The sequence below is a fragment of the Miniopterus natalensis genome, chromosome 10 (assembly GCF_054644295.1).
Source record: "Miniopterus natalensis isolate mMinNat1 chromosome 10, mMinNat1.hap1, whole genome shotgun sequence".
Lineage (NCBI taxonomy): Eukaryota > Metazoa > Chordata > Mammalia > Chiroptera > Miniopteridae > Miniopterus > Miniopterus natalensis.
Genome location: NC_142090.1, coordinates 69,327,895 through 69,399,983, shown reverse-complemented (window position 1 = coordinate 69,399,983; position 72,089 = coordinate 69,327,895). Strand labels below are relative to the sequence as shown.

Genomic DNA, 72,089 nt, shown 5'->3' with positions numbered 1-72,089 from the left:
TTACATCTCTGATTATATAATTCTACAGAGCATACATTTTAATAACTCCACACAGACTGTTCAGTTAAACAGAAATGTATCAAACTGACATTCTGGATTTTCTAAAATACTATTTAAACTTTTTTAGACATTTGAGAAGACCCTTTAGTTTTTTTTTTAATGCACTGTTGAATTAGATTACTTGCTCTTCCCCAGGTAACCTGCTTCCTTTCTCTGGAAAGCCATTTTTTCTCTAATTCTTCCTGTTGAATTCTTTTCTATTAGGTTAAGGCCATCTCAAAAATCTGCTGCCTCCATGAAGTCTGACATGCTCTCTCAACACCTATTTGTGTAAATGATGAAGACCTGTACTACATGTGAATGAGTGTGAACTTTGCAGAAACAGACCTGGTGTTCATCATCTTTGTCTTTCTTGATATTGACACCCAGTATTGATCATGGAGCAGACCTCCAATGATTATTTCTTTAACTAAAAATTAAGTCTGAACGCTTTCTCCAACTTTCCTCTGTTCACCTCCTTATTGCTGTTCCCTGGGATCGAGCTCTGGCCTTCACAAATTCTCCTATAATAAGCTTAGTCAACAGCTTCCCACCTTTACACGATAGCACATTTTTATTTTACTATTTCTTCCACTATTTGACTTCAGACTCTTATATCCTGCTTTTTGTTCTTCTTGCTTATTTCCTCATGTATTGCCTCCCCAAATTTCATTTTAAATTTATTAAAAACACAAACTAGATAGAATGCATAGCACCTTTCACACCACCTGGAGAATGCCCTGTTATAACAGGTGCTCAATTGCCCATTATTGATTGACTAATCCCAACAGTAGGAGAAATGGCCTGCGGAAGGGGTCAATTTTGTCATCTGCTGTGGTTGGGCCTCCCAGAAAATACAGAAGCTGTAGATCATCAGGATAAAAAGAGCTAATGACCTCAAGACCAGAATTTAGCCTTGATTAATTTACAATAAATTGTTATTGAACAAATCCTATTTCTTATTTTTGAAAAGGTTCAGGATGCACTTATATTACTGAATTGAAACTAATACAAATTAGAATTGTCCAGGCCAGTTTGCCAAATTTGCTAAGTGAATGAATGGAAGACTCTCAGCTTTAACAGGAGAGAAGGGTTGTATCCTTCCTTGGAGGATAGTGCCTACAATTTGGGTAGCTGCCACATTGAATGGAACAGGCTGCTAGTTATAATGGGAGGTGCAAATGACCTCTGGAGACTTAAAATATTGTAATACACATTCCTGTACTCCACTCACTTATGAGTTTCTGATTTAAATGTTTTAAACTGGGAACCAAGCATGTGTTGCCTTTTTTTTAAAAAAAAAGGTTCCCAACTGATTCTGGTGTATGTTTACAGTTAAAAGCCATTGGTTTGGAGTTTGGGACAATTTGATAGCCGAAAATAGGTTTTCTTCAGGTAAGGATAACTGAGACCAAAGATAGAAAGCAAGAAGAACTTTGCTATTTCTATGTAATTAGTTATGAAAAAAATTATATGTATATTGATGAGCTTATTTTGCCTTCTTATAACATCTAAGTCAGAGTCAAAGAGAAAAAGTAGGATGTAACTTGGTAAGTGATAACTGATGCAAGCCCCGTGTAGTGAAGAGTTTGCTTTCTTTTTATCTTGAAGGGTTTTAGTGTTCTGTCAGTTATGGGAGACTTTTATGGCTCCAAGAACCTTCCCAGCTATTTCTAACTTATATTCAAAGGGAAGGTGCAATTTTTCTTCTGGAAGGTTCCCTATTGTTCTGCAATCCTTAATTACTCTTAGGTCCTCTTGCCTTTGTGCTCTTTGATCTGTGGACCACTGCTTGGTTACTGAGTTCTTGGACTCCCCATTCCCTTCTCTCTCCCTCTCTCTCTCTCTCTCTTCCTCTCCCCCTCTCTCCCTCTCTCTCTCTCTTTCTCTCTCTCTCTCTCTCCTCTCTCTCTCTCTCTCTCTCTCTCTCTCTCTCTCTCTCTCTGCCTCTCTCTGTCTCTGTGTCACCCCACCCCTGTCTGGCTCTAAATTGCCTTCTAAAAAGAACAATGATATTCTTGGATGTATACTTGTTGCTAATTTCTCAACTCAGAGCCCTGTTCTGCTTGTTTATTTTATGGTCTTCTTAAATAGTTATGCACTTTTAAATCTGAACACTTAAAAACCATCAAACAAAGCTACTTTTGAACAGGATTAGAAAGATGATGTCTGGTGGTTATTGGTACTAAATATGCTTTAGAATTTCTCAGGCAGCTGCAGCATGAATATGGAATGAGGAAGGCCCTGGATGTCCACGTCTGCGCCATGTGGCTGCCTTCTCTGTGGAACAGTCTTTCCACAGAGTCTTTTCAGTGCTCATATCCACTTTTATGGGCGTTATCTAGTAGTCTTTTATTTTAAAAAGGCATTTTGTCAGGATTGAAATTCTCTGAGCATTTGAGCAGCTCATGTGCCAGCCATTGTGGACAACACAATGTAATCCTTAAAACCGCCTCATGAACAGATGTCATTCACATAGTTTGTAGGAGAAAACTGAGGGTAAGGGAATTCCATAATTTGCCCAAGTTCAGCAAAACTGCTTGGTGAGCATTTTGTCTCTCACTCATTGCAGTTAAGTCAGCACCCACTTGGCACTGAGGCTGAAATTAGAAATTACAGGGAAGCCAGATTCAGAGCATCTGTCCATAGTGTTCCTTCATTCTACATTAGGGCGCTGCAATAGCGCATTGATGATGCCATTAAAATAAGTCCATATCACCCACTGTCATTTGGTGAACACACGCATTTCCTTTCCACAGAAAGGAACTGCCTCTGGGACATGGATGTGCTCTTAGCTTCTGCAGAGTCTCAATTTAGTTAAGGAGCTAACATCACTTTTTATTTCTCTCCAATTCTGCCTTCAATTTTGTTGATTAGAAGACTTCTGACTTCAGAAAACATCTTAGGTGGATTTTTTATATTTCTGGTCAATTTTGATCAAGATAACGCAGTTCAATTTTCAGTTTTCAAGTTCACATCTAATCCAAAGCTCTGACTTTCTCTTGCTCCATCTTTCAGGTGCAAACACCTTCAGTGTCTTGGAACTGGAGGAGGGAGAGGGGAAGGGGGCAGCATCTCTTTATTTACCTGGCCCTGGGGTAGGTCTCTGCAGCTGGGTCGATGCTTCTCTATTGGCCTTCAGTACCTCTGTGGGCAGCATCCAAGTGTGGACCTTCTCCAGGGCACAAGGGTGTGGTCTCCCCTCTCCCATATTTTCCAGATCTTGAGCATGGAAAGTGAAGTCAAAAAATGGCTTGCACCCAGCTGGTGTGACTCAGTGGTTGAGCATCGACCTATGAACCAGGAGGTCATGGTTCGATTCCTGGTCGGGTTGCAGGCTTGATCCCTAGCAGGGGGCATGCAGGAGGCAGCCGATCAATGACTCTCTCTCCCTCTCTCTCATCACTGAAGTTTCTATCTCTCTCTCCCTCTCCCATCCTCTCTCTAAAATCAATAAAACATACTTTTTAAAATAAAAAAAAGGTCTTGCTGCATTCTTCAGCGGTGGCCCCCTAAAAGGCAGGTGACCATAAAATTAAACAGCAGCACAGATTTGGGCTGTGCAAGAGCTGCGTGGGTGGCTTCCGTCAGCTTGTTTCCTAGCCCTTCATTTCCAGGACAAATAAAAGCAGACACTGCATGTGGTTATTTATTTATTTATTTATTTATTTATTTATTTATTTATTTATTTTTGTTTGCTCTCTCTCTCTCTCTTTGCTCGTTTAAGGAATTCACAGTGCTGCGGCTCCTTTGTTGTGGTTTAACTAGCCATGGTTTGATTCTAATAAGATGCAAAATGAGTGTAGCTGAGGGGACTGAAAAACTCCATCTGTGAAAATGTGAAACATACCCAACTCTAAAGCCTGTGGAGAAAAGGAAGCATTTTGGTATAGAGACAGCAAAGGGCTTAATGACTGGCATGAGGAGAACCTTTCTAAAATGGGATCTCCACAACAGTGTGAATGGAAACGGTGAGAGTGGACATCCTTGCCTTGTTCCTGAACTTGGAGGAAAAACACTCAGTCTTTCAACGTTTAGTGTGAGGTCAGCAGTAGTTTTTTCATAGGTGCCCTTGCTTAGTTTCAAGAAGTTCCCTTCTGTTCCTAGTTTGTTGAGAGCCTTGATCATGACTGGATGTTGAATTTGGACAAGGGCTTATTCTGTATCTATTGAGCTAATTATATGGCTGTTCCTTTTGTAGGATCTAGAATTAATGAATAACATTGATAGCTTTTGTAACATTAAAGTAGCCTTGTCTTCTTGGAGTAAAGCTAATATGGTTGTGTAGTTTTATTTTTATATAAATTGGATTAAATTTGCTAATATTTTGTTTAAAATTTCTTTGTCTATAGTCACCAGAAATATTGATCTTTAGTGTTTGTTCTTTTTGTTTGTTTGTTTTTTTAAAATTGGATATCTTTTCTGGTTTTGGTATTAGGTTAATGCCATAGAATGAGCACGGAAGTGCCTTTATTTTCTAGCAGAGTATGTGTGTACATGACATACTAGATAATTGCTCTTATAAGTGATCTCTTTGTCTTTTTTTTTTCTTCCTATTGATTGGTTAATAGAAAAAAAATTCTTAAGTGAATCTTACTTTTATGTTTTTGAGGATCCTGATAATTCATATGATTTGAATGATTTTTATAAGCTCATGTTTACAAATGGTTATATTTGTGTACTTTTTAGAACACTGATATGTTCTATAAAATATTTTATGCAAATACTATATATGTATTTTGGTAAGTGGATAAATTGTTATATGCTATAGTCTTATTGTGGTATTTTAAGATTTAAGAACAGCATAGACAGGTTAAATTGAGATTTTGGATATTTCCTTTTGCATAGCTTTATAATACTGTGAACATATACTAAAACTATAGCATATTTTTGTTGAACTTTATCTTAAGGGAATTTATAAGTTCACTGTGTGGCTCTGTACCCATCAGATTGCCACATGGTTAAATGACTGTATGTGTACATATATATGTGTGTGTGTGTGTATGTGTGTGTATATATATATATATATATATATATATATATATAGCCATTTACACTAATAACCCCATGCTCAAGACAAGCAAAGGTATAAGAATAAGAGACCTGTTACATGTTCCCAAAAAAACTAGTTCTGTGGCTGATATTGTCAGGTTATATAGCAAGGGGATTACCTGTTATATCTAAATTGGTAACGGTATTTCTGGAGTATTTGAAACGGAAAAAACTATTTTAATGGCATTGATATGTGTAATACTTCAAAATGTATTGGTAATTTCCTCAACATCCTATGAGGTAAACAGGAAGACATTACTATTATGTAAATTTAGTACCCAGGGCATTAAGAATTTAGGTACTTTTCCAAGTCTGTACGAGGAGTCAGGAGCAGAATAGCCTTTGGATTTTCAAGGCAAGTTTGTTCTCCAAACCCTGGTCTATTGCAGTGGGTATCCTTGTTTTGGTTCATTTGAAACCAAGTTTACTCACCAATACTTAATTTGGACACATTTGGTATAAGAGGTCAGTTTACTATTCTTCTAAAAAAGGCAATGGCAAATAAAAATTAAAAATTAAAAAAAAATTTTAAAAATTAAAAAGGCAATGGCATTGGGCTAGTCTTGGGATTTCAAGTATCTTCTGTGAAGTCAAGAACCCCTATTGCTCATATTAATCAATTTCCTAAACATTCAAAACAATGTTTTGAAGGGGAGGGTATTATTGAGTGAATTTTAAAGATGTGAAAGATGAGCCTCAGGGATCAGTAACTTGCCCAATTCTCACAGGTTACATAGCCATGGTGGCAATTCTGGCCACCCTAAAGGGTTGGGGGATAACATTTCTGAGTTGATTTCATATAGCTCATATAGCGGTACTCCACCCTGGCTCACACTGAATCTAATCATCTAGGGAGCTTTTAAAAAATACTAATGCCTGGTGCCTACCCTATCAATTAATTCAAGCTTCTCATATCTGGGCCCAGGCATTGGTATCACAAAAATAAAAAAAACAATAAACAAAAACTCTCTCAGGTGATTCTCTTATGCAGCCAAGGTTATGAACCACTCACTGGTAATGCTGTAGACCTGAGGATATGATTTATTGGGTTGTTGAATCAGGGTGATCCTTAGCCAGCAGATTCTCAAACATTCAGTTCATGTGGTGTTTCATGACCTGAAAGCAAATACAGACAAGTTCCTTGTGTTTTATTTGAAGTATTGTTGTCAGGTCGCATCATCTTTTCTAGCCATTCTTTTTTCTATTCTCAAATGACTCATGCTGAGCAGTACACTTATTTCATGTTGCAACTCGGACATTCACGTGGTTGTCCCAATGCCCCATTTATCTTTGTGGTTATGGGCACAGCCTGGAAACTTAGAACAATACAAGTCATTTAGAGGTTTGAATCATGATTTCTGGTAATGCCTCAGGAAGTATTTTAATTTCTAAGGTGCCCTGGACTCCTTCCTGAAATAAATTTAAAAACTGGTTATTGGCAGAGAGAAAAAAATAGGTTGAAGGGACTTGGGCTTGCACTGAAATCTGTGTGATTAGTCCTGATTTAAATACTGGAAATGACTCGAGCCACTGATGGCTTTTCTAATTCTGAATCTATCTTTACTGGAATATTTATTCTAACAATACCTGGGTAAAAAATTGTAAGAGAGTTCAACTCATTCTTTTTAAAGGAACCAGGAGCCTAATTTTATCACCCCACACACCCTGCATGCATTTTCTTCCTTTTAGGTAAACTGGGGTAAAGGAACAGAGACAAATTCTGTTAGCTATATTCTGATTTAGGACAAAGGGTCCAAATATTATTGTCATCCCAGAGTCATCCTTTGCCATGGTCTCTAATCTATCAATACTGCTCCATCAATCCTGTGTGTGTGTGTATTTTTTTTTTTAATTAAAAAAAATTTTTTTTTCTCTTTTAATCCTCACTGGAGGATTTTTTTCCCATTGCTTGTCAGAGAGAGTGGAAGGGAGAGACAGAGAGAGAGAGAGAGAGAACATCACTTCAATGTAAGAGAGGCACATCAATTGGTTGCCTCCCACACATGCCCCTACCAGGGCTGGGGGTCGAGCCCGCAACCGAGGTATGCACCCTTGGCTGGAATCAAACTGGGGACCCTTTAGTCCACAAGCTGACGCTCAAACCACTGAGCCAAACCGGCCAGGGCTGTGTGTGTGTGTACTTTTAAAGAACTGTAAATCACAATCCCCTCCCTCACAAGAGCAGTGTTGCTTTGCTAAAATGACTTACTTGTATCCAAAACTTACTATTTACCAATCATGAGATTTTGATCAAATTGCTTAACTCCTCCAAGACTGAGTTCATTCATCTCTAAAATGAAACATTTACTGTGATTGTAGGAATTAAAATCACACGATTTATGTAAAGCACCTAGTAAAAGTGGAATATAGTTGTTCCTCAGTAAATGTAATTGATTCTCTTTTCTTTCCATATGTATGTGTGTGTGTGTATATATGAGAATTTATGTCATTTTTTTCACTTTCTAGGGAATCCTAAAGAAGTAGACTTATAATAATAGTAATGATAATAATTATAGACAGTTATGGTGTTTACTATGTACTTTATTATGAGAGTTATTGGTTAGATAGCTTACCCTTTCTATAGAAATTTAATAGCATTGAGTAGAGACAGGTTATTTTTGTGCATGGTTGGTTGGAGAACAGCAAGGTCACTCCATGCAGGCAGCTTTCTACTCAGCATATCCGGTAGACCCATCCCAGCCACGTTCAGTGATGTGTTTGTGCAGGAAGCAGCTAATGACCGTCACAGGACAACTTATCATCAGAGCTCGGTCTTAGCTGATTTAGGGTAAGATTAATTATGAAAGTCAGAATCTACAAGACCCAGGTTCTGAGAAAGATATTAGGCTGGACTTCTATGAAAAGTGTTACAAAGAAGTAATAATAATTAGAAGAATGGAAAAATCTGACCTTCGGTTTTTTGGTAGATGTACAACACAGCCCACGTCAGGCTGGAGGCTGTGAAAAATCTGTGCAAGGGAGGCTTGACCTACCTTTGACATATTTCTCAAAGACAATCCTGCTGGGATACTTGTGAGAAGAGCCTAAGCCTGTTTTCCTGGAGACATGGAACCCTTTTGCAAGGACCTGCAGAGAGGCGGAGGACCAGGTTGTAGATTCCTCTCTCTCATCCTCTTGGGGACAGACCTTATTTGCAAAAGGAGATTTAGATTACATGACCCCATAAAACTTAGCACAGAGAAGCAAAAGCAAATGTTTATTCTACAAGGATGGGTTAGCAGTGTTAAGGTAGACAGGCTTACCTTGTACAGCTCTACAAAAGTTTATTGAGTTGTTAATGGAATGACAGTGTCCGTGATGGACAAGTGTAAAGAAACTGCTGTCAGATATCTCATATACATATTTAATAATACTTGTGAATGAGACAAGAGAAATAAAGTACCACTCCCAGACCCAACCAAAAGCCATATTTTTCATTTGGCTGGAAGTCAATATTAAAGATATTTTCCAAAATACGCCCTGGCCAGTTTGGCTCAGTGGTTAGAGCATTGGCCTTCAGACTGAAGGATACTGGGTTCGATTCTGGCCAAGGGCACGTACCTTGGTTGCAGGCTTGAACCCCCACGTGTAGGAGGCAACCAATCGGTATCCCTCTCACACTGATGTTTCTCTCCCCCCACTTCCACTCTCTCTGAAAAACAATGGAAAAAGTGTCCTCGGGTGAGGGTTAAAAAAAAAAAGATATTATCCAAAATAAGATTCTGTTTCATGGAATTAGCAGCCTCTTTGTTACTGTATCTCCTTCAAGTTTCAGCGCTATTGGGAAAGTGTCACAGCCTCAGAGAACCCTTGGGCAAGTTTGCGCCATTTCGCTGATTCATAAAAAGAAACGTAATGCCCAGTTTTACTAAGAATACCCTACATAATGCCTTAATCCTGATTTAGGCTAAGAAAAGCTAAAGGCCTTTTTGTTTCTTTCTCTTTGTCTCTCTGAGTATGTATGTATATATGTGTTTGTGCCTATGTATATATATTTTTAAAAAGATTTGTAAGTTTATTGAGATCCTGAACATTACACAAAGGTTTCCCTGGACACACAACTGCTTTGTGTTGAAACTTCCTTTGTTGCCGACTCTGCCTGATTAGTTTCAGCTCCTCAATAACCTAGAGGTTGTGGTCGTTGATGTCACAGGGGTTCAGAATACTGGCCCATGACTTCAAACAGAAGATCAAAGCGAATTTTCCGAGGAGCTCCAAGTGTGTTCTGCAACTGCTGGTAAAGAGCATCAAACATTCTCGAATGTGGATCAGTAACTAGATCTACACCACCCAGAACAAAGCGGAGATTTGGTCTTTGTCTGCTCATTAATTTGTTATCCACCTACACTGACAGGACACATTAATTAGGTTAAGTGGTCATTGGACAGATCTCTCCTTTGCCATTTGTTTTATAGACAGTTCTAGAATATAGATGCCAAAGGCCTAATTCTATCCTTGAGCACGATCCTTAGGATGACTTCTGGCCAGTCTAAACATCGCCTAGGAATTGTTTATCATGGCTGATTTAATGCCCCCCCCCCCCCAAGCATGTATACTATTAATCTCTGCTGAGGAATCTCCAACAAAGCAAATATTTACACAAAGAGGGGGGATTCCCTTCTAGCTGCAGGGGTGGACCAAGCCAGTGGTACCAAAATAGATTTGACTGTGTCCAAGTCCCTGAGATTTTAATCACATTTAATGACTGTACAACTTGTGCCAGGAGGAAGGAAGATGTGATGTCTCTCCGTGGCTATGCAGTATAACTTGTTTTTTTATTTACAAGGCTGCAAAAGAGGGGTTATACCATGGCTTTCTCCCCTCCTCCACTTATGAGCTATTTGTATAAAGCCATATCTGGTGTATTTAAAAACCCTGAGAATAGGGCAAGGTAAAGGAAGGGGAAAGATGTTAGCACAAAGGGAAGTTTCCCACAAGAATTACCAAGAGTTTGTTCCATAGAGGAACTCCTCAGTTGCTTCTTGCTCCTGGAAATGTTTTCACCTGCCTTGCCAAGACCTTGATACTCGTGTCTGGGAGGTATTAAGCAATGCAGAAAGTTTATTCATCAACTTTGATTTATCTTAGTGAAAGAGCAGAGAAATGAAAGTTACTTCCTTCCTCTCCCCCAAATTCAGGGTTTTTAATGCCTAATGACATGCTCCCTAGTTAGAGCAACGTATCAGTCAAATTTGATATACTGAATTAGAAATCACACATTAGCGCCAAACATGTTCTAAGAAATTAAGACTTCCTCTTGACACAAAATTTGGCTCTGAATTCAAACTAGATAAACAACATCTTTTTTTTTTTTTTTTTTTAAATGCTACATTTGGAAAGTAAATTGAAATATATAGGCAATAAGTGATCTCTTCATCTTTCACAGATATCACTGGATTCAGGATGAGAAGCCTTGTGCGTAGTGGGCTCCTCTCTGAAACCAATGCCTTTCCTTAGGGCTTCTGACCCAATGAGTTTGAATTTGAGGTGGGGATAACTTCTAAGGGCTGAGTCTGCTCCAGGTCCAGTATGAGGAACACTCTTGCTGCAGGGAATTGAACCTGAACTCGAACGCCTCAGAGACCCCACAGTTTAACCATTGGAACCAAAGCCTGAGAGCTGGGATGAACACACAACGTATCATCTGCGATCGTATTACTTTGGTAACTATGAGTCAGCAATGCTAGAAATATTTTTTTAAAACTCAAAGGCCTGAGATCTGAAGAAAGAGCTGACTAACAGCTGAGTCATTCTGCTGAAGGAAGTTACCCAACCAAGACAATGTATTTCCTGGCTTTCTAAAAGAAAAACAAAACATCTGATAGTTTCCAATTAACGATAAAATAGATCTTAACACAGAGTTTTCTTCCCCTCTGAAATCAAGAGAATCACTTAAGTTATCAGGACATTATGTTCATCTCCTTAATTCTTTGTGGGGATTTTAGATTTCATCTGTCTTTAAAAATATCTTTTGATATCTTTGTAGAAGTATTATAAACATATATTTTCAAGTCGTGTAAATGTCAAAGTGACACTTACTTGCGTCCTGTGTTCATAGAGGTTCTTGGCCCTTTCTCACTACTTCATTTTTCCTACAGGGGCAGGCTGACCTTTGAGTGCAGAAACCAGACCCTGGTTAGGAGCAGCTAGACTATGTGAGCAAAGTTACCATGTGGCACCAGGCCATGTCTGCCAGGGAAGCAAAGTAAGAAACATATTGTGTCAGTATGTTCCATGAAGCCCACTGAATCTGGAAATCAATTAATAATGTATCTATTGAGTCATTCAGTCTTTTGATTTTGTTTGTTTTTGGCATGACCACCTACTATGTGCCAAACATAATTCTATACTATTTCTTAGCACCTTTGGCCTCACACACTATAATACATTCTGAGTCTGTCCTTCATCACCTATACTAACAATATCATGGTCTAATGGGAAGTAAGAGGGCTTTCAAATAAGTATCCAATTTCATATTTGAACAGGGGCCCTCACTGCATGAGCTGCTGCTACTTATATTACCTGAATCGCAGATTCCTGATTTATAACGTAAGAATAAAAATATCCCATTTAAAATAGTTGGCAAGATCAGTAAATTTTTTCTGGCATTCCTATTTTATACATAAGGAAAGCACATAAGGGAAATGGCAGAGTAAAAAGAAAAAAAAAGAAATGGAGGTAAGTTTAGAAAAGACTATGAGGCAAAATGAAAGACCCATTGTGACATAGGAGCTGGTGAACCAAGGTGGGATGTGTTACCCGGGAAAGGACATTGAAAGCATGCTACATAACAAACCAATTGTATTGCAGAACCAGGGTCCTGATATTCCCACTGGCTTGTTCGGTTTGACTGATAGTAAACGGGCCATCTCAATTCTATTTGCCAGAACCATCTGTCGCAGGACAGAGCCCATCCTTTGTGTATCAGGAAGAGTAGGCCTGTAGCACAGGTAGTTGGTACAGAGTCACTGTCCTGTGTTGAGTTTAGACATTTAGTGCCTGTGGTACCTGAGTCAAAGTTGAGAAACATGCTGCAAGGTGTTCACGGATGTGGCCTTTTCTTTCTGCCAAGGCTGCATGAATGTCTATAAAACTGAAAGGCACTGAGTCTCTGAGGTCAGAATCAGTACGTGCCTGCTTTATAAAGGGGGTTAATTATGCTCCTCCCAGAGAATCAGTTTATGCTCTGCTGCTTTATATAGCCTTTTAGGGTGGGCACCCAAGTGTGGCCTACAACCAGGGAGTTAGATATATTCAGGTGCAATATACCCCATCGCAAAACACTAAAATTGCATCAGTTGGAGGGCCAGAGGGAAGTGGAGACTATCGTCTTAGGGAAGAGGAGGGATGCACAGAAGGTGTAATCCACACAGAGGAAACTGAAAGTTCCTTATGTTCAGATGGCTCACGGAATGTGGGTTAATTCCAACAGGGATAGCAGCCAGTTGAATAGTGATGCCTTTCAGTGTGTGAGCCATGATAAGGACTAGCTCACAACTTAGAAGCATGCCTTGGTTATCTGGAAGAAGAGCAGGGAGGGCAGAGAACACAGGCGAAGATACAGTTAGGTGGACAGACCAGTGGGTGGACAGTGAGGAAGCTCCCTTCATATTTCTCCTAATTTTAATAAAATGGGAAACAAGGTTATCAGCTGATGGTGAGAAGGGCAGGGGCTGTGGGAGGTGTGACTGGGAAGTGAATGGGGAGAGAACAAGACCGCTGGAGGTGAGGTGGCCTAGGGGCTGAAAGGCTGAGGTAACAAAAGATCTACAGGGATAGGAAGATCACAAGTACTGTGGAAAGGCCAGTGATGGAGAGAGAGAGTGAGCCACAAGCTAACTCTTCATGAAATGTGGGGCAGTCAGGGGGATCCCTGTACGAGATTGCCACAAGGAGAGAGATCGGGTGCTATACCCGCAGCCATGGCTTTTGAATTGCTAAAAGTTTTTATTGAGATGGGAGGAAAATGATCTGGAAGTAGCATTAAGTTGCAAATAAGACAATTAATGAACTTCCTGGCTTGGTAGCACAGGGCTTTGATAGACAAAACAGCAACCCCATGAAAAGGCTATAGGATCAGCGGTGTCCTCAAGGGGATCCAGGTTTCAGATGCAGCAAGAACATCCACACAGGAGGTCCCTGAGAGTGCCAGAGAACAGAAGAGAGTAAGGAAGGTGAGCATGGGAGGGAAAGTGGGTCTAACTTGGGGACAAACAAAGTGATATGGAAATGACACTGGTTGATGAGGGACGACCTGGGGGTTTTAGGAGAATAAAATATTCTTATGAGCATATTTTTTCAGTCAGGGGGAATGTGGGCTATAAAATTTAACTTTGTCATCATGATGAGGGTCATCATCATCATCATCAGACCTGTTTAGTGCTTGTTACTTTGGATACAGCCTGTATCAGATCTGTTCTATTAGTATGGTTTCTATCTCCCAGAACACATTTATTAATATTGATCTGCTAGGTTTGAAATAATCTCAGAGGCCTTTTAGTTTATTCCTGTGTATTGTGTGTGTTTATGGTCAGTTTTGTGGAGGTATCATTTATATATAGTAAGAAGTGAGATTCACCCTTTTTAGTGTATTATCTTATAAGCTTTGACAAGTGGACAGACCACCAAGTTGAGATCTGTTTTCAAACAGTTCTAACAGCTCCCAAAATTGACTTGTGCTTGTAGCCAACACCTTATTCCTACCCTCAGCACTGGCTTGTTTTGGCCCCTTTAATTTTTTTCATTTTCCAGAATGACAACTAAATGGAATCATACAGCTGCTGTTGCTTAAACATGATGCAGTTGCAATTCATTCTTGTGTTTTTCAATGCGTTTTTCCTCTTCTTTGCTGAGTATTATTCCATCATATGGATATAACAGTTTACTTGTGGATTTACCAAGTGAACAATATTTGTGTTGTTTCTAAATTTTTGGTGCTTATGAGTAAAGCCACTATAAACATTTATGCATACATTTTTGTGGGAATATAAGTTTACACTTTTCTTGGGTAAAAATCAAGGACATTGTTGTATCATATGGTAAATGTATGTTTAGCTTACAAGAAGCTGTGAAACCATTTTCCAAAGTGGCTGCATCATTTTGCATTCCTACCAGCAATGCACAAGAACTTCAGTTGCTCCTCCCCCTTGCCAGTGTTGAGGGTTGTTTTTTTAATTGTTTTTGGGTTTTTTTTAGTCAATCAAGTGGGTGTGTAGTGTTATTACATTGTGGTTTTAATTTGCACTTCTCTAGTGACTAATGATGTTGAGCATTTTTCATGAGCTTATTTGCCATTTATTTGTAAATTTTCTTTGTTAAAACCTTTTGTGTACTTTTTGTAATCCTCACTTGAGTTTATTTTTTTCATTGATTTTTAGAGAGTGGAAAGGAGGAAGGGAGGGGAGAGAGAGAGGGAGAGAGAGAGAGAGAGAGAGACATCGATGGGAGAGAGACATTGATTGGTTGCCTCCCACATGTGCCCCGATTGGGCCAGGGATTGAACTTGCAACCCAGGTACACCACCTAAATTCAGTATCTGTTCATGCACGTTGACCACCTCTCCTGCTGGAGCCTTTAAAATGTTTGTTATAGTCTGTGAGCTGTTCTCGTTTACCCCTCAGAACTGTGCCCTGCGCGAGATATCTGAGGTTTCAGTGAGCTGAACCAGCCCCTTTCCAGTTGGGGGTGGTGCTCCTAGCCTGCGGGAGAGGTAGGTGTTCTCCCGCACTCCCTTCCCATTTCTAGTTGGCTGATCTTACATGGTCTCACTTATATGTGGAATCTAAAGAACATAATAAACTGGTAAACAAAATAGATTCAGTGACATGGAAGCATGGAACAGACTAACCAATCTCAGAGGGAAGGTGGGGGTGGGTGGGTGGGAGGGAGAGATTAACAAAAGAATTTATATGCATATATGCATAACTCATGGACATAGACAATAGTGTGGTGAAGGCCTGGTGTGGGGAATGAGTGTGGCAAGGGGTCAGTGGGGAAGAAAGGGGACATCTGTAATATTTTCAACAATAAAAAATTAATTTTTAAAAAAGATGTTTATTATAGCGATTTTAAATTCACTATAGTATGGCCCAACATATGGGCCATCTCTGGTTCTGCCAATTGCTTTTTCTCTTGTCAGTGGGTCGTTTTGCCTTTGCTTTTTTTCTTGTCTCAGAATTTTTCCTTGAATAACGGGCATCATGTGTGGAACTGTAGAGAGTGAGGTAACTAGTAAGATGCTTGGAAATGTGTCCGCCTATCTTCTGGTAGGCTGTTATTGTGGAGTGTTAGGCCAGTCTATTAGAGGTGAATTGGGTTTGGATCCTATTGTTGTTATGAGTTCATTCAGTGTATCCCTGGATTCAAATTCCTCTCACATTACCTTGTGGGAGGGTGGGGTCTAATTTGCCATTTTGTTTATTTAATGTTCCTGCTCCACCCTCAGCAATAGATGTCCTCTACATGCCTGTACTTCAGAGAGGTTTCTCTCTGTTCTTGCCACACCCATGCTGGTAGACTGCTGTTGCTGATTATTTGGTTCTTGGTACTTTAGTGCGGAGAAGCGTTCTCCATTTCAATTAGTGGGAAATCATGGCATCATAGAGAAGGATGGCTGAGGTGGTACAAATTCTTGTGCCTACAATTTCGAGAGGTTCTACATATTCATACTTGCCCACCCTTGGACTTTAGGAATTTATTAAAATTTTTAATTGAGTTTGTCTTACCTACTTCTGTGGCGGCTCTGACTTCCTTTTGTTCCCATCACTAAGCCCATGATCATATGCCCTCTCTCTTGAAAACATTTGTCTTTTCTTAACGTTGAGACCAGTTGGATTCCCCACAATGTGACTTTTCTAGGGTCAAGACAAATTAAGACTTATAGTTTATCAAGCCTTTTCTAGTTGATAGGGTAGGAATGACACTCTTTCTACATTTCTACATCCCGGGAAGAAGTCAGAAGTATAAGCTGTTAAATAGGAGATTTTTAGCATTTTCATTTCTCTTCATACCAAAATGGATGTTGAAACTTTCGATCTTCATTCTTCTGATACTTACTCTGATCAAAATAGGCATTGGCTGATGAAGCTCTGAGCCCAGCCTTTACAGTTTCAACAAGAAGACAATTGTACATTCTACAGAAGGTGATTCTATGTGAAAAGAATGACACCCTTGGGCAATCAGTAGTCCCCATTGCCAGGGGGTAATCTGCCCCCTACTTACTGCCAAATTATGTGTATAATGAGTCACAGGCACATTTCTAAATATATTAACAGCCCTGAAAAGTGTTTCAGGGGCACATCTCTCAATTATGGTCATGAGAAAGGTCATGATAGTCCAGGCTTTCATCATAATTCAGCTCTCCCTCCCCAGTTCGCCTTGGGTATGTTGAAACACTGTGACTGTTCAGTCAGAAGCATTGTTCATTTTTGAAGATGACTTACTGGAAATGAGTAAAATATCTGAGAGAGTCCATTCCATTTAAAGACCTATTTCCTCATTCAAAAGCTTTTTTGTGTAATAACAGTATCTCAAAAACTCTTCTGTGCAACACAGCAAACTCATTCCTTCTCAATCACCGATTAGAATCCACAACTTCAGCTGAAGAAAAGATTCACTGTGGACTTGGATGCTAGCCATTTTCACTGAATTCCTCTCTCATCCACTCCTGTTAATAACAAAAGCAGTGTTAGTAACTGCCACGTCGCTTCCTTCCAGTGTGGCATTAAACAATCCATAAAGTTTTCTGACATTTTACTGTGGCTATAAAATATAGGGTGGAATCTTACAGAAAGCTACCCCCCAAATTAGCCTTGGATAAAAGAAAATTGTTCTGAATCCCATTACTTTGAATAGTGTTCCCTACCTACCTCCCCCTGCCAAAGAAAAATTGGCAATATTTTATAGCCTATATAAATAAAGTCAAATAAGAGGGATCAGGAAATCAGAAAACATTTCAAAATTAAATATTAAAAGATCTTCTAAAGCCGATACTCTTAACCTATTTAAAGCAGTTCAAGTTTTACTTTGTGAACTTTTACTCTAAAATCATTTGGAGTTGCCAAAGCTCAGGAGGTTACTTATCAATAATGATTAACATCAGTAACCTGTTTCCATGTTCTGCCCACATTATGACATATCAGTTTCCCCCTGAAGATTAAGGGTCATATTTTCCACATACTATTCAGATAGAGAAAGAATTCCGAAATGAAGTCGCACTTTCTTCTCGCCTGCTTATAATTTGAAACTCATACATTTTCCTCTCTAATTAATGTGGAGTCATTTTTGTAACAGTACTTCATCACTCATTGTTATTAATTTTCCATGTATTTATACTAACGATGAGTGGTGAAGTTCTTAAACTACTAAGTTTATGATTATCCGCAGCTCTGTGAAGGCCTGGAACCACATCATAAGTCTCTTGACACAGAAGTAGAATATATTTATTTTGGAAGAAAAGCAACATTAGTGAAAACCAAACCATTTGGATATATTTTTGTTTGTACTAGAACTAAATTAATCAAACCAGAAAAAATTGCCTAGCAACATCTGACATTAAAAAGATTCCAAAACACAAACTAAACCACATGGAGGGTGAGATAGAAGACAGTCCAAGCCTTGTTCAGATAAGAGTCACAATCTGTAAATGATGCTGCCTCTAACCCTAAAGAGAGAAGATAGGAAAGAAATTAGGATTAGATACAGAGGAAGAACTAAGTTAATATAGGCTAACATATAGTGAGTGCTCACTAGATTTCAGAACCTCCCCTAGGAGCATTATATACATCTGACAATTCCTACAGAACTAATTATCTCCATTTGCAAAGAAGCTGGGCAGTGCAGTTAAAGACCAGTCAACTCTTAAAGCCCAATGTCGATCTGTTCAGATTCTTATCACTTATAGGAATGTAGGCAAATTAATTATCTTCAAATTATAGCCAGAAAGTAGTGTGTTTTTGAAATATATGTCTTTGAAGGTTTGAAGTAGAGAGAGTTAGTTACTCAGGAAGTTAGTTAACAAGAATGTCTAATGGTTCAAACTCTCTGATTGAGTAGGCCATATGTAATCCACTTTGTTCCACAGAGGCAGCTCTGATGGGCAAAGCTGGCCATGGCTATACGGTCACTCAGTGGGAAGAGTGATTCTGACAATGAGAACCAAGAAGTGATGTTTGATATTGGCATTGGAGAGTTTTCCAAAAAATAATTTTCAAATCTTTTAAGTCACAAAATTAAAGTTATTTTCTTTGTACTGAAAAAAGCCAAAACCCACAGAGAGAGAGAGAGAGAGAGAGAGAGACCATGTTGTAGCAGAGGAAATAAGACAGGAGCTAAAAATACATGAAAGAATGTTAAAGATATAGCATTTTACCAAGGTAGGGGGTTAGGAGACATATTATTATTAAGATATTAGTATGAAGGTGTGCTTTAGTGGTAGATGGAAACCCAGCAATGTCCAATACTTGATGACCTGGTTTCTGCGTTATAGGACATTGGTTTCTTTCCCATTGTTTTTGAGGCCATGAGAAAAATAAGTATCTAATGGGGGGGGGGAGGAAATTTTGTGAGAATTTCACAATGCTAGGTAATCTGCATACTCACTATTTGCCATGTTATTTAATGAATCCATTGTTATTTTGCCTTGAGAATGATTTGGTCAGCGGTAGGGTCTTTTCTATGGGCAACATTCCTAAGAATGCTAGTAGAATATGAGAAGATCAAACCAGGGAAGAAGTTAATGGCCTGTTTAAGGCTTTCTGAAACTATGATCATGATGGGCTCTCAACATGTAATCAACCATCTTATGGTTTGCATGGCTTAGATACTTACATGGTTTTCTTGGTTTGGTTATATTTTTGGTGTGTGGGTCTGTGTGTTTGCGTATATGTAGATTTTTTTAATTTCCTGTGTGCCATAATCTAAGCCACTCAGCACACTGTACATTTTTACCTCACCATTATCAAGGGAATGCAAGGCTCAGGACAAATTAAGGAGGAACAGACAGCCCTACAAAGTTACATCCTTCCCAGTAGACTTAGTTCTTCTATACCACTTCCAATGTCTGTCCTAAATGGTTACTGGGTTTTCTTTCGAGAAGGCAAAACTAGGCTTCCCTTCAAATACTTTATCTAATCTACATGCGGCTGTCAAGAAGGTCATGGTATCCAGATCAGGAAGGAAAATCAGAATGAGGTAGGAGCAGGATCTTAGAAATACTTAATGAGGTTAATTCTACTCTTCAAGCTTGGCAGGGAAATATTTTGTCTCTTGGCAGATGGGGAGAACATCTTCTCTATACATCTTCATGCTGAATTCATCAAGAATGAACAGGCTAATTAATTGGCTCCCCTGAGAATCATTTGGCCTAACTTTTAACAGTATTGTGGAAAAATCTATTCTTTCTACTGAATCTTCTCAGCCTTGGTCTTTCTTCCTTCACCCCACTTTGCACTTTCTCTCCACTGAAAAACATACCCAAAGACATATTCCTAGTAGATAAAACATTCCACCCTGGGTCAGTGGGCTCAGGGACACAATTCTCTCCTTCCTGTATCACTCAGAGTTATCTCTAAGTAGTCCTGGCAAGTTTCCTAGATGCTTTGTTAGGAACTAGCCTGAAGAAGTCTGTAATTCTCAAATCCACCCTAAAAATATTATTTGGGAATCTTCAAGATTATTAAGTCCAAGAGAAATATAGTAGTTATGATAGTCTTCTCGAATGTTTTCTAAAAATTACACAGGTTCTAAAACGCACATACGATTGTCATGGGTAAAAAATACATTCACTTTTAGATGGCTTATAAGTAAAAACAGTTTTCTGTAATCAGAGATCCAGAAGAGTTTTGTTTATAAAAAGGTAAAATCTGCAACACTGGAAAACGTTTAGTCATGTTGTCTAAGAATCCTGGTTTTTTCCCTCCTGTCTTATTTATTTTTATTTATGTATATTAATTTGTGATAATAACACTTAACATAAGATCTACCCTCTTAGTAGAATTTTAAGTATATAATACAGTGTTGATAACTATAGGCACAATACAGTAGATCTCTGTACCCTTTACAATTGTACCCTTTGACTAATACTTCCCCACTTCCCCCTCCCTCCAGCCTAGGCAACTACCATTCTACTCTCTGCTTCTATGAGCCTGACTGTTTCAGATTCCTCATATAAGTGGTACCATGTAGTATTTGTCATGGGTCTGGCTTACTTCAGTTAGCCTATTGTCCTCCAGATTCATTCATGTTGTCACAAATGGCAGGATTTCCTTCTTAAAGGCTGGCTAAACATGTGCGTTGTATGTAAATACCACTTTCCTTTTTCCATTCATTCATCAGTGGACATTTAGGTTGCTTCCATGTCTTGGCTAGTATGAATAATGCTGCAATGAACATGGGAGTGCAGACCTGTCTTTGAGGTTCTGATTTCAATTCTTTTAGATATATACCCAGAAGCGGGACTGCTTGATTCTATGGTAATCCTATTTTTAAGTTTTTGAGGAACCTCCACACTGTTTTCCACAGTGGCTATACCTATTTACATTCATACCAACAGTATACAAAGATTCCCTTTTTCCCACATCCTGGGTTTGAAGGTTACTCAGAGGAAATTATCATCACAGCTTAGTATAGCTGATTTCAGTAGAAACTTGGATATTTTGGAGTAAATACTTGATATGTGAAAAACGTTTTCAAAGCTTTATATTTAGTTGGAGTCTCTGGATACAGTGGTTGATTTCTAGTGAACTAGTTTGAGACTTATTTACTGCAGGATGAGCTGTGTCGGTGTTGGGCCAGGCAGGCAGGGTGGGATTGGAAAGTAGGTGGAGTTTGGTCTTGTTCCTGGCTGCTTTTTTATGCACGATTGTGTCCCTTTCTTAGTGGCACACCCTCCTCCCAGTCTGTAATCTGAGAACTTCAAGATGAAGTGCGATTGAATTGGTGAAGGGTCACATGATCCTGTCGGTATAACAGTGGGGGCCAAGGATCTTCTCCAAGTCAGGATCTGATCCCTTCTCATTCAGGCCTACCTCTTCAAATGGCCTTATGACAGCTTAATATTTCTCTGGAAGTGTGTGGGTTTCTCTGTGTGCGTGCACATGCACAAAAGAAAGAACTGAGACATGGGAAATGTGGAGAAATGGAATGAATAGTGCCTGTGACCTTCAGACCCAAATGTTTTCTAAGTGACCACAGCTCATCTTCTTGCCCCATTCTCCCCCCCCCTCCAGGTAGATTTGTTAAGCACAGGAATGTTGATTTTTTAAAAACTTTATCTTTATTATTGAAAGTATTACAGATGTCCTCTTTTCCCCCTGTTGACCCCTTCTCCCCCCCCCCGCCCCCTCCCCAGGCCTTCCCCACACTATTTTCTGTGTCTATGGGTTATGCATATATGCATATAACTTCTTTGGTTAATCTCTCCCCACACCCCCACTCCCGCCTTCCCTCTGAGATTTGTCTGTTTAGTCCATGCTTCTATGTCTCTGGATCTATTTTGTTCATCAGTTTATTTTGTTGATTTTCAGTACACTTGCTCCAAACTGACCAGAGGCTAATTCCACCTAAAACCCTTACTTTTCAAACACCACAGCAGCTAAGCTGATGGCTTGGCTGGGTGATGAGGTCATGACCAGCAGGAAAGACCTGCTCTCCCCATCTACAGACCTTCCTTAATTCCCGCAGCTGAGGGTGCCGTGTATTGTGGGGAAGGGAATCCCTCTTTTGAAAAATATCTCAGTAGTAACATTACACTCTTTAGTCATTGACTATCTTTTGTTTTGGGGCCAGATACATAGTCATATTGATGCTGGAGGTCCTTTTAGTGATTTTGGATAACACCAAAGAATGGGGAAAAAAGATCTATAATCTTACCACCCAAAATAATTTTTATAATTTATTTTGATGACTGTTCTTCCAGTTCTTTTAAAAAATGTTCTGTGTATGAGTGCATGAGAGAGGGGGAGAGAGAGAGAGAGAGAGGGGAACATATTTGTCATAGTCCTTTATAGCCCCTTCTTTCATCTCTTAGCTCATTATGGACATTTTCCCATGACAATAAATATTCCTCTGTAACTGCCATTCTCAACCAGGGGCAATTTTCCCTGCCTGCAGCTTGAGGACATTTGGTGACATCTGAAAACAATTTTTGCTTCTGGCATCTATTGGGTAGAAGCTAGAAATGCTCCTAGACATCCTACAGTGCACGGGATAGCCCCACGATGAGGAATAATGCCGTCCAATAATGCTGAGGTTTAGAAACCCTCCTTTAAAACATTATTTTAAATAGTTCCCCATTATTCTGCCCTAAAGTAGAATTATTCATTGCTCCACTGATGGAAATTCAGTTGTTTTCACGTTTTTGTTGCTATTATAAACAAGCTGTTGGATATTCTTGGTCACACACATTTGTATGCACTAGTGCTTAAATTGAACTAGAAGAAACACTTACACATGAAAATTGGTGGATCAAAGAAAATGCACTTTTTTGAGGCTTAAACCACTGTTCTCAAATTTTTCTTCAGAAAGGTGATTTAATGTAATTCTCTTGCTGGTATGATAATCCTATCTCTAAGTCTCTCTTGTTAGTAAAGCTCACCTTCTTAGAATGTCTCACAGTTATGGGAAGGGCCTTTTTATCTTTTGCTTGATTCACATAAGATTTAGTCAGAGAGGGACAGGAGAAGTTCAGTGGCATCTATGGGCCCATTTACTCTGACTACTCACAGGGAGTTGGGGGTGATGAAGAAGGTATGAGCAGAGGGTCCTGATGCTCTTCCTATTCCTAATCTACCTTTCACTAAAGGGACTGCGTGTCTAGCCCTTGCTATGCCCCGTGGGCAGAAAGAACAATGGTTTGACCAGAATTTACATTCAGGCATTTGTCAGACCCAAGTCTAACCCATCAGATTAAAATGGAATGATACATACCAGGTACTTGGCATAGAGCCCAAGATGTAATAAATGCTTAATACGTTTTGACTACTATTGCTATTTTAGAGTTAGAACAATCCAGTCCCCCAGCTTATCAGAATTTTCTCTGTTAGGTGCTGCAGCAAGTCTAGTGTAGACATATCTTCATTATTTCCTTGCTCATTGGTCATCCTTGCAGTTTCAGACCCTGCATTGCTAAATGTGGGCTCAGATCACCAATGTGTGCAGCTGCTCTTGAAAAATGTTAATCACAAAACAAAACATCCAGCTTTTAAAAAATAGGCATCTTCCTATGACAGCACATCATGTATTCACAAGAGACCCAGTAAATATAGGTATTTTTTTTTCTACTTCAAATTAGCCATTTAAAAATTATTTCTTCAAATTGTTAATTTTTATTATAATCAGATTGTTTTTCTTTACATTTCTCTTCATTAGGAACCAGACATATAGGTCTATCACATCAACATTGACTGAAAATTCATTCTGGTGGCAAAATTTTTACATAGAGTATTCCTAGCATTTTTTCAAAATGTCTCTTGACCTGTGCTCAGATGGCTGTCTGGGGGAGGTGCTTATGTATTTCCATTAAACTCAAAACCCCTTGATAGAAGGGGTCCTGCCTTTTCATCTCTATACACAGCGCCCAGCACTATGCCTAATGTATCATATATGTTCAATACATGTTCATGGAAAGAAACCGAACATGATACATTCCCCAGCATCTGTAATGCCATACCTTGTAAACAGTTACTTTAAATGAAGAAAATGGTTGTTTATTTTTTTTCTTAGCTGATTGAATCCATCCTTCCATTTTATTTTATTATATATTTTATTTTATTTTTTTATTTTTATTTTATTTTCTTCCCTCCCTCCCTCCCTCCCTCGCCTCTCCCTTTCTCCCTTAAAAAAAAGATGTTATGTTTCTGGGGCTAGGCAGGCAGTGGAATGTAGTAAAAAGTCAGAATCACTGATTCCTTGGCTGTTTTAGATTTAGCCAGTTTTGTGTACATTTGACCTCCAATATCCTTTCAAAAATACTGTTAAATAGGAGGTACAATGTTTTAGGACATTTATGCTGCTTTTCCTTAAAGGATGAGAAATCACTGACCACACACAGATTTTTCCCCTGTGTTCTGAGAAAAAATAGATGGCTATCACTGTTTTCAGAAAATGAAGCTAGCCTAATTCCAAATAGTTCAAACTCTTATCTCATCAGAAATATTCCATTGCCTAATATTGCGCAAGAAGTTTAGTAGCATCTATGGGCCCATTTATTCTGACCGCTCACAGGGAGCTGCGGGTGATGACGGTTCCTTTTGCACAACAAGGCTTCTTGGGAGCGTGTTGTTCCCAGCTCCTCTTGACATATTAGTAGTAGTTGCATGTGACTGAAAATTTTATTAGCTGCTCCTCCCATCTCTGAGGAACTATATTAACATTGAGATCTTGAACCCACCAAATTCTCTGTCCATTGCCTACATGTCTATGTGTAGAAACCCTGATTGGCATAGAAAGGCACTGCGCAGTCCTCAGCCATCTGGGGTGACAGCAGGCAGGCTTGTCTTATGGTTACTCTTATGAAAGAAATGAATTCCCATTTGACATCTAGCACCATATTGGGCAGAGCTTCTCTAGACACACATTGTCAGGTTCCTTTCTGTTTCTAGAGTGTTTACAATGTTTTAAAAACCATGGGTGCTACTAAATTTCATCTGATGCCTTTTCGGCACCTATTGGAATGATTACATGACTTCTCTCCTAATATCCTGAATCATTGATCTTATAGAATGCTAACCTTCTGTTTTCAACCCAAATTGGTCATGATCTTTGGCATTTTGTATCCATTGCTGGATTTGGTTTGCTACTATTTTATTCAGGTGCAGCTATGTTCAAGGGTCAGTTTGAACTCAAATTTTCCTTTCATTTAGGGACTTGTGGTTTTGCTCTCAAATTTTTGCTAGATACAGAAAATGAGCTTAGCAGTGTTTTTTATTTTTCTATTCTCTGGATCAATATTTTTAGGATTTACATAGACTGTGTAAACCTTACATTGATTAGTAGACCTCGCCTGTCATGTCATTTAATCTTGCTGTTTTCCTTGTGGGATGATGGAAAACTATCGATCAATTTGATTAATCTTATTGTTTCAATATTTTGAGTATTTCTCCTGGAATTGATTTTGTTGTGTTTTTTTTTTAAATTATTCATTTTAGCTAAATTTTCAATTTTAGTGATATAAGGCCATTCCAACTATTCTTTTAATAACCTTTTAATCTGTCATTATGTTCCCCTTTTTATTTCTGTTTGTGAATTTTCCTTTGTTTTCTTAACCTTACCAGTGTTTTTCTATTAGTTGTTTTTTTTTTAAAAAAACAACTTTTATATCTTTGTTTTCTATTTAATTTCTGTTCATTTCTGTTCTTATTAGTTTTATTTTGCCTGTTATGTTACATTGTTGCTTAGTTTATCAGTATTCAGATTTAATATTATAAAACTTCTTAAGGCAGTCAATGTTTCCAAGTACTGCTTTAGCTATGTTCTACAAGTTTTGATATGTTCTACTGAATTTCAGTTCTAAATATTGTCAATTCCAATTATTTTTATTTGTTTTTTGTTTATTGGAAGTACGTTTTTAATTTCTAAATGTATGATGTTTTATTAGTTATCACTGAATTATTGTATTGAAGTCAGGTAATGTGGTTTGTGTGGTATATATCCTTTAAAGTTTTTTGAGGCTTGCTTTCTAGCAATTTTTATATATATTTTTATGCATAAAAATTTATTAGATATAATGGATTTTATATGTCCATTAGATTACAATAAGTAAATGTGCTATTCAAACTATAGCCTAATTGATATTTTTATCTATTAATTACTGGGAATATTTTTAAAATCTCCCACTGTGGTGATGGATTTATTAAGTGTCATTTCGTAGTTATATAAATTCTTGCTTTATGTATTTTGACCTATATGATTAGTCTCACACAAGTTTAGAACTTTTATCTACTTGGTGAGTTAAACCTTTTATTATTATATTATGACCAGATCTATTTCTAGTAATATTTTATGTTAAAATCTGTTTTATCTTTCATTAATTTAGTTAATCCACCCCTTTTGGGGGGGGGGGCTTATGTTTGCCGGATATATTTTATTCTATTCTCCCACCTTATCTTTTTTAAAAAGGCACAATTTAATGAAATTCGTAAATTCATAGAGTTGTATATCAGTCACCACAACCTGGTTTTAGAACATTTTCATTGCTCCCTAAACTTTCCCCTTGACCATTTGTGGTTAATTTCTGCTCCCATTTCCAGCCCACAACTGATCTGCCTTTTTACTCTATAAATTTGCCTTTTGAACATTTCATATAAATGCAGTTATATACTGTCTAGTCTTTTCCACCAGGTTTCTTTGACTCAGCATAATTTTTTGACACTCACCCATTTTGTAGCATGTTCGCTTCTCTTTGTTGGTGAATATTGTCCCATCCCAGGCTATATTTAAGATTTTTTCCTTTGCTTCAATATTCTACCATATTATTATGTACCGTGTTTGGGATTCACTGGGATTCCTAAATCTAAAACTCTCAACAGCTCTGCAAAATTGTCAGACATCATCTTTTTAAATACTAACTTCCACCCTAGTCTCTCTTGTTCTGTGTTACTAGAACTCTGATATATTTAGATTTTAGGCCTTCTAATTTAATTCCTTCATGTCCTTCAACTGCTCACCATATTTTTCTATCTCATTTATATTCTGAATGATTTCTTTTTTTTTTTTTTTTTTAATATACCTTTATTGATTTCAGAGAGAGGAAAGGAGAGGGAGAGAGAAAGAGAGAAACATCAATGATGAGAGAGTCATTGATCGAGCCTGCAACCCGGGCATGTGCCCTGACCGGGAATCGAACCCTGATCGCCTGGATCCCAGATTGATGCTCAAACCGCTGAGCCACGCCCGGCCGGGCCTGCATGATTTCTTTAGATTCATCTATGAGTTCAAGTGTTTTCACATCTTCTGCTTCTAATTTGTTATTAAACCTATATGTTAAGTTTTTCTATCCAAATATGTATTTTTTTATTTCTAGAAATTTGATGTCTTCTTTTCCTATTTATACATTATTTCTATAAACATGTAAAACGTTTACTTTGTATTTGGTGTCGGGTAATTTCAGTATCTGAAATCTGTGCATATCTAAATCTGCTGTCTATCGTTTCTGATCATTCTCATTCATGCCGTCCCATTTCCTTGTATGTATTGGGATTTTGGGCTTTGAAATCATGATCCTTGATCTAATGCACTCTTTGAGTCCTGATTGTAAGTGTATTGCTTCGGAGCAGGTTTGTTTTGTTTCTTCTTGGAAGGTTTGTATATAATTCGTTGAAGTGGTGGCACTAGGCAACTGTAGAGGGAAATTATATTGCTACTATAAGACATGATTCTTTTGGGTCTACTTTTTAGTTACTTCATTTACATGATATATAAACATAGTGTAGGGAAGCTCTAACACGGTATCCAAATTTTTCCCTTCTATGAACTTTGTTCCCTTTTTCATTTCTTAATGTTTTTAGTTACCAGAAAGAAAATATTTCAGGTTTTAAGCCAGCTGAGGGGGTTTGAAGCCAAGTGTGTAATGGCAAATGCCTTAAATAGCAGGTTTTGAACATCTTTAACTGAAGGCCAAAACTCCATGATGAGCTAATGAAGCAGACACTTGTCTCTCTACTTTATAGGGTCTGGCGAATGACTCTGCAGTGTCCTCTCTTTATATCCCGCATGTTGTAATGGATGATGCCATCAGAAAGTCATCTCTTTGTGCAAGCAGAGGTATTAGCCTTTGGATGTTACTCAACCCACAAGCTAATTAAATCCTTACTTTTCTGTTTCTTTTCTTCTCTTTCCATAATTGTACAAATCATTTAAATATAGTATATGCATATTTTGTAGGCTTATGGTTAAGGACATCCTATGACCAAGTGGTTTCTTCCATCCACTGGTCCATATATAAAAAAAGCAGTATTTTATATACAGATTGTAAAATATATTTTACAGTAAAAAGGAGCAGAAGGACAGCATTAAGTCTGAGTCAGATTCGCATTTCTTATTAATTGCTTACACAGACATGTATTTCAGTACTTTTCCAATACATTTCAGGGTTTCTTCTAGAGGAAAACATTTCTCTGTTTAAGGTGCTATCATTATCTGTGGATTAGAAAATACTAAAATCAATACATTGAAATCCAGTGCTGTCATATGTGATAGTTGTAGTTTTTAAGACAGCTAACATAAATGATTTTCTTCCTCTAAAATCTCCCTTTCAAATAACCTAAATCATTTTCATGAATATGGGGATTTTTCTTTCCTTTGATTAAGTACAAATGCCTGGCCTATTGTTGTTGTTTAATAAACTTTTGTTCTGTGAATGAAAGAAATGTCCCATTTTTGATCTGGGAATTCATGTTATATATCTTACCAGATTCTACAATTTTGGAGGCATCACTTCAAATTCTGTGGTCTTAGGAAATATATTTTGTAATTCAAATAGTTATTCTTTACAGTTACATTTAGTAGTGGGTGGTGGGGTTGAGGTTGGAGGACCCTGCCTCTTAGGGCATCCCAAACTAGTATTGAGGCTAAGTGTAGAACTTGTAGGTAGCCCCAGTCGAAACGGTTTTCCTCCAGACCAAAAGAATGGGTCAAATTGAATATGTGTTTAAATCTGTTCATGTACCTGATATTAAAAAACCCAGATATTTCAAATTCTTAAAGACGTCCATTTAGTTGCATTTTTGAGAGGAAGATCATTGAATACTGGCATAAGTATTTCCTTGAACATGTCAAGTCTCATTCCACACAACAAGGTCACTGCTGAAAAGGGATTTAATTTTTTGGGGGTCCATTTAGCAATAAATTTGGCATCTTTTGGGGGTGGTTGGGGCAAGAAAGAGGGTGTTGATTACTGGCAATTTTAATTCCTGAAAGTGAAAATGTCCAAGGCCAAACCATCTTGGGTTGGACACATTCACCAGGATTGACACTTTGTTTACACAGAGATAGTCAGGCATCCACTATCAACCCAAGATCTTAGATAAAACAGTGATGTAATCTTCTGTCTGAATACAGATACTGGGTCCTGGTATGTTAAGTTTTCAGATCAGTAATGCGAATGGAGGTCAAGGTAGTTTGACTCTGACTTGACTAGGGAGAACGCAAGGTTTTCTGAAAAGAGGGCATTGTATTAGATTGTAAGGGACAGAGGCTTACTTAAAATGGGCTAAGCAATACTTTGGGGAACATACTACACCACCTTTGGGTGAGTTCCTTCACTTAATCTTCTTGTTCTGCAGCTGTATCTATCATGATAGTCAATCAATCTATTGAATGACTTTTTCAAAATTTTTTTATAGTAGCAGCTCCACTTTAAAAAGAATTACCCACCCCCATCCCCTACTTCATACCCCTGTTTCTTGCTTCCAGTATTCTCTGTCCTTGAAGGTATTTTATATGCTTAGTTTCAAATCTGGGTTTTGCTCTATCAATTCTGCTTTAGCACACACTATACAGAATTCTTCTTTCAGTGTTTATGCTCCTAAGATGCTGCATTGCTCTCCCCTCCGAGTTCATAGTCCTCTGAGCACATTTGCTGTCCTAGGTAGTGATGTGTGAGGGGACCCTCTTGATGAATTTAGTAGGATGGTGGCTGATATTTTTCCCTTGGAGAGTTTTAAAAATGGGCCCTTGGAATGGGGCCAAAGGGGAGGAGGGGAGGAGGAAATGCTTGAGGGTGGACAGATCTTCTTATTCATTTTGTTACCACTTTGACTCTCAGGCTGGCTAAGAGCTGTACCTGACTCACACTCCTTCTCCTCCAGTGGGCAGCTGCTCTCCCGACTCGCGGTGGTGATGGGGTGGAGGGAAAGGGCATGCACAAATGCTCCCTTTCCCCATCCACTGCCTCCTTGAATCTCAAGGGTTGCCTGAGTTCTAGTGGAAGAAGCTAGGAAGATGCGAGATTGCTGGAGATGAGTGGCAGCTGCTGGATGACTCAGTGGTGTGGCTGGACCTCGTGTATGTCAAGGAACAGGGAAGTAGGTATTTGTGCAACACACATCACTGCTTCCTGGTCTCTGCTATCAGTAAATTGGTTCTTGAAAGCACCCTCTCCCCTGTTGTTATATTTCATTGCCTGACCCGGACAGCATAACTCATCCTACCTGGGATGAGCCAACAACTCCAGAAACCTTTCCTTGGACCCTCACCTTCACGGTCTCATGGCCCACAGGGGGTTCCATAATTACGAGAGAGTCTTTTGTGTTTCATCATTTATGTTTCTGTCTGATCAGTAATCCTTTGTCTTTTTCAGGCAGCTGATGTGGCAGTTGTATTAACAGGCAGTTATAAAAACCAAGCATCTGTAAATCCTTTTGATAAATATTTGTGAAATTTCAAAATCCTCACGTCTGAGCAGTGTAAGTTCGTCTGCAAGACAGTCTCCTGGGAAAGCCATGCTGGCCACGGGAACTTCCTCATGGAGGGGCGAGGGGTGGGGAACTCAGAAGAGTCTTCGGCAAAGATGAATTAGCCTTCATAGAAGTCAGACACTTTCAGACACTGGTACTAAACTCTACTGAGATCAGACAATAAAGTCTTTGCTTTGAGGACTGGGAGAGTTGGGGGATCAAAAAGTCTGGCAAAAAAAATAGTTCACAAGAGAAGTCCCTGAAGTTTGCTCTCCGCATCTCTTAGAACAGCAAAATTCTATATAAAGTATTATTATGAGGAAGAAAATTTAAATGAAGGTTATATAAATTTAAAACTATAAATATGTAAAAAAATATATACTTTAAAATAACTGTCATCTTTGGGATACTTTTTTGAATTTTGAAATTGGACAAAAATATCTCCCTTTTTACTCAAGCCCTCCCTAAAATTGACTGACATACTAGCTAAAAAAAAAAGATAGGAGAAAGTAGACTCCCAATTGGACCAACTCAATGGTCTGGGCTCTGTACTATAACATTAGAAAATAGCTTTCTTTTCCTCCTACCATTTTTGAAAATTTCTCTGTCATTTATTCCTTCCTCACACCTACATGATATTTTCTGGTCACTTTCAGTTTCATTTCTAAGGTATTAAAAGTACAGTCTGAACTAAACTGAACTTCTCATACCCAGTTTCAAGCTTTTTTACTTTCTCTTGGGTCACACCCAGAGGGTAGGGAAGGGATGTGTCAGTCTCTGCTCTTTCTTGCTTCCTATCTTCCAGACTTGCCATCCTTTGCCTCTGGATCCTTCAGGACTGGATGGGACAGTGGAGTCAGACATAAAGGAAAGAAAAAAGTTGTATACACTCAGCTGGCGCTGTTTGGAGATCTATCTCAACTGTCAAGGGCTCTCTGGCATGACAGGCTTTTAACACTGGCTCTTTCTTTAATAGGGCAACGTTGTGTTTTTGTTTTTCTAAATCATCAGCACCCTGTCCCTCCCCCAGCTCTGACCTCACATGTCTTGCTGTGGGGAATGTGCTGACCCACTCCATCTAGCTCTCTTTGCCTGCTCTAGGGGTACCCGCCACTCCACAGCTTTACCTACACTGGGCTCACTCAGTTGTTGGCAAGTGACAGGTTGTCTTGGGTGAAGCTCTTTCAAGGTTACTCATCCCAGTGTCTCCTATAGTCTCCCAACTCTGGTAATTGAGGCCACTCCCAAGAAGTTTTCACCCTTTCTACTGATAGTACTCAAAGTGCAGACAGGACCACACGTTCCTACAGTTTGGGAAGAATGAGGACAGCAGGGTGCATGTAGGAGCCTTATCCAGTCAGATCCCATAGAAGGCACAATTTATGTAAGTGAAACAAGGCATAGACAAACTAATTGGAGGTACTTACATTGTTTTAGTTCTGTATCAAGGCCAAATAGTAATACTAAGTTTTTATTGGACAAATATGGATGGTAGGAAAAATCAAGATGACTAGGTATTTAAGATGATTAGTTTTGGGGACAAATGGATGTGTTTTAAGACTCAACAATCTGGGATAAGACCTGCCTTCTCTATGCTAAGTACTACACTGAAGACCACTAACCAACAGCCTGAATCCACACAGGAGTTTCCGATTGGGTCAAGTCAGTTACAAAGGAGAGTTGGGAATGTTTTTCTCTAAAAGCGCCTGTAGATGTCACTAAAGTAAATGGCTCTTTTATCCTTGATTTGCTAGTGGGGCCAAAAGCCCACAAAAAAGTAAAGTAAAAAAAAAAAGGTATTTTGTGAAGTCCATCTATGTTGTTTAATTAACAACATCGTGCAACATAGCAACAGTACCATAATTCACAGGAAGTTTACAAATTGCCCTTCCGTTTTAGAGCACTGATATATATTAAACAATGAAATTTCCCTCAGCAATAGTCTTCGGTTTCTAGCAGGGCGGGGAAATCACTCCATCCTCTCTTCCCTCACAGCCAAGCTCCTTTCAGGGCAGGAGACACATTTTCTGTCATTTACCATAAGCGACGTGGACTTCAAACTAAGAATATTGATGCCTCATGAAAGAAAAATAAATCACATAGGCATTGACTGTACAAGGTGAAGGCAGGTGGAGAAAACATTTTAAAGTGTGCTGGGAGCGGCATTTGATTCTAAAAGCATTTAAATGTGTGTTTTGTTTTGTTTTTCTTCTGCACTGGTTGTAAAGATAACTATAAACTTTGATCATCTAGAAAATATAATCTTTCCCCTCTCCTTCCAGGGAAGGGAAACGCAGTGAAAATGATCAGCTAGGAAGTCCATCTAAGCTTTCATTGCCTGGTATGTATGTGTGTGTGTGTGGGGGGGGTGTTTAATGATGTTTCCCAGGAGCACTTGGCACCTGTATTTCCATACAGTAGAGGATGTTTTCTGCTGGGACCATATTCTGTAGGCTAGTCTTCTCACTAAAAGGCTAGAACATTTTATCACAGGACAGCCAAGATTGAGATCCACCAAAAGAATGCTCAGTGGAGTTTACAGAGACTCAGAGCCCTGTTAACAGAGTGTGAACAGACCTCCTTGTGTTAGCAAGAGTGTTGTAGGCCTCACTGGAAAAATAAGTGGTACTTAAAGTGAAATCCAAGCAACTGAAAATGTAGATCCTGAGAATAAGACCTCTGAAAAAAAGTTATGTGTCAATGAAAGATGGCTTAGGACAGAAAGACAAAGTACTGAGAATTATCAATGGAATCTAGAAGAAAAATACCTAGTTATTCTAGAGGAAACATTATCATCTGTTCCATGTGAGGAAGGATTGAAAGTTAGCAGTAAGATCCATTGTATATTTCTTATACATTTGATGAATAATCATATGTAACTGGTAAAATACAATTTTATATATTGCAAAGAAATATATTTAGATTCTAATTCTAAGAAAAAACTTAAGCATTTTCTATTGATCCCATTTTTGTCCTTATGAAGGCCTATAATGAGAACCCTTGTTGATATTATTACTTATAGATATCTGAAGATAATGGACCCTAAGTGCATAATCTGGTCATGACACTGGTGTTCACACTGGAAAAAATCAAGTAAACAGCATCCTTTACAAAATTTTGTCTTAATGACACTAATTTATACTTGGAAATTTTTCCTCTTTGGTAATATTACTACAAAAAGAAAATTATTCCATTCAATTGATATAGTAAAATAAAATGTTATGTGTTAAAGAGGGTTCTCAAAAAGTTAAACAGAATTACCAGATGGCCCAGCAAGTCCAGTCCTAGCCCAAGAGAACATATGTTCACACAAAGATTTTTACATGAATGTCTGAAGCAGCGTTAGTCAGTAACCAGAAGGTAGAAACAACCCAAATGTCTGCCAACTGATAAATGAATAAATGAAATCTCTCTCTCTCTCTCTCTCTCTCACACACACACACACACACACACACATACACACTGAAATCTTATTTGGCAATGAAAGGGAATGTGGTATTGATACCTACTATAACAAGGATGAACCTTGAAAAGATTATATTAAGTGAAATAAATCATCCAAAAAAGACCAAATAGTGTATAATTCCATTTAGATGAAATTTCCAGAATAGGCAAGTGGGTAAGTCTATAGAGACAGAAAGGAGATTAGTGGCTGCCAGGGGTGGGTTGGGATTGGGAAACAAAGGAAAGAGGACATTAGGAGGTGACTGCTAATGGGTTTGGGGTTACTTTTGGGGGTGAGGAAAATGCTCTGGAATTAGATCATGGTGATGCATAACTTAGTAAATATACTGAAAAAAATCACTGAAGTGCACACAGTACAATAATTTCATGGCACATGAATTGTGTTCTGAGAGGGAGGGGGGAGAGAGATTTTCTGTTGGGCATCATAGTGAAATCAGTTTGAGCTTCCTCCATTAATACTTCTAGGAAGGAAAAGTTTCTTTTTTGATCAATTCAAGTAGAAAAGGGCAATTCATAAGATTCCACCTCTCTCCTTTTTCTTGCAGGGATAGAGACAAGCGTCTTGGAGATGTGCAAAATATGCTGGGGTGGGAAGAGGGACGTAATCTTTTATTAGTCACTCTGAAGGAGACCATTTCCCCCTGTGCAGCTAGATCAATGAATACAGATGAGTCACTGCCCAAAGTAAATGAGTCACATTAAATTTTGGGGGTGAGGGATCCTAAAATAGACAGTGGACTTTTATATTAAACAATAACAAATCTACAGAGTTTTGTGTGTATATGCATAGAAATCATATGTGAAACCAATTTAAATATTTCTGTGTTTCTGTTTTTTGTTTCTTTTGTGCTAAATACAATCACACCCAGAAAGGTCTTGATAATCACTCTAAAAATTACAAGCATAATTATTTTAAGGACAATAACATTTTAGCAGAAATGCCTTCTGCAGTAACCTTTTCCTTCTAAACAATATGAAGAAACTACATTCAGGTCAAGACAATCCTGTCATTACATAGTTTACTCCAGTGGCTTTCAATATAAAGTGTGTTTATAAAACCCAGTGGAGTTTTATAACTAGAACAGCCCCAAATAGGCTTCTAATGATAACATCTGCAGGCTGATGTTTTGAAGTATTTTCTCATAGTCTTGGGACAGTTCCTTTATGTTTCACCATGTGCTATTGCTCCTTTAGCTCAGGATGAATTTGTATGTTTCAGCTATTGAGCATCATTAGCCATTTTTAGGCATATATATATCACTTGCAGGCAAGAACAAAGACAAAACAGTAACAACAAAACTATCCTAAAGTGAACAGGTAAGGTGCATTTTTACTTAAATTAAATAATAACTTCTGATTTAAAATGGTAGACTTAGCACAGGCATTTCTATTCCTTCCCTCTTGAAATCCCAATATATAATAATAAAGGAATCCACTCATAAAATTGAGACAACAGGGGGAGAAATATTCTTGGGAAAGATTCCAATACATTTCTAGAAGATGTGAGGAAAGATGAAACTCTGTTGACAGATTGAAAACGCATAAGTCACAGCAGCTCAGCATACACAGGCAGGAATGCAATGATAAAGAGAGGCCTGAGCAGTATAGCAGAACTGCAGAGATGATCCCAGCCCAGGAGCGTAAAAACATGACTGCGAAGGGAAGCCCAATCACGAGATTAAAGCTGAGGTGACCATTGAATGAAGAGGATTGCCACACCCCCACATCCCAAGACTGGTGGAACTCAGGCGTTTCTAGGCAGCCTGATATATGTCACTTGCCAGCAAAAACAAAGACAAAACACTAACAGCTAAACAATCCTAAAGCTCTAAAGATATCAGATGCACTGCAATTATGAAATCAGGTCTTCCAGAGAAATCCCTCCTCATTGTGGCATTTGGAGCTCTGTCCCCATCCCAGCCTAAATGCCTTCTCCTTCATTGCCCACCCACAGAGGAGGCCTGCCAGTAGACCAGTTCTGCCCACGTACAGAGCTTTGAGCCAGGCATCATCTTTATGTGGGAGACCTACACATGAAATTAAAATACATAAACAACTCCCTAGGAGACTCATAGTTTTTAATCTTAGAAAATTAACTCAATTCACTCTTCTTCTTTATAGAAATTCAGCCAAAGATTATTAAAAATATGAATGAAACCAGAAGGGTAAAAAAAAAAAAGAATATTAATTTCAGAAGAAACACAGATAATTTAGGGGGAAAGAGAAATAGAAATAAGTTAATTATCATCCTCATGAAAATTACAAAGGATATTGCATCCAAAAACAAGAGAGAAAAATGGGTAACAAAAATAAGTTCTTTTAGATTGAAGATATGATTGCAAAAGTTTAATGGTTATGAAGATGAAATTAAGAATATCAGAAAAAGAGAAAAAGAGGCTCCTGCCCTGCCCCTCCCCCCAAAGAAAATAAATGAGAAACATGAAGGATCAATCCAGGAAGCCTGATATTGACCTAATAGGGTGTCTGAAAAAAATAAAAAGGAACAGGAAAATGGAAGGGAGGGAGTTAAAAAATTGAAGAAAACCTTCCAATAGTAAAGTACAATAATTCTTTCAATTATAAAAGTCCACTGAATTCCCAGGACGATGGAAAAAATCCATATCTAAAATTTCAGAACACAAGGAATTAAACAAAAGAACTCAAAGTTCATAGTTGTGATGCAGAGGGCATGTCATATTTATGATTCATGAAAATGAATCAGACTGATATCAGACATTCCCCAATAACGCTGGATCCTAGAAGCAATAAAACATTGCCTTTAAAGCTCTGAGAAAATTTCTAGGCTTAGTCGCAATTGCAATTACGTACGACGGTAAAATATAGCTATTTTCAGACTTTCAGAAACTTTTCTAAGGAGGTTACTTTTGAACTTGGATTCTAAGTTCACAAACTTTTACAAACTTTTCTATAGTTACTCGAAGATATGCTTGAGCAAAACAAAAGTGAAAACCAAGAAATTGAAAGACCTAAGGAAAAATAATGAAAAACTAACCCAGGAGTTATCTGAAAACAAACCCTAGTACGTCAATTACATAGACCTAGAGAGCTCTTGGCCCCAGTTTCAGTCAGGCATGGTCATAGCAGAGACAAGCAAGCCTGTATGGGAGTCAATGCCTGGGGTTAGAGGGGGGGAAACAGAGAGAACTGGGGGAAGGAGGGGGGGAAGGGGAGGAGGGGGAGGAAGAGAGAGAAATTGATTTGTTGTTCCACCCTCCCATGCATTCCTTGGTTGACTCTTGTATGTGCCTGGACCCAGGATCTAACCTGCAAACTTGGTGTATCAGGTCCATGCTCCAGTAGAGTAACAGGCAGGGACTTTTAAACCCTTCAAGAGTCCCTATCCCTGCTCACTGTCCCCAGACCTTGGCAGTGCCTTCAATTCTTCACCACCTTACTGATCATGCCTTTTGCATATTTAGTTCCCCCTTCATATTTTCACTTTGTTTTCTGGGTATTTAATGCTATCATCATCTACGGTCAGCTCCTTGAATCCTGAATGGCGCTATCTGCTCTGTTCCCCTTTCCTTCTGTGATGGGTGTGAGATACCAAGTGCTTTCCCCCCAGGAATTTTCAGTTCTCTGCTACATTTATTTTTAGCCTGCTCTGTGGCTATTAAATCCAGACTTCCTCTCAGTTAATCCTGCATTTCTATGGATTATCTGGTCATCATATCCAAACATAACTGCCAAATATACAATCTTCCTTTTGGCTTGGGTCGATCCCCCTGATCTTTTATGAGCCGCACCGAGACCTTTGAAGCACTGTTTCCTCTCTCCACTCCTGGCTGCTGCCCGAGAGGAGGCTGCCTGAGCCTGCCGGGGGGTGGGCAGGCATCACTGCCAACGAGCTGCGGTATCGCAAACAGCACAGAGGGCCTTGCCAAGCCTACGTGGCGACCTTGCTTGGCTCTCAGAGCAATGAGGTAAGGCTATCGAAATAAGTCCGAGATTGTGAAAGATGAGATACCATCAGATTTGAAAAAGTAAGATAGTCTTTCTCAACAGAGTATGCAAGAAAGTTTTAAAAGGAGGAATGACTGTCACTTTGTAAAAATTGTGGATTTCCTTTTGCCTTGAAGAGTTTGACATTTGTCGTGATTTATGAAAAGCACTGTTGATGGGCCTAGGCTGAGAGTAACCTGAACAGTGTAGTAGTTTCTAACCATCTCCAAAGATAGGAGCACAGAATGCATAGAAAAGGGGTCATATGGAAGGACGGAAAATGTACTGGGTGTTAAATGTGCATAATTCATTCAATGTAGAGAATGCAGGCTTTGGGATTTTAAGCAATAACCCAAGTGCCGATCAACGGTACGAAAGTCCAAAGAAAGCCAGCTGGAGTTCTGATCAGGAAGTTCAGAGCCCACCAGTGGCGAATACAAGGGCTTCTATGTTTTCTGTCTCAGTTGGCAAATATTACAGGAAGCAGCACAGTGATGATCAGGAATTACCTTTTGATTGGTGAAGTTGGCAACTTGGAAATTAGCACAATTTTACCACTTAGTGAAATTAAAAGTTTTCAGGAAAAAGTGATTTGGTTTAAAATGTTTTAGATATACTCTACATACTTCTATAAATGTAAAAACAAACAGCAAGGCCTATACTATGCTCTTCACCCTTAAAATAGTGCCTGATGCTTGATTCCTAAATGGTCCTGTGGCCAGCCATTGGTTTAGAAGAGTTCAGCTTGCCTGGAGTTGACTACCAGGGTACTAGGTCCTGCTTCTGAAAGGTTGTCATAGATCTGGCTTTAGTTAATTTTCCATGGAGGTGGGAGTCTGACTGGTTAAAAGGACAGAGCTGGCATTTTAGTGAAACTACAGTACAGATTGTTTTTTTTGCCTACTTGTTAATGCATGTTTGTTTAATAATTGTTAAGTGTGGGAAAATGTTATATGAGACTAGTTTTCATTGTGTTAATCTGGTAGACCATTTTACTGAATGGTTAACTTCCAACCAACATCAGAAAACATTAAGAACAAAGTATGCAGTATTGGCTATTCTTACTGTTTAAAACTTCTACTACTTTGAAGAATGAAAAACATGCTATTTTTTTTAAAGATCTTTTTTTTCCCACTTGTTTCATTATTAGTAAGGGAAAACATTATCTTAACATGTCAGCCATGTGTATTTCCAGTTCTGTCAAGACTCAGTTCTTGCTTGTTGTTGATTTATCATCCAAATATTTTACCCAGCTGTTTAAAATTTATGTGTTGTTTTTTTTTTAATTTTATTTTAGATCTTTAAATCTAGCAATCAATTTCTTTGTTTTTGAGCTTAGGCTTTTGTTTTTCTCTCACAACTGGCAAATTTGCTTACTTAACTTTTTATTATTTTTTTATGATGTAATTTATTATGATTATTTTTGCATGTAACTTTCATCATTCTGGAACTGTTTCAGAACTACTTATCAAACATATCTCTCCTCCTCCTTACTCATTTGGAATGCCTTATTTATTACATGTTTAATTTTTTATATATTTGACAGTCCATGTTCTTCACATTACTAGAGCTTCATAACATGTTTTAACATTTGGTAGTTTTAAACTCCCTTCAGTCATTCCACTTCTCTTTCAAAATTTTCTTTCTTTAAATTGTTTTTTCCTTTTTATTGGGTTGGGGGAGGTGGGAAAGGACATAGGGGGGATAAATGGCAATGGAAGGAGTCGAAATTTTCTTAACTATTTTCATCATTATTTTATATTAAACCTAAAATCACTTTGTTTAATTTCAAAAGAAGCTCCTCATATTTATAAATTAATTTTAGTTTTTCTATTAAGAAAATGGCTATTGATTTTAGATAGAGTGATTTTTTTATTTTATTTTAGTATAAATAAAGCTTTTTCAGCTTAGTTTTTAAAAAGATTCAAAACTAGGAATGGAGCTGACTTTTACCAAAATGATTTTTAACAGCTGTGTTGAGATAATCAAACACTTTGTGTTTGTTTTGGGTCTTTTTGATATGTCAAATGAAAAGATTCCCAACTATTTAACTTCATTTATCCAAAAAGAGTTTTATGTTTTCAAAGTTAAAACTCAATGAAACCCAGAATGCATAACAATTTATCAAATCTCTTGCATAAAGAACAGAATGTTATATATTTCAAAAAGTGAGATTGACCTAAATTATTTTGGCTTTTATTAAATTAATAAATTAGTTTATTACAATATGATTGTTTCTCAATCATATTGTAAATCTGGAAAGAAAACAATTGTTTTCTCTAATCTTAAGGCCGGGCTTTCCCTACTTTTTATTTATTTATTGCCTCAGGCTCAGAAATGGATATTTAATTTGGAAAGATTTTTTTCTCCTTTCAATTATATTTGGAAATTTTACTGTTTCGCAAAATGACTTGCTAATGTTTTTCTTTCTCATAGCTTATTCCTCCTCATACTGGTTTCAGGAAATTATCTGAAAGTTTTGTTTTTTCCCTTTCAGTGGGTTCTTTGTATTTGTTTTGCCTTACATTGCTCGATAAGATATTCAGTAAAATGTTAAATAGAAGGGCTCAGAGTTGGTATCTTGGCCTAGTTTGTGATCTTAGAGGTGGAAGCACCTTTACCTTTAAAAATGATGTTAACTATAGGTTTTTCACAGGTGCCTTTATCAGGTACATTACATTCCCTTCAATTCCCAGTTTATAGCTGGGTTCTTTAGGAGTGTTTGTGTCTATGTTCACAAGGAATATTGGCCCATTGTTTTTTTCTTATATCTTTGTGTAGTCGTGGAATAAGAGGAGTGCTGGCTTGCAGCCATTATTCTTTTTTGCATCTGTAGGCTCTGTAGTGATTCCCTTTTTAAAAATTTCTGCTATTAGTAGTTTATGTCTTTTCTCATTTTTTCTTTATCAGTTTCCCTAGAGATTTTTTATTTTATTGATCTCTTCACAAAATATACTTTGTTTCATTATTTTCTCTGTTATCCTGATTTCAGATTGATTCTGCTCTTTATTATTTCCTCCTTTTACTTATTTTGAGGTTTAAGTAGTTCTTTTCCTCTTAGACTATTAAAGAGAAGGGTTAGAGAATTTAATTTCTAATTCCTTCTAATCTAATAACAATTTGAAACTATTATTTTTCTCCTAAAAAGTGCTTTAGCTGCATCACACATACTTGATATGTTATGTTTTAGGTTTCATTCCAAGTATTTTCTTATTCTAATGGTGAAGTTTATGTTGTTGGTCTTGTGATTTTTTTATAAAAGGTATTGTTTAATTTCCAAATATTCGAAGACATTTTAAATATCTTTAGGCTATTTGTTTCAATTTAGTTATTATCAGAGAACAAATTCGGCATGATCTCATCCATTTTATATATTGTCCAATTATTTTATATATATTAGGACATATTTTATAACCCAACATACAGTATATCTTGGTAAATGTTGCATGAGCAGCTGAAAATTATATATACTCTGCTTTGGGGGGAATACTCTATAAATGTTAATTAGGTCTATTTGGCTATTAATGCAATCAATTTTTCTACATCTTAAGAGATTTTCATTTCATTTATTGAATCAATTACTGAGAAAGGCATATTGAAATAGTTTTTTAAAGTTATAGAGGCTAAAAGTAACATAGGGAATTTACCTGTTCTTTTTATTTTAAAAATTCAGAGTCCAAATGTTAAAGATTAAAACTTAACTCTTGTTCAAAAGAAAAATGTTGATTCCAATTTAATAATATAAAAATTCCACAAAACAGAAAGAAGAAGTGAATTGTATATAACTAATTAATTTTTGGCCTATTTCAAACTTCCTTATACAACGCATGCGGTTTCCTTGACTTAAGCCTGATTTCCTGATAACTAAATTAAAATAGTTCTAGGATAATTCCACCCCAAATTTCAAGGTAAATAATCTACTTCTCTGTATCTCTCTCTCTTTTTTTAAATCTTCACCTGAGGACATTTTTTTCCATTTCTTTTTAGAGAGAGTGGAAGGGACAGAGAGAGAAACATTGATGTGAGAAAGACACATCAGTTGGTTGCCTCCCTGTTCAGGGAGAGAGTCTGCAGCCAAGGTATGTGCCCTTGGCCAGAATTGAACTTGGCACCCTTCAGCCCACAGACCAACGCTCTAACCACTGAGCGAAACTGGCTAGGGCACTCTATATCTCTTTTGTGGACTATTTTTCCATGTAGTGTAGAGTTTAATAAATCTCTAATACCAAATATTGTTATCTATGTTAGAACATAGCATTTCTAGAACATGTTTTTACTGCAGACCTTACTTTCCACTAATATAGACCTGAAACTTCCTAGCTCATTTGGACAATATGATGAAACCAGATACCATTTGAATGAAATGCTGTCATTTATAAACAGAAAAAAAATATTAAGTTCTAAATTCTATTTTTAGTAGCCATGTCCATTGCAAAATTGCCATTTTCAAGAATACAACATAAAAAGAGAGTTTAAAAATAGCCCTATTTTTCCATGTAATATGCTCTATATTAGAGGCCAAATTTGCCATAAAAAAAATCCAATGGAACATACAAAAAAAGTTACTAAAACTAATAAATGAGTTTAGCTACCTCAAAGCCACAGTGGCAGCTTCAGAACGGTGATTTCAAAATAGAAATAACAGAATCTAATTTATTTGGAGGCCAGTGATCCGGACACTACTTGTCCTTCAGTTGAATAATTTAACTATACCATATCCCATGTGCACGCTGCAATTGAATTACATTTATCTATATATTAAAGCTCAGCAACCTGACTTTAATCCTTGTGTGGACTGTTTGTTAGCTGATAAAAATATTTGGTAGACAAGATGATGAATACAATTTGAGTTGGTTTATGTAATTTACTCCAGCTAATATTTATAATCCCAGAACTATTGAATTCACATTCATATTTTGAGAAAGAATGCAAAGGATACATTATTTATTGTAGGTAGAATTTTTTTTTTTTTATAGTGAAAGCTATCATTTCCCTGTTTTTGGAAATGTAGAACAAGCAGTATTTTTCACTCAGCGGCATTTATTTGTACTTACTATTTTAGCCAGTGTCAGATCTTCAAGTTAATAACACACTTAAAACACACATCTTGGGGAACACAGCATGGTGTTATTATAACCAACAGAAAAATGTCTTAATTGCTTAGTTGCATTGATATTTGTTTACTTCCATCATAACAAATACATTTTCAAAGAGGCTAAACTCCAAACATCTGTGGACATTCCCTACATCCATTTCTGAAAATAATCACTGTGCATCTATAGTTTACAACTATTGGCATAGAGTCTGATTCTCCCAGTATTTATATATTGTAAATCTGCCAAGCTGCCTTAGAGTACACGAATCGTCAATATTTGAGAGGACTAAAGATGAGAGTTAATGGTCAGAAACTGGTAGAAAGTTAAAAGCTTTCTTGTTGGAATGAGATGAAGGATTTTAGAACCTATCAACCAACAAAGAGGCTGGCGCTTTGTCATTTAATTGCTCCTATTTCATTGTATATTATCCATGCACCCAAGAAAATATGAATCAAGTTTAAAGGCAAAGAATTGAGAGCATGGTGGTAGTTTATAAATATTCAAAGGGTATAAGTATCATGAAAAGGCAGGCTCTAGTCTAGAACATAAAAAAAATGATGGAACTTGAAGAAAAGTCATACATTTAAGGCAAATGAAAACGTTATTCAAGTATTTCGAAGAAAAATTGTTTCCCAAATAATCATTTCCGTTAATTATTCTGATATAAAATGCAATAATATATTAGAGAGCATGATGTTTTCCCTGTGTACATCCCAGTCTCCTCTTACTCTTTAAATTTTAAAGAGCTCTGTCCCATTTAGGGGTATAACAGCTGAGTGAAACAGACATTTGAGCCTCACAGAGCTAAACCATAGCAGATTAATTGGGCATCTAACCATAAAATATTCCACATGAAAAAAAGAAGCTTTTTGGGATACAGTTCTGGTGCTATTGTCAAGACACTGGGATGTTTACAGAGGGGAGAATGGCATTTTAAAATGCAGCACAGTGAGATAAAGCCTGCTTTGTTACATATAACATAAGTAAATTAATAAGAAAGTATTTTTGCACACTGTCAGAAATACCCGTCAGCATGTGTCTTTATAAAAAGCTTTTCTGTGTCCACTTTTTTTGAGTTTTTAATAATTTGTTTATGGGCCTTTTTGTTTTTTTCCAATATACTTGTATCTCCCTATAGTGAACCATTTATTACTCCCCCGAGATTATCACTTCTATCTCAAAAAACTATGAAGCAAGCAAATGAGCCACCATAATAAAAACGCTACAAGACCTTACATGTGTCTACCTACAAGTTTTCTCCTTACCACAATTATGTCAACTGAAAAACATAGCAACAGTCAATGTTAGTTACAAGCTTCATAAAACAGTCTACCCTGGGCAGTTAAAGAAGGAGCCCCTATCATTCAATGCCAATTCAGCCATATCTGGATTCTGTAATTGCATTTAACTACTTTTATTTTTCCATGAAATTGAAGTAAAAATTAATTTGATGCAAAAAAATTCTGTAGATTGCTTTAGAAGAATGTATATGCCCTGAAGTCACTAAATATGAAGCATTAGCTTTCTTTATTTTTCAACATTATCTTGTAAAGTTTGCTGTGCATTTGAGATATGATTAAATGGTAAGCTTGCTAGTACATGGGGTCTAGAGAATTTAGAATTGTTAGCCAGCATTTTAAACAATTTAATATTTTATGACAAATAGCTATACAAGCCACCAGACAGTTTTTTTATTTGTTTTGCTTTTTGTGTGTGTTTTTAAAAAATATATCTTTATTGATTTCAGAGAGAGGAAAGAAGAGGGAGAGAGAGAGATGGAAACATCAATGATGAGAGAGTCATTGATGGGCTGCCTTCTGCATGCACCCGACTGGGGATCAAACCCGCAACCTGGGCATGTGCCCTGACCTGGAATCGAACCCCGATCGCCTGGATCCTAGGTCAAGGCTCAACCGCTGAGCCACGCCCAGCCAGGCCACCTGACAGTTTTGAATGACAATGTATTCATGAGAGAGCTGAAACCTCTCTCAAGAAGTCAGAACAAAATTCACTAAACACCCAAAGGTAGTTTGTTGAGAGTCACAGAAGTAGAAGAAGTGAGATGTAGAAGAAATGGGCTCAGGGAACAAGTTACAAAGGCAAAAGGAGTGGTCTTGGAGCTTAGGAGAGAGAAGGGTAATGCTAATGCTCCTGGAGCGTTAGCAAAAAGGGGGACACGAAAGGTGCCAGCATGCTCCCAAGAAGGAGGAGAGTACTCTGGGTCCTCCTTCTTGAGGGTATTTATCTGGAGGTCTCAAGGGAGGATCCCAAAAGAATATCCATTAGCTTTCCAGGATCCTTTCAGGGTCATGGTCTCTACTGATTGGCTGGTGCCAGGGCAGGGGGTCAATAGTCAATGCAGCTGGTCCTGAAGTCAGCCATGGCATCACTAGTCTGGTTTTGCTGCTTTTCTGGGCCTAGAGCTAAAATACAACTGAGGCCTAGATGTTGTCCCTAAGAGTTAATGCTTAAGGGAGTGGTCATGCAAGGGCCTGCATGGGAGTCTAATGAATCTACTCTTTGAGAAAGTCTTAATTGAAGTAAAAATGACTTTAAAAATAACTATCCCAATTTGCTAGTTTTTTTTTGTTCATAAAGCCAGAAAAATAAAGCAATTCAAAACTAAGATATAAAATAATAAATTTTCTATTGGCAAATTGTTTTAGACAGGTTCATAGGATTGGGCCTTTGCATTGCAAACTCTACTTCTTTGGGTAATAAGAAATGGGAAAGGTCATTTATGAGAATATTTAGCACTCATCATATGCCAAACATATAATAGATAATATATATGCATATTTAATTATCCCAAAATACTATTATTATTTCCAATTTTATAAATGAATAAATTGGGGCTTACAGAAGTTAAGCAATATCGTAAAAAATTGAGAAATAGGGTCTACTCTTCGAAAGTATTTTAGAGAGGCTATAGCTCTACATATGTAGCCATGGCTTAAATTATTCCGCCAACATTCAGGAGACCTAGTTTTTAAAAAACCATGATATGGCACACCTGACAAATTCCTAGTAGGAGCATCCTTTGGTTCCCAAACCAACAGCTTTATTATGGACATTATAATTACTTTATTTTAAACTTTTGCATATATATTTATAACTGAGATAGATCAATAATTTTTATGCAAAATCTCTAACAACTTGTTAGCATTAAAATAAATAGTCATCATAAAATAATTTGGAAATATTCCCTTTTATATGATCTGAAGTGATTTAAATGACATTTGAATTATTTGTTTTTATTTTTGAAACAGATGGAACTAAGTTATAAGACCAAGTGATCCTGATGTCTTTTTAATGGAGGAACTTTAACAAGTGTTGTAAAATCTCCTTTGGTAATGGTAAGTTCATGCTTTCTACTTCTTGGGTCAAATTTTGTATTTTATATTTGTGGAGATATATATTAAAATAGTACAATATGACTAAATAACTTTTACCTCAATAATTTTCAGTACCAGGAAACTTGTCAGTATAATTTGTTATAGTAAACAAAGGATAAAAATCTAAATGTCATAGAGTAGATATTTGTGGAAGTAACTATTGGCTATATCCCTCAATACCTGTTCTCCACATCTTCAATGGTAATGAAAAGCACAATTTCAGCCAGGTACGTGGTTTCTTAGAATAAAATACTTGTTTTCAACTTCTTGTTTCTGGTGCCATATACAAGAAACTTAGAGGTTGCCACTTCATTCTGATAGCAACTAACAGGCTGAAGATTTAACAATTCCACTTGGATCAGTAAAAGAGGAATGGCCAAATTGTAGGGACAGGCCACGAATACGGGGGATCACTGCTTACCTAACGAGAGACTCAACACTGCACCTGCCTGTGGGAGCCAGTACAGTAGGAGAAGGCCTGAGCTATAATTGTCAAATTGCTGGAGACAGTGTGGGCAAGTTTGAAGAACTCCAGGTTGCCTCAGTCATCGGGGGTGCCCCACGGTATTGTGATGTTTACGTCTAGGAGCTGACCAGGTTCCCACAGGGTATCCTAGAAAAATCCCCTCATGCTTCTGGCATGGGGAGGAGAAAAGGAGGCACTCTGAAATACTCCCAGGCGCTCTGTTCTTCTTTACTAGGCCTGAGGTCAGGGGAAACTGGCTAACAAGAGCCTAACTTTTCTGGAGCCCAACTCTGGACCACTGTAGCCATCCTTTCTCATCTATGGGGAGGTGGGGGGGGGGCGGGCTGGGAAACACTTGTGACGTTCACAGTTCAGAGACACAGGCTCACTAAGAGACAGACACCTAATCATAGGACTATGGAATGCTTTCCTTCGCCCAATACTTCACCACCCCGTTTCTAAAGGCCTATTTACAACAGTTCCTTTTACCCAGTACAACATATCCGGTTATCAAGAAAAATTTACAATGCAGACCAAAAGGCAAAAAACAGAAGAGGCAGAGCAAGCACAGAACCAGAAATGGCAGGGATACTGGAATTATTAGGCTGGGAATTTAAAATAACTGTGATTAATATTCTAAGGGCTCTAATGAGTAACGCGGGCAGCATGCAAGAACTGATGACAATGTAAGCAGAGAGATGGAAAGTCTAAGAAAGAACAAAGAAGAAATGCTAGAGATAAAAAACACGAACCAAAACGATGAATGCTTTTGATGCATCAGTGGACTGGATGCAGCTGAGGAAAGAATCTCTGGGCTAGAAGACATATCAGTAGAAAAGCAAAGAGAACAAAGACCGAAAAACAAGGAGAGTGTATCCAAGGACTGGCGAGCAACTGCAAGAGGTGTAACCTGCTAATGGGAAGACCACAGAAGGGGAAAGAAAGGAACAGAAGAAATATTTGAAACAATATTGACTGATAATATCCTCAAACTAATGCCAAACACCAAACCACAGGCCCAGGAGGCCTAGAGAGCATTGAGCAGGATATGTTCACAAAAATTATATCTCGGTATATCGTCCCAATGTACAGAAAATCAAAGAGAAAGAAAAATCCTAAAAGAAGCTAGAAGGGAAAAGCACCTTACCTATGGAAGAAATAAAGGCAAAAATTACATCTCTCTTCCCAGAAAGTGTGCAAACAGGATGAGAGTGAAGTGAAAATTTTAAAGTGTTAAGGGAGAACACACCAACCTAGAATTCTGTAAAATTATCCTTCAAAAGTGAAGGAGAAAGACTCTGTCAGACAAATATTGAGGAAATTTGTTGTGAGGAGAGCTACCTTGCAAGAAATATTAAAAGAAGCTTTTCAGAGAGCAGAAAAATAATGTAAGCCAGAAACTCATCCTTACATAAAGGAAGAGCACTGAAAAAGAAGTATGTGAAGGTAAATAAAAACTTTTATTTTTCTTCTTAACTGACCTACAGATAACAACAATTCATTCAAATTAATAATCCCAACAATGTATTCAATTATGTATGCTTATGTATATATCTTGTGTTTGTATATATATATAATATGTATATATATATGGTTATCCCTGGCTATATAAGTGATATGAATGATAGCAATGATACAAGGAACAGGAGAGATAAATTAGGATTATTTTGTACTTATAAGGACTCACATTACTTGTGAAGTAGTATAGTGCTATTTGAAAGTGAATTTTGGGTTAACTGTAAATGCATACTGCAAACTCTATGGCAACCACTAAGAAAAGTTTTAAAAAATCAATATGCTAAGCAAGGAGAGAAAGTGGAATCCTATAAAATGCTCATTTAAAACCTTGAGACGGGAAAAAAAGGGGGGGAGACTATTTCCCAGCCTGCCATGCATTTAGACATGGACAGAGGACTAATTTCTGACCAATCTAATGCAAGCAAAAGTAGTGTGTGTCATCTTTTGGCAAGGTTTGTCTAAGGGCAGGAACTTGCCCTTTATTTTTCCATTGTCTTCCCCCAGCTGGGGGAATTACAACATGGTGATGGACCCTGAGGTGGCTCTGGCACAAGCTACTTGTTGATGTGGCAGAATAATAGGATCAAAGGAGCCTGGTTCCAAAGGCTTGCAGGTTTGTCCTACCACACCTTGACTTACTACCTTTATATAAAAACAGAGAAAACAAGAGTCCTACGTTTTAAGCCACTGTGACTTTGGCTTATGTGCTCTTCACAGATGAACTTAACCCTATATAATAAATACAGTAGAAAAAAGGATTCTAGGACTCTAGTTCAGCAGGTGTTAAAAAACAACAAAAAAAAACCTCAAAGTAAAGAAAAAAATAAAAATAATTTACTTGAGTGAAATAAAGGCCATTCACCAGAAACCAATAGCTAATATCTTTCTATATAGTAAAATACTAAAATAATTTAAATTAAAAACAGGGACTAGATAGTTTGATTATCATGGCATTGGTGGTCCTTGCAAATGTAATAATACAAGAAAATGTAGTAAGTTATTGAGAAATACCACATACATTTCTGTATTTTGCTGATGATATTATATACTTATAAAGAAACACCACTGACTATAAGATAACCACAAGCAAACCAATAAGGGTTTTTTATTTGTGTGGGTGGTGGTTTTTTTTTTTTGCTTTGTTTGTTTTTTTTTTTTTTTTTGGTGCTAGCAATAACAAGGCAGAAATAAAATGGGAAAATACTTCATTCACAATAGTGATAAAAACTATAAAAAATATTTAGCAGTAAATTTAACCAGAAAGATTTAGATCCAGTTATACAGAGTTTTATTAAATTTCAGAAAAAAATTAATCTTAATTAGTAGCAGACATACTATATTCTTGGATGGGAATACTTTGGGAAAAGAGAAAAATAATAATAATGAGAGGGGAGTTGCCCTACCAGGTATTAGAGTCCAGAATAGGACTTCCTATGAAGTCAAGGTTGTTTTGGCATAAACATGGAAATGCAGATCAGTGGATCAGAACAGAGAATCAAGAAGTGATCCTCGTTACATATAAAAATGTATTCTAATTCATAGGGAAATGTATTGCTTCATTATTAAGTTATACTGCACACTGGTCATCCTCCTGAAATAAAGTAGGGCCTCTATATTTCATCTGTCCCACATCAGAGGGCTTGAGCTCCTTCCTGGGCACACCCCAGCCCACATTGTCAGGCTCCATCCACACTCCCCACATAAGTCACACTCTTGGCTACCTCTCGGGCTTATGGGACACATGTTCCCACAGACTCACCTGCCCTTTGAGGGATAAACTCAGGGAAGAGGCCCTCACAGAACACATGTGGGCAGGAATTCTGGAATCCTAGTACCTGTAGCATAGAGATTGTGTACACTCAGAAGGGAACGTGGCCCTTTGGCCCTTCAGACTGCTTGCCCCATTAGGAGGCATGTGGCCAGGGGAGAGCCAGATTAGTGCCTTCTAAAAAGTGTAGCCTAAGGCAGATTATCTCTTGCTTGGGTTTTAGGCTCGGTGATGTCACTAAATTATTTTTCCTTCTGTAACAACCTCTCTAGGAGTAAATATAACTTGGAGCAGAATTTCCTAAAGTGGAAATATATCATGATCAAGAAATAAATCATTATTGTTAATATTGGGGGTCATTAGTTACAGCAACAAAACCTAGCCTTTTCTTACTGATCAACATATATATGTATGTCTATGTATGTGCATGCATATGTATTTATTTTAATTGAGCATATATATATAAACATGGACATTTATCAACTAGTTTGATAACGTGGGTTATGCATCAGGAATGAGGTGTTGCAGAGAGGGTTCCTAATAATAGACTCACCTTTCACACTGATTTCACAATCAAAAGATTTATTTAGGGAGAACATTTAGGAATCATTTATGGAGATCTGGAAGAGATGTTGTAACACCCATAAGAGGAAAAAAAATATCTTTCAACATTCCTTCCTTAGGGCCTAGACCGACCTCCCAGATGCATCCTTTTAGCCAATATTTCTGTTTGCCATTTTTAAATGTTGGGTAACAAGGAAAAGAAAACATGAATTACATTTAAAGTAGATAAAATAATCAGGATAATAAAATGAAACAGTAAGATAAAGGGACATAAGCGCTATAAAGTGGCAAAAATAAAAGTCAAGAATTAGTCAAATGTGATAAAAGTTAGAAATGAGACAACAAAAACTAGAAACTAAAAGATTAAAAAATAAAAAGCAAATACTATTAGCTAGAGGAGCAAACTCAATGAAGTTATAAAATAGGATGTATATGTGAGCTAGAGAATATAATAAAAATGGTTAGAATCATAAAAGAGGGCCGAATCCAGGGATGAATGGGGGCCCTTTGGTCTGAGGCTGCTGAAAACAGTCCCTGAGTGACAGGCTTGATTTTACTTCCTAGGCTAGAAGAGCTCTGGGTTTGAAGCTCCCAGATGGATGATTTCAGGAGAGCAGAGCCCCAAGGTTTTGGCCATGAATCTTGTATTTTCCTGATCATAACCTCACCCATCACTTCCAGTCAGGCGAAGTTGACCCCGATTACTCCCCAAACATGTGACTGATGCAATCTTTATTTAAACACATACTCAAATATTTGCATTTCTTTGTACTAGTTTCTCTGGGTAAAGGTAAAGAATAAAATAAAACTTAAACTTAGCAAAAGCCCCTAAATTTTACTTTCATCCCTTACTCCCATTTTCATTGAGATTCTCCCAATTTGTAAAGCTGGTAAAATTGGTACTTCTGCGCTGAAACCAATTCATATTACAAAATTATAATGTTTATTTCATTTCACATATATGAAGTCCTTAAAAAAATCTGATTTTTCTCTCATTACCCACTGTATAATACAAGTGGTACAAACTGGTTTGGGCCTCAAAAATCTATGAATAATTTTACCATGGTATGAAGTCAGCATTTTCATTTCATTCTCTAAACAAAAATAAACTTTTCTTAAATGGAATTGATACCACAGACGTATGAACAATGAACAAGCTTTTTCTTACTTGGAATAGCTCCAGATCATTCTATTTGATCAAACTGCAATGATTCTGTTACAAGCAAAATGATTTGCATTCAACAAATGTCCTTGACTAAAATTTAACCTTGACTTGATTCCCATTTAACCAAATCTGTTGTAGTAAACCCCATGTTGTATCTAAACAGTACCACATGCATGTATTCCCTATAAATAGGCAACAGATGGTAAACATCAGACTGAAAGTGACACAGAAGAATGATTGTGGTTTAGAAAGATCATGAAATCTGGGGAAGTTTGATAAAGCCTTTTGCTCAGTAGGAGAAGGCCAGCAATGGGGCCATTTGGAGAAATATGCACTGACTACTGTCTCTGATTCATTCATTTCTGAGTTAGTGACCATCTTCCTTGAGGTAAGATTTCATCACTATTATCTACCATACCTCTTTGGAAGTGGTTATTCATTTAAGAACAACAGCCAAACCTACCTAGGATTGTCTCTGAAGGACTAGCTAAGGTTAATATTTTAGTTCAACGTTACAAACCTAGAATGAGCTTATCTCAAAAAAGTCCAAAATGGTTTAAACTGGTTTTGAGGTCTTAGTTCCAAGGCAAGTCAAGGTATTGATGGACTTATTGGAAGCTGAGAAAACAACAGGCGTGGTGGTGCCACCACACACATTCCATGACAACATTGCCAGGCAGAGCTCTGGGGTAGCCCTGAGAGAACCACAGAATTCACCTGCATTGCCAGGGTCATTGTCACTCTTCCTATGTCATGACTCATTTTACTGAATCAGGTTAACACGGATTTCAGTTGCTTCTAGACCAAATATGCTTGAAAAAACCACATGAATTCTTAATTCCCAAACACTCTGGGGGAATGGTGGTGTTAGAGTTTATTTTTAATTCCTTTCCATCACAAGTTCTCGACACCATCATAGTCATGGTGGTGAATTGAACAAGAAGGTCTAGTTTACTCCTTTTACAGGACACTATTGATCTCAGACAACAGTGTACTTCCTATAGGAAGCATTTGACTCTACAGCATATTCAAAAGTATTGTTTTGAACCCTGGTCTCCTGATCATATCTCCATTTCAGAGGAAGTACTTGGAGTAATTTGCATAATGACTTACAAATTTTTCTACACCCTGAAGCAGAACAGACCCTTCCTCTGGAATTATAGGTGTTACTGGTATCACCTGTAAATTTCCTGCTTTGCTCAACGAACCTGATTGTGTCCAGTGCTTAGAAAAATTCTTATGCTCTGGTTTACCCTGTGCTACAGTTGCTGGCACAGTGGGGAAAATCCATTGGCTCAGGCGGTGAGGTATATGTACTTCTTTTGTCTCGTTTGTACAGATGAGCCCTGCCATAATTTCAAAAACAAATATCTAGGTCTCTTTTGACTAATATTATTGTCCTGCTGACTTCTTTGCTCTGCCCAACATGACCCTTTTATGCAGCTGCAGCCTTGAAGCCTGCCGCAGTGACTAAGGGGAAGCCATAAGGTTTAGGCCAGGCTGTCTGGGTTTCCTGAGGGAACAAGATGAGCACTCGGCAGAGGAACTCATTTGAAAAGCCCACTATAATCCACACTCGATTTCATGGCAGCCTCAGGATGTCTTTTCCCAGCTTGAATTAAAGGGCAAAGTTTAGTTTAACTCACTTCTTTAATAGCCTGGCCATGATCCCCCAAACAAGGCTGCTCATAGGACAACATCCCAGTGGATGCGCACTGTTTGTCAACAAAAATTCCCTGTTTGTATTTTCTTCCACTTCTTGGATTCCCATTTTAGGTTCATCTTGCCCTGGCCCTGCCTCTGTGCACACCAGCTGCCTGTTCTCCTGACTTTTGGTGCCCGGATTCTGATCATCTCTTGCATTTCACATAGTCCTCCCCCCTTTTTTTGTATTATGTGTATACTTCCATATCTGTGTACCATTCTCACAGACAGTTCATTCCAGGCGTGTCTCATTTGACAGGCAGGTATTATACAAGGCAAGACCAAAAGAAAATTGGTGAAAATGGTTCAGTCCAATGTAAATTAGTCCATCCCAGTTCTAACTTTAACAAACCAGTTTCAAAAGGATTCAAGCCAGGCAAGAGTAGTTAAAATTTGTATTTTAACAACTAACTGGACATCCAATTCCTCTCCATCTAGTTCAAGTTCGGGCCAGTATCCCGTTTAATATGCAATAGGTATAATTTGGAAGAGGAATGTTTTCTTCTTTTGGCACCTTAAGGTCTTGTGGCTGTGAAATAATTATTTAGTCCAAAACTTATCATATTCATAACAGCAATCTATTTTGAGCCTAAGGTAGTAATGTAATTTCGAGAAATACCAGCTGAAATAATTTGATCACTCAAATAGGAAGAGGTTACCTGATATCTTAGAAAAATAAAGATTAGAAAAATACATAGCAGTTCCAACATTATTTCTTTGAATATCTAAATTTAAAGGTAAAACCATTCATGTCTGAGAACATGAAGACAGAAAGAAGCATAACTCTAAAATTCAATATTATTAAGGGAAATATAGAAAAAAACAGAGGATGTTGAAACTATGCAAACTGTTTCCATTTGAGATATAGCTCTTAAACTTCCAAGCTTTGACTTACACTTAAAATATCTAATCAACACCAAAAAGTATATACTTTTAGGCACCAAGTTTTTCCAAAGTCTAAGGAGAGGAATCTTTTTCTATTACGAAGATTAAAAAATATGGTGTAAAAGTCACTTTCTTTCAAGCAATGTTCATATCCAGATTTTTTTTAAAAAACCTACCTAAATATCTTTTCATGCCCCAGGTTTTTTCAATCAATTTTTGGCAACATATCTTAAATTTAGAATTGAAACTGTTCCATTGAAGGCTCCCAGAAAAGAGAAAATGAAAAATTAAGTGCTGATTTCAGGCTTATTGAAGTCTCTGCCTAAATCTTCTTTTGAGAATTAATAGTGCCAAAGTTATTTCATTTGTAACTTATTTAACATTTGGCTGAAGTGAAAGAAGAGAAATTATCTTATCACGTCTTTGCCTCCGGGGCCGGCAATTTCCCTTCAGCAAATGCCTCCTAAGACAGTCATTTTTTTTTTTTTTTATAGAAAAGTGATGTTTATGTTAGGAAGCAGATATTCCCTTGGTCTCTACTAGAGATGTCTCTTTACACTTAGTGGGTAAATGGTGCTTAAGCTTTGTGCTGCCCTTTGTGACAAGCTTAGTACTTTGGTACTTCTTGTATACCACGCAAAACAAAGAAATTGTGAAACTTTCTGCCATTAAGATGTGACCTAAGTAGGGAAAATAAGTGGTATCACCACATGAACCTAAATGATTTGTGGGCAAATGCCTTGGGAAGAGGGATAAAGCAATATATTATTGAATCAGGACATTAAAAGATGGAAAATATCTTTGGGATCATTCAGTCCAGACTTGTTTTTGTTAGGGTCAACAAAATTAAAATCTAGATAGTTTTGGATTGTGTTCCAAATCCCACAGATATTTTAAGGCAAGAATCAAGCCCAGCTTCCAGAGTCTTGTTCTGGAAATGAATAAAATAAATGTTCACAGTGTATTTTTAAGCAAAAAGGAATCTCTAAAGTTGTTCAGTTGCCCACAAGCACTGTCAGTCAAGCTGTATATTGTGAATATCATAATTCAGTTAGAGAAAAACACTTCTGTTTTCATTTGAAGTTGGGCCACAAATACTCAAACATGCATCTGGCAGAAAGCTAAATTTCCATCAAAGAATTGTGTTTTGTTTAGCTGATTTTTCCCATATGATCCAAAGGCTGAGCCAACCAATTTTGAACTTCATTTAAGGGCAATATTGGATAGCCCTAAGTGATAATGATAATAATTACTACACCTGATTTGTGAAGCTTACGACAATTCTTTGGATTTAGTTTCACTTCTGAGATATGGCTAAGATGGTTGTTTTTAACCTTTAGTGAATATTGGTGTTACTTAGGGGACTTTGAAAGAATGAATGTCTGGGTCCCAACCACAAAGATTTTTATTTAATTGGTTGGGGGTACCACATGGGCATCAGATTCTATTTTGAAAGCTTTCTGGGTGACTCTACCGTACAACTAAGTTGAGAACCACTGGGTAAGGAAATATGGTATCTGTCACTGTAGATAGTTAGAGGCCCTTGAAAAGCTCAGCTACCCCTCCAGTCCTCTTAAAACTCTATTTGTTTTTGTGTCTCAAAGCTATACCATGTTTGGGGTCTCGAAAGTAGGGAGGGATTTCATTTCTCCTTTTGACCTTTAAGGATCCTGTTTGTGAGGAATTCCTATTGGATTCTAGTATTCTCCCATCCTATTGTGGCCAAGGTGTGGGGAATATTAAGTGCGATGTCATATTGCCCCATGTCATATTGCCCCATTGTTGGAGTGCCCCATGTTGTGCTGCCTGGCCTTTAGGGGGCGCACGCATTGCTATTCTGCAGGATACTTAAAGTCAGCAAAGCAGTGTTGTACACATCCTTTATATAATTTCTTTTAGACCTTGAACTCAGTTTGATATTGATTTGCATATTGTTGTTTTGCATGATTAAGGTACTTAATCATATGAGTGACAAAAAGAAATAAAAATGGGTAAGGTGACAATGTGAAAGTACCTCCTAGTTGCCAAAGTTATAACAGGGACTTGTTCCCCAGCCTGCGTGGCCCAGTGGTTGAGCGTCGACCTAGAATCCAGGAGACTGAGGTTCGATTGCTTTTCAGGGCATATGCCAGTTGTGGGTTGCGGCCTCAATCTGCAGTGGGGGGCGTACAGGAGACAGCTGATCAATGACTCTCTCTTATCATTGATGTTTCTATCTCTTCCTCTCCTTTCCTCTCTCTGAAATCAATAAAAACATATTTTAAATAATTAAAGGGACTTGTTGAATTTTTCTCTATTCTGAAACTATCTCTGGAGTCATATATCTGTTCCATTTGCAAAATAGTCCCTTCTAGACTACTCTAATTTTATACTAGCTAACCTCCATATCAACCACAGTAAGTAAATATATCCATGATACTAACTTTAGAGCTCTCTGAATAGTTACCTGTGTGAGATGGAACTCATTTATAAGTCAAAACCTACCCCTAGGACTTGGAAGATGGGGTCTGTACTGAAATCATGTTTTCTTCAGCTCACAGTATTTTATATTAATGTTACTTGTCTCCTGTTTGGCTGTCCCCAGGCCTCTGGTGCTGTCTCAGTTTTGGTTTCCAAGAGTGAATACTATATATGTCACATGGGCTGTTTTTCAATTAGAGTATCTCAAACATATCTTCCAAATTTGGGAAGAAACTAACATTTTTTAAAAATATTGAGGTAATAAAATTAAGTAGCCACCTATGTAATTATATTTATATGGACAATAAAGTAATTAATCGATTTCACAGGTTCTAGCAGACCTAGTGTAATACATTTTCCCCCTACTATAAAGTACGTGAAGAAGTATCACAAAAGAGCTTTATAATAAAATCATATGTATGCCAATATGTAAACGCACAGTCACCATTTCACTAAAAATTAAACAGTCTCACACATTTCCCAAAGGTCCCAGAATGACCAGTCTTGCCCCGTCCAGAGGCATTGCCTGCGGCAGGTGCTTCCTACTATAATGCCCAATTCCCAACCTGCCAAACTTCTCCATCTTTTAGTTCTCAAACTGTTCTACTCCCCACCACTATGTCCGGTTTCTCCCTTTGCACAGAAACAATATGACTTGTTGCTCCTGGTCCTCTCCTAATGTTGGTAGACAGCCCATTGAATACTTACATTGGCGTATGATGCAAAAGTATTCACTCAGGTAAGGGAAGGGTCTTGGTGGAGTTTGAAGCCATTCAGGAAAATAAGCAGTGCCTGTTGAATACCTTAGTAGTTTTCTAAAGGATGCACCATAAAAAAAAAAGTGTGAGTTCTTAGCTTTCACTGGTCTAACTCAGTACGAAAGAGCTGGGAATCTTGGTTCCTACATGCAAGTTCCAGTCTCTTTTGCTAGGCTTCTGATTTGACAGCTCTTGCTGGAGGTTCTGGGCAGCCAAGTTTAACATTTTAACAATCTGACCTCTTTGACAAACAACAAACAGATCTGTTACAGATTGAAAGAAAATACATTTGAGATCCATGTGAATTACTGTTTTTTCCAAACTATTTGCTCATTATATATTTAAAGGTCACCAGTACACATCAGTGTTTCAACTTTCTGGGAATTCGTTCACTGCTGGTAACTTCAAGGAGGCTGCCCTGTTTTTCATTACTAGCTGGTATTTTTAAATCTGTGAGCTGCGAACTTCTAACTTAGAAGGAGAAGAGAATAAATAGCTTGGTTCCAACATCCTGAATCATAGCAAAGAGGTTTCATGTTCCCAAGAGGGCCGTCGGAATCGGATGCGATGTTACCTCCTTCAGCAACCAACATCCCAAACAAGAGGCTCATATTTTTACCACATTGGGCTAAATCTGATGAGTGTAAGTTACAGTTAAGCATTGCCAAGTTTCTGTTTGAGCAGGATGAAACGCTCTCTTTCAATCATTTGTTTTTTTTCTCTCTTTAGGAGCACTGTTATTTGGATGGAAGAATAAACAGTTATCAATAGTTTTCTCCACATGATGGCCTCTTGTGTGGTTTCCATTTGCTTGATTAGACTTCGCCATATTTTAAAACTTGTCACTATAAACAAGATTCTTTTGGTAATTAAAAAGAATCCTGCCACGTATTATCACAATTATAATCAAAATTGCCCCCCCCCCCAAGTGAATGTTCTATCATCAATCATTCTGGGCAAGGGTCTTGAGGAAATTGGCCAAGATGCTAGTGTTTCTTATACTTTACTATGCACAGAAATCACCTGGGATGTAACTAACATGTAAGTTTTGATTCAGTAAGCCTGAATTCACATTAACCAAAGTTTTTGGTGATGCTGATGCTTCTTCTGGAACTTGGGGACCACTGCTCCAGGGCCCTGTTAATCCAAGTTTGATTCCCAAATCACATCAGCCTCAGCATCACCTAGAAGTTTGTTAGATATGCAAACTCTTTGGCCCCAGACCTACTACATCAAAACCTGCATTTTAACAAGATCCTCAGGTGATTTCTGCATTACAGTTTAAGGAACATTACCTAGATAGTCCCTTAGTTCCTCCAAGTCAGAGACTCTCACCTTTAGCTGCCTGTTATAATCAACCAGGAGCTTTTTAAACACCCTGATGGCCAGGATGAACCTCAGCATAGTTCCATCAGAACCTCTGGGGCTGGGGCCAAGGCATCCTTAGTTTCTAAAACTCCCCAGGGGTTTCCAATGTGCAGTGAAATTTGAGAACCACGCCTTAGATGCAACTGGAGAATGAAATGGTAATCTTGTTTTTGCTGGTAGATGAAGGTTTGGAGGCACTCATTTTCTCTGTTGCCACCCTATTAGACAATGTGTCATCAGCCAAAGGGCCAACAGGAAACATTTTGGGCCAGAGCATTAAATTGCTTAACTCCACTGGATTTCAGGAACCTAACATACATTTGGCTCTGTTGCCTGGCCTTGCTTTACTCTAGCTTTGTCATATGCAAACAGGAGCTAACTCTTCCTGTGTTCTGCTCTCTCTGGGTGAAGACCTTAAAAATACAGCTCATGGGCATTTAGGTTACATCACCCTAAATTTCATCCAATTGGTATGTTCTGCTCTTATCAGATTTTAATGGGAACAGAAAGATCTGCGTGGATAATATGTACCAGCGTGCAGATTAAGCTACTTAGAGGGATAAACAGTACATAACTTAACAGATATGAGAGATAATTTATGCAATGCATTAAGTAGAATAAAATGTGGTCCTGGACTACATATGGGTCATTTTTCCTAAATGCAGAGATTAGACTTGTGTGGGCATGTGAGCTGGAACACTTGCTCTTATAAGCCTGTCCTACTATTTTCAAGCCTTTAAACCTTTCCTGGGCCAGCCAAGGGTTTGTGGTTGATTGTTGACTTTGGAAAGAAATCTTGCATTACTCACGTATGAAGAAGTGTTGGATTGTCATCATTTCTAGGGGTAACAAAGACTGCTTTTAATTCTGGATAGTGTTTCTTCACTTTATGTTCCAGGAAAGGGTGACCTGCATTTCCACATACTTACTGCAGGAATTTCTCTATGCATCAGGGTCGTGATCTGTGGGGTTCTGGCAGGAGAAGTGTAGCTTAAGAAGAGGTTGGGATTTATTCTAAATCCCTCCTCAGAGATGAAGAGTATGTTGGAACTGTTCTTTCTTCCTTTGTATCTTTGGCAACTTTTTAAATTTATTTAACTCTTTGATTCAACTAACACTACCTATTAGGCTGAAAGTTCCCATAAGTTTACCACCTGTTGTTTGAATTCATATCCCCTTCATTTGTCCTAAGTTTCCTTACCCCAGTGAGGCCGGATCTGTTGATCTTGGTTCTCCCTTGTCATTCTGATTCCAGTCCTCGGAGGCCGTCTCTCCCAGTACCTTGGCCTCTGTCAGCACCTCAGGCATCTCTTTTATGCATCTGGGTTTGCTGTGGGATGCCCATCACCCCCTGCTGGCTTTCCTGAGGATGCAGCACAACTACACACAGTGTTCCAGGTGTGGTTGTGATTGTGGTCAGGACACAGCTTTCTTATTAGTTCCTAACATTTTCCTCCAATTTGTCCAGGATTGTGTTGATTTGTATATCAATTATATCTTAATAAGGCTGTTAAAAATAGACAGATGGCCCAGCCAGCAGGGCTCAGTGGTTGAGCATTGACCTATGAACCAGGAGGTCATTATTTGATTCCCCGTCAGGGCACAGGCCTTGGTTTTGGGCTGGATCCCCAGTGTGGGGCATGAGGGAGGCAGCCAATCAATGACTCTCTCTTAGCATTGGTGTTTCTATTTCTTTCTCTCCCTCTCCCTTCCTCTCTCTGAAATAAAAATATATATATATTTAAAAAAACAACACAGAACCTCTTCTTAAAAAAAAAAAAAAAGTTTATTAAAAAAAAGGAGAGAGAGATGAATAAACAATTCCCATCATGACTTTATGACTAAGGGTGAAAGAAGGGATACAATGAATCTCAAAAGGCAAGGGCCAAAAGGTTGAGGGAGACTTGATATGTGAGTGTGACCATCACATTTCAATGAATTTTGGACCTCTACAGGGGATATCTGCACATATTAAAAGCTGAGAGCCTAGAACCAGCTGGTAGTGCCTGGCTGAATACTCTTACCTTATACTATCTAAGACCTTTCCCTGCCAGGCATAAAAGTATAGATTTAATCCTTAAACCACTGCACAATATTGTAGGGACACCATTTCATTCAGACTGAAAACAAATTTCCACCATAAATACAATGGAGAAACTTATTGAATGAAATAAACAATAAACCATGGCACTCTTAGTACATGGAAGACTAAAAAACAAAGGCCCTTGAGCAGTCCTCCTTGTTTCCATAAACGTTAGTAAATGTTAACAATCATGTTTGGAGGTGAAGGCGAGGGGATCGATTTGTAGCATTTGATAATTTCTGTGGTATAAAGACTTCCATCATGACTGATCTTAAGCTATTGAGCTGTTCATTGCAAGTATGTTTGAGCTGGTCCAAGCCCAGCACAGCACTGTATACTAGGAATCAAAACATTTGTGATTTTTTTTTTTTTTTTTGGCTTTTAGACATCATTTTCCTTTCACTTTCAAGTGACACAGAGATTTGTTCATCAGAGGGTGTCTCAAAGATTTATTTCCCCGAGCAGATGTTATCTTTGTAATCTACTCCTGAACTACTGTTTTTTTGTTTTGTTTTTTGTTTGATTTTGTTTTTGTTTTCAGGAGGGTTTTAGGATCACCTAAGGATTCTTCAGTAAAATGCAGTTTCCACCTGGCCAGCACTCCCAGAGTTCCTGCCAAGCTCTGAGGGTGAAAAGAAAAGCAGCCCAGTTAGCATCCGATAGTATGTTCAGCAGTCAAAGTGCAGAGCCTAAACAGTAAGTCACAGTACAGAGAATGTGTAGGGCTGATTTAAAAGTCATCTAAAGCCATGTTTCTCAAAAAATTAATTCTTGTTAAATCCATGTATGCTCATGGCTATTAAAAATAAACAAAAATGTGATGGCTGCCTAGAAATGTTATGTCCTCTGCCTCCTAGTTGAAACCTTAAAATTTATCTGTGAATATTGACATCAGTTGAGATATTGCCAATTTTATAACCTGTAATTTAATTTAAAAACATTTTAAAAAATTTATTATTATACTCAATAGGATTTAATTTTTTTTATTTTTAACATTTCAACTATAGTTGACATTCAGTATTATATTTGTTTCAGGTGTACAGCATAGTGGTTAGATCATTTATGAAGTGATTCCCCCCTGGAACCATACATAGTTATTATATTATTGACTATATTCTATATACTATACTTTAAGATATATATGCCCACTCCCTCCAACCTCAAGATTCCAAAATTCTTGAGAAGGGATGGATAGCAATATGACAGATCCTCACTTGTAGCTCTACCTCTTATTGAGAAACTCTGATATAAACAATGAAAACCTAATACAGAAGCTGGTAGGAGCAACCCTTTTCGAGTTGGAGAAACAGGTAGAACACAACTCTTTGGTTAACTAGACTTCATATTAAGTTGATGTATATGTTTACATTTTATTTTATACTTCTGAAAGGTAAAGTCTTTTGGAAGCTGGTTCAATAACTTGGAAGGTAAAACATTTAATTTAAAAAATTATTTCTTATTTTCAAATACAATGTTTATGGCTAGGTAAATCTCTGTCAGTAACCAATACAAACACAATTGCATAGAAAGTTAAACACATCAGATATTGTATGGAATACATGGCATGTTTCTTGGACTAACATTAAAATTGCATTGAATTCTTGGCCCCACAAAATAGGCGTACTAACCCTGAGCAGGATATTATGAAAGGCCTGAATTGGTAATAATACATTACATAGGAAAATTCAAATTTGCTCATTGTTAATTTAATAGCATTGTTTAGATATCTCAAGATACTCAGGGGATAAGATAAATGAGGTGAACAAGACACAATTATCCAAAGAAATCCATTAATTTATACACATACATATTATGTATTTATATATACATATATTTTATATTTATTTATATATATTTTTCAGAATAACAAAAAAGCACTGTATACATGATGCTTCATATAACACCTAGATTTTGCTATTATTTTGTGCGTTGGCATCTGAAGATATAAAATGTGAATTGCTATCATTTTTCACTAAATAAAGTATATGGTGAGGGAACCCTTACAATTAAAGTTTCTGGTTAATGCTTTTTTAGATGTTAGTTTTCCCTTATTCTACAGTTATTTTGTTAGTTGTAACATTCTTGCTCCAAAGGAGGAAAATTATTAATTAGTGAGCAATGTATTTTATGTAGTATGTAGTTTTCTAATGAATGTATTCCAATTCTGGTTAGTTTAACAGAGATGCCTTCTTTATCAGCATAAGGATGGTAGAGTTTCAATGCAATATTGTGGAGGCAAATTACACTTCCAGGACTGGCAGATTTTCTTACTGAAACAAACATTCCTACCATCATCTCTTACCAACTCAGTTTCCAACAATTTATAAGTCTCATGACATTTCTCTCTCTATGTGTATAAATTGTTGGTGTCCTTCCTTCAGAGCTGGATAAACTGGAGTTTGAATTCTTGCTTTGTCACTTCCTCACTGGTGACTCTGGACAAATTATGTTCCATCTCTAAACTCTATTTTTTAAATCTGGAAAATGGGACAAATAATATTTGTTTTGTAGGTTTGTTGTGAGGATTATTCTCTGTGAAAAACGTACATAGAGCATTTAACCCAACCCTGACACTTAGCGTACAACATACTATATATACATGTGCACATAAAAGCATAAGTGTAGAGCTGTGCAGAGAGACATACATGCATATGAGTGAATTGACATAAACACATCCATATGCACACTGTGGTTGAAGCCCTTTGCCTAGTCCCTGCACAAGTTTTCATATTTCTCTTGGAATCCTTCGATGGCTTTTTTAGCCTAAATGTCATCAGAGATAATGTGAAATGCTAAGAAGGAGACTACATTAATACATTAATTCTTTCATGACCAGAAAAGAACTAGTGCCTGGGAATAGACATGGCAATATGTTGTAAGACAGGGACTTTTTGAAGTTTGGTTTCACCAAACTTGTTTCTTGGATTGTTATGTATAAGTGCCCAATGACCACACAGGTCTGTGTAAGTAGACCTCTAGAATGAGAGCTGGAGTGGTTCAGCACCACCTAGTCCAGCCTTGTTTACACTGGAGGAAACTGAAACCTAGAGAGCTAGAAAAATGACATTTGAGGTTTCACACATTGAAATCAAGTACAGAATTACTTGCCTTTTCATGTTGACAATTCTGAAGAATTCATTTCTTATTAGGGCTTGTATGATCATAACCCCAAGACATTTTGAAGACAATGGGAACCACCCAATCAGGGGACAAATGGAACTGGTTTCTAAAACTGAGATATCTCAGAACCTATTCAATGGGAAGTAAGGAAACATGGCAGGAGCAGGAAAAGATCTAACCACTTTTTTCAAAGGTCATATGTGGTGGTAGATTAATTAGTGTGAACTTCGTGAGGCTACGGACAGTATCTAATCCTATTTTGATGCTTGGCTAATAAGAGGCACCTCAAAGTTAGTATTGTGAAGCACCTAGGATACTCCTAGGTTCCCAATTAATGTGTGAAGCACTCAGCATATGTTGAGTAAATGTTTGATAAATTAAATATGGAGGTTGTAGTCACGCCAGGCCACTTGGCGCCATGGGAAGGATTTTCGCACCATCATCCTCATAAATTCTCTAGTGTGGAAGAAAACAAGGGAAACCATGAAGAGAGCAAGGAAAAAATTTTCCCACATCTGCCTTATTCCATAAAGTACAATTTACATACAAATGCATAAAATAGAAATAACACAAGCAAAGGAATCACATTTGGAACATCATTAAAGAAAAGTCCATTGGTAATGTGTTTGTGTTTAAGAGTTTTACTCTTGGCAAAACAAAACTTCTTTTTGAAAGATAAAAGGTTTATTTTTCAAGTGGCTTCAAATGCAATGAGTCTACAGAGCAGTCACCAGTAACAATGTATTAATATAAAGTGAATACAAAATATATAAACCTCAACCTTCTGAATGCCTGTGTGACACAAAATGAATGAAAAAGATAGTTCTGCAAATATTTTTTGGATTTTTAATTTAATTTAATTTTTAAATATGTTTTTATTTATTTCAGAGAGAGGAAGGGAGAGGGAGAGAGAGAGATGGAAACATCAATGATTGGCTGTCTCTTGCATGCCCCCTACTGGGGATCGAGCCCACAACCCAGGCAGAATCAAACCTTGATCTCCTGGTTCCTGGGTCAATGCTCGACCACTGAGCCATGACACTGGACATATTTTTTGGATTTTAAAAATAGACTTGGTTTTGTAAGTAGCCTGCTCTGTGAAGGGTCAAAAATGTGTCTAAATTTGCATATCTTTGGTCAAGCATTCATTCATTGCTTCTATGCACAATCATTGAGAACCCACAGTGTTCCAAGGCAGCAAGCAATTGCTATTGAGGGACTAAACAGAATATTCCCTAAAGGGCTTTGAAGGTTGGAAATCCAAATTAAGAAAATGTTCTCTTGATTCTCTGTACCTTCTTGTCCCTGGTTACTTTGTGTGGACAGTACTGGCCATAGTATGCCACAGTGCAAGTGATAAATGAGCTCCATTAGGCATCATTTTACAAACAAACCAATGATGTACTCTCCCTTCCATCAGCTATTTGGATAACTCATTGATATATTTGCTGCATTTGCAATTACATATACTTTTTTCTACTTCCTTGTCTTGGTTGTAGTCTTAAGGCCTTATGTTAAATATCTTATTTTGTTTGTTTCACTCTTTATAGGGAATTACAATAGATGGCTCCTAGATCTGTATCTGCTTTCTATGATGTGGTTTCTCAGGTGACATAGACTGCATAAGCTCTAATAAACCCTTGCAAAAGTTTTAGGACCAATATAAACATTAGTAGAAACAGAGGTTGCTATTACTATAAGTCATTCTAAGAATCCCAGATGCTTTTTATGTTTTCTACATGTGCTGACAAAAACCTTAACTATCAGAAGAGTTGAGGCATAGCTCTTTCAGAAATCAGATTTTGGAAACTAGATTGATATTCCCAGAAGCTCCTCATATGAAAATACAGGCTTGACCTACTCTGTGATCACAAAACCTAGAAATTGTCTTAATTGTCTTAAGAAGATAAACAATCTTCTGTAATATAAGGATAAAGGAAGCTGTCAGCACTTCTGAGAATTTGGCCTATACTTTTGTAAAGCACTTCATTAGTGTGAACAACTTTAGACTTTGGGAATCATTATACAGCAGATATATAAGTTCCTTGTAGCTAATAGGATAAATATCCTGTAAGCATTTTAAAGCTAAATTTGTAGGTGAAACTTAGTAGACAGCTACTGTGGTAGATGGAAGATGAAAAACCTCAATCGAGCCAGGAGCAAAGAACAAAACCTTTCACAAAGGTAACAATACTTCCCCTACTATGTAAAGAATGCTTTCTGTGTAATGGATGCTTTCCAGTGTTTTCTGTTCTGTAATATATCATCTTTCAAAATATCCTATTCATTATAGGCATTTCACTAAAAGATAGTGGTCACAAACTGCAGTTTGAAAACACTAAAATTGAAGGTCAGATCCATCCTAGAAATTGGTATTGGGGGCAAGGCTGGAGAAGTTTGGGGGGAAGGGCCAATAGGTCAGGCTGGTAAGACAACTTAAGGAGGTACTTATTCTAACAAACTGATCTTTTGCTTGCACTGTCTGAGAGTGAGTGCACCCTTAAATTTTCCACTCTTGTACCTCACTCTATGTCTTAGTCCCAATCCTGAGAACCAGAAGAGCGTCCTTGATGGGGATACAGTCATTTATCATTGTGGTTGAAGAATGGTATCAGAACCAGGAAGGTAAATAAGACTAGGGAAGAAATCACAGGAAGGGAAATGGAGCAAAGATTTTAGGGCAAACAGTAGGTCAGAAGATCACCCAACAGGCCATACATAATGTGGAGCAGAATATTCCAGAAGGCAGATCTGAGTTAGAAAGGTCCAAGCCAAGAGGAGAGCTCCAAAAACAAGAGGTTTAACCAAGAGAGGCCGGGTTGCTGGCACTAGAGATCTTCTGTCTGGAATGAAGCCTTTCTCTTCCAGAGCAGGGTTTGGGGTAGGGATATACACGTAGCGTAAACCTCTGATAACGACAGTTTAAACAAATAGGGGCCTTATTTTTGTCATGTATTTTAAGTCTAGAAGCGGAGGATCCAAGACTGGTGGAGCTGTCTTAAGGACCACACCAAACACCCATGATGCCTGTTTCATCATCCTTAGCATAACCTTAGCAAATTTCCATATTCTAACTGTGGGGTTAGAGCAGGGTTTCTCAACCTTGACACAGTTGATATTTGGGGCCTAATAACTTGTCGTGAGGGCTGTCCTCTGTATTGGGGGATATTCAGCAACATGCCTGGACTCTACCAAATAGATGCCAATAGCAACCCCTTCCCCCTTCCCCACCAATGTCTCTAGACATTGCCAAACAACTCCTGGGGGCATAATTGCCCCTAGTGGAGAGTCACTGTGTTGAAATATAAAACTTGGGGACAGCCCATCCTGGTGGCTTCGCTGACAGAGAATTCTACTTATGGCTGGAGACAGGAAACGGGTCATGTGAGAGCCAGAGGGGACCCTGCAGAGTGTTGGGGCCTGCTTGACTCCACCCTGGGAGCGCACATTAAAGCAGCCCCTTCCTTTGGTTTGGGGGCTAACATCAGGAAAGAGAGAAAAGCAGGAAAACAGCAGATATGCCAGAAATGTGCCCCTGAACCAGGGTTGACACCGAGCAAGGAGAGCAGCGGGAGAAAGGCCACTGAGAGCTCCTGCTTGACTTTGAGATTGACGCTTCTTTTCTGTGTCTTTTTTTTTTTTTTAAACAGAATCATTTCCTCTGAGTTGGGAAAGCAGTAAATACTTGGGCTAATTTGTTTGTGAACGTGGTTCCAAGAAGCGTCCAGAAACCGCGATCCCGTCATTGTGAACAGCGGGCGAAGCCAGGCGCAGAGGTGCGGCCTCGTCAGTACCGCGCAGGGCCAGGGGCTGGGCATGGACTGACTTCAGTGACACATCCTCGGCATCTGGAAGGTCAGTTTGGCTTTTATGACTTAGTTATATTTTGGATTAGCATGCACTTTGTTGTCAAGTGTTTCTGAGGCCACCGTTAATGATTTAAGCACTCTTCAAATTGCTGAAATCCTCGACTAGTAAGTGTATCAACTGAGGCTGCCAAGGGATGCACATTTCCTACGGTCTCTCTGCCCTGACCGAGTTTCCACATTTTTGCCCTTTATTTTCCCTCCTTTAATCTTCCACCTCCTGGTCTCTTTGTTACTGTTTTTGTTTTGTTTTGTTTTGATTTTTCCATTTACTGTCGTGGTTCCTCTTTAGGGATTCTGCCCTGTCCTGGGGGTTAGCCATGGGTCTGTGGAGCCCCAGGCAGCCCTTGGGAAGTCTCCCCCAGGTTTCTTGAAACCCGTGAAATTATTTGCCACATTTTGAGTGGACGAACCTGCTTTTCTCTGCAGAACGGGTCCTTAAGAACCCCCTCTCCCCACCATCCAACCCCGATTCCCAAAAGGGTCTTTGACCTGAAAATGATTAAGAGCCAGGGAGGAGCATTTGCCCCCAATTTTCAGCCTAGAAGGCAGAGAGCACATGTGTGGGGGGCTTGCTATTTGGCAGGACATTTGCCCCGTTTTCTCATTTAACCCACACAAGCTCTAGATGATACTGGTGGTGTTATTGTCATAGGCAGTTGAGGAAGGGAAGGCCTGGAGAGACCACATAGCCATGTGGTCTGGCTCAGGGGTCAGAATTTAAGCAGTTCTTTTCAACACTGACTCGAAAACCTCTTTCCAGAACTTGAAAAAGATTGGGCGATGGATGGTCAGGCTGAAGTAGAGGAGAGAGAGGTCTCACATCCCTCCCTGTGCATCCCCAAGGACACAATAAGCAGGACTCAAGTGGGCTGTGGTCAGTTTCCTAGAAAGAAAATGACTAGAACAAGGACAGTCTGCGTTATGGTAACACGATTTCAACAGCCTGCATTATGAACATCATCTCTACCTTCTGAACGCTGTGCTAACAAAATGTGTGGTGCTAACACAAAAGGCTAATTTCAACAGACATTGAAGAAAGAATTTATAATTCAGTTTCACTAATTTGTAGGAAACTTAGTTTTTAACTCATTATAAAATGTGTTAAAACTCTTTAAAATATTTATTTAATACCAACTAACTATCCAGTATGAGTTACCATCAGACTTTTACACAGTGAACCTTAAAAAATTATAATTTCACTGAATGATCCCATTTATATTGCCTACTCCTGTCCGCCATAAACAAAAAATGTATTAGAATATGGTCTCTCCTCACATTTAATTATTTTTGGAAAAGAAAAATATGACCCTCATTACTGCTACCATTTAAAAAAATTTTCTTCTGTTCTTTATTTGTTCCCCTTCAGCATTTAAAATATGTCAAACAGATAAAGGTAGGGTAGCCTAGTTGTTAAAGGCCTGAGGCTCTAGAAATGGTTACCTGAGTCCAGTGTGACTGCAACACTTAGTAGTAGCTTAGGCAAGTTACCTACCTTCACCTAGCTCAATTTCCTCAAATGAGAAATGGGATTAATAATAGCTCCTACTTTTGAAATTGTGATAATTAAATTATAATTCATTTAAAGCCCATACCACAGTGCTCCATTAGCTTTAGATATTATTGTTGCTAGTTCTACTGGTGATACTGTGGTTGGAATCTGAAAGTTTTCCTTTTCCTGATGACAACATGTGTCAATGTTGACTTCACTACACTTTAATGGCAAATGCAATTCTGTTAAAGGCAAAACCAGAGCAAAAAAACCAGAAACAAAAACAAACAAACAAAAACACTGGGGAAATATATGTCAGTTTATATATGAAATCAAACAGTTAAAACTGTGGACACTAGATTCCACATAACAGTTTTAAGTGTCACCAATGGTAGGAGACAAACAGTTGAAAGAAGATGTAGTCCGGTCCAGGCATTGTTTTTTAATGATATAACTATCTGGATACAATGAAAACTTGTAAAGTAGAGATAATTCCATTAAGGAGAGCTGATGTTTCTAGAACTAGACATTAGGGTGGGAATTCTGTAAGACATAAATGTTCTGAATTTCAGCCCAATGTGGCAGTGCAGTGAGGTGGGAGCTAGTGTCCAGGAACCAGGAATGAAAAGAGAAGTGGTCTGATTAAATTATTCCCTTTATCTGTAAAAGGAATATATCACAAGAAACCTGTAAGCATGCTCCATTCCAGAATTCTATGATATTGGTGTTCTAACTTAAGTAATTATTTTAATGGATAGAACTTCCTGATATAAATGGATATTTAAGGATATAACTTTCTGAAATTAGTTTTGAATACAATAAAATTGGCCTGCAGATTGGAATTTGAAGTCCTCATGTTCCATAACATCATCAGTACTTTTGAAACATAAGTGGCAGAGCTGTTTACTGTCGTTCCTGCTGGGATCAGTAATCTTTTGTAAATACCAACATGTTTCTGTGAGAGACGAAGAGCTGACAACTACACAGACCACACTTTGCCTCTCAGCTTCCAGCAGAAATTTCCGTTTTACCCTTCTGTCACCTGTGTTCTGAAGGTAAACACTGTAAATCTACAGTAGCATTCAATTTAGATAAGCCTTCAGATAGCAACAGTGGATGATGATAAAGATACCGCCTTCTCATTGTCTGTAATCTTTCATCTGGGAGAATTTAAAAGAATTTTTATGAGGAAAAAAAAATCTATCCAGAAATTTAGTCAATTCTATGATGAGTAGCTATACATAACATCTTTAAAAATTCAGATATAATTCGCATACCATAAATTTAGCGTTTGAAGTACAATTCAATGGTACACATGATATTTTGAAAAGAGATCAATTGACATGTGTCTGGCACACAATAGGCACTTTAAAACTATTAGTTCCCTGTTCCTTTTCCTACATCAATATATTTGGAACTTGAAACAAATGAAATGAAGACACAGGAGACATTAGTAGAGGTTCTCTTCTGCCCTGTCCTGCTCGTGAGAGCTGACTGTGCCCATCTCTTCATCTCTTCCAACTCTGACATGGACCATGGTGGGAATATTTTTTACCATGGAAACCAACTAGTTCTATAAACAGGCATATTGTGTTGTTTGAGCTGGTGGTTAAATATTTACCAGCATACCACTTGCTAATGTCTATCAATTTCAATACTAAATTTTATCATTACTCAGGGCCACATTCCATGCCTCATCTCTTTGTGATAACCAAGACATTTTGCTCAGTTTTCATCAGTTGGAAACAGAGAATCTGAACTGGATGATACTATATTTTTAGCAAGCAAGTTAATTTTTGTATATTTTTGGGGGGGATGGTAAGAAACACATACCGTGAAATTTATCATGTTAACCATTTTTTTAAGTATACAGTTCAGCAGTGTTAAGTGTGACTGGTTAGTTTTGCCTGGCGCGGTTTGTGTGGTGGAGATGAGCATGGTGATAAAACGTCTAAGTGGTCTTCTTATTCCTGCGTAAGGAGGTGTGAAATTCTATTCTGATCAGGCTCATGCCCTCGCAGTTTTTTGATTGATTTGTTTCTGGCTGGTCTTTTGGAATTTCTTGCAACCAATTTCAGATCAAGCCAATTCTTAGGGACCTCGGTCACCAGGGATCCTGGATCTCCTTCCTAGAACATTGCAGTTGTGTGACTCAGCCTTAACGGCCCTCTCAGTCTCTCTGGCTCTCAGTGCCAAACTCCAGATTCCTAGGTCAGGCCTGGGACTCGCCCAGCATGGGTCCGGAACACAGTTGCATTGTTCCTATGCTGGCTCCAAGGCAGTCACTTTGAATGATATGTTGCTGGCGGCAGGGTTCAGGAGCAGCTTTTTCACATAGGGAGATTCTGGGCAGTTCAAGCATCAGTCTAGTGCAATGTGCTGTTAGATTATGATAAATAATAGCTTTAAAGAAAATACTTAATCAAGAGAGTTGGAAATATTTTAATTGGAATTTAGTTCAGAATGTGGAG

General features: G+C 37.9%; 1 long non-coding RNA gene across 1 annotated transcript; it reads left to right on the top strand.

Annotated features, from left to right (window-relative positions):
* The first annotated feature begins 30,397 nt into the window (after window positions 1–30,397).
* LOC107540339 (uncharacterized) lies at window positions 30,398–67,996 on the top strand. Its single transcript, XR_001603499.2, has 4 exons — window positions 30,398–30,491; window positions 32,765–32,823; window positions 46,276–46,362; window positions 67,911–67,996. It is a non-coding gene; the product is annotated as an uncharacterized LOC107540339 (long non-coding RNA).
* Window positions 67,997–72,089: the final 4,093 nt, after the last annotated feature.